Raw genomic sequence first — 61,615 nt, forward strand, 5'->3', positions numbered from 1 at the left:
TTTTACATTGAGGTATTCATTTTGAATCCTCTAAACATACACATACATTGTAAAAAGGCCTTTCATCAATTATACATCGTCCTGCTATTACCATAACCACAGACAAACAAACTTGTCACATATGCATATTGATTTATTGATTTATTGATTTATGCTTTGGAGACATAAAAGAGCTTTTCATGATCAGCATGTTCCAGTCTTCTGTTGCATCTCTCTAGTGGTACTGCTTTCCCAGGGCGGACACCACCACGGCCAGGAACTTCTGGAAAGCTGCCTGGACTTCACCTGTGAAGGTTTTACCCAACTGAGCTGCAACCACAATGGTCAGGCAGTCGGACAGGAGCTGCAACACAACAAGTATCAGGAAACATCAGCACCATCAAAGGTTGGGCGTTTTTGAATAATCGTTGAATGTGAATAACAAGAGTTGCATTAGTTCCAGAACTTTACTTTGAAATTGTCGGGGTCCACGTGCAGTTTCTCGGAGTGCAGCACGCTCAGCTCGGCATAGGTTGCCTTGATGTTGTCCATGTTCTTCACAGCCCGGTCCAGACCGTGGAGGATAGTTGTTCCGTGCTTTGCAATCATCGGATTTCCCGTGATTGCAGCGGCGTTGTAGAGGTTTCCAAATTTGCTGAAATACCTCTGAGTCCAGGGGTAGACGATCAGACACCTGCAGGAACACGTAAACATATGCATTATTCTTACTCATATAATTCTTCTTTGAATTAAATGAATAAACAAATTAGCCGACCAATTTATTTTTCAGCATTTAAGGACATGACATGAACAACGCAGTGAGCCTATAAACCCTATAAGACCTCTCATCCGTGTGAGAGTTTCGAAAAGATGATGTCTCAAGCACACCGTAATGCAAAATTGCAAAGACTGACCTGGCAAGAGCTGCAGAGCCCACGGCCTCATAGTCAAGTTTGGAGAAGATTTCCGCGATGGTGGCGCGCTCGAAGTCTGTCCACACGACCATTTTGTTGGCTCTAGGTTTGTTCTACTAGTGCTGTGTTGGTCAGTAGCCTCCCAGATGCAACTTTTAAAAGAACCGTTTCACTCCTCCCAACAATATACGACTGTAATCCAATCCAATCATTGGATGAAGTGGGGCAAGTGGGCTGGCCAATTATTAAGGATTTGCCAAAAATGATAAGAAAATGAATAATCTGCAATACTTAGATTGTGCCCAAGGTTGTATTCTGCATTAACTTTAAGCAACTTTACATTATTAGAAATAAACAAAATTATTGCTGTTAAAAGAAGACGGGATGCCGTATAGGCCTACTCAATACCAATTCTACCGTTTAGCCCCGGGGATGCGGACCGATTTGATTGACTATTTTTATTAAGCTTACCAGCCTTTTACTCTCAATTTTATAATTAATTTCTAAAATATACAGTATAGTCTTATTTAGCTTGAATTTAAATTACATCATAGCAGCTTTCTATTTGACAATATTATCCCTAAGTAGGCCTATATTGTACTTTTTACTCCACTGCAAGTAACATAAGTAGGCTAAATACATTTACCCAAATCACCTACAGAACCATTTATAGGTATTTGTATTTTCATTTTCTGCAGATACTCCTACTCCCTTATAATTGAGAGGCAGATGTACTTTTAACTCCACTATTTGATAACTTAGTTACAAGTTTAATTTATAACTATCATTTTTTAAATGTATTATTATTAATAATAGAATGCTGATCAATGATTACAATAGCTTGTTGTAAATATAAGATGAAGGCGGACTTTCCCAGACTAGCAGTGCATAAAGGAATGATTTCAACAGAGGGCGCTCCTCTACCCGGAAGCTTGACCACTGCATGGCTGGACTTAAATGCACCAATCTGCTCATGATGAGAATCCTGTTGTCTATCATACTGTATTGAAATATTATCAGTCAATATAAAATTGTGTTTGTAAAATCCCAATTGATAATTGCCCTTCTTTGAGCTCAATAGCATATGCATTTACACAATAAATACTTACTTAAACAATTTCTGTTTTACCTATCATATAGGCCTACATGATACAACAGCATTGTAATACTTTCTGTACAAAAGAAATTCTGCATAAAGAAATCCTGTATTCGTGGTCTTATTTTGTCATATAAATTCATCCCCAAATTCAAATTGTTCCTTCCAGTTCACTTTCAATGTAAGGACTCTGTGCTCTGTGTTTCCCTTGTCTGTTGTCTGGTCATTGTGTTCTGTTTTGTGTTCATTTGTGGAGCTACACCGTTGCTGTGTTGCCAGTTTTGGTATTCCTGTCTTTTGTTTTCATCCACATTCTGGAAGGATTTGTGCCTGCTGCCTTGTGAACTCCTTTTGTTAATATGGACTTTTGTATGTCTTTACTTTTTTTTTTATTAAATCCTTGAGCAACACTAATCTTGCCTGCTCTCTGCATTCGGGTTCTACACATTCTCTGGAAGTGTGACATAATGACCTGACCAACCATCGACCCAGCAGAGACTATTTCGGATAAACTTTGTGACCTTGTGTGTGACCTGGTGGAGCTTGAAGCTGGTGGAGGAAGGCTAGTGGTGACTGTCAGAAGAAGGCAATTTTGGCAGTAGCTTGTGAAAAGATTTCAGAAAAACCTTGGTTAAGGGACTGTGTTCCAGATGCTCCAGCTCCTCCCCTTACCATAGGATTGTGTTTATCCAAGCCTGTTAGCCCACAACACAAGGCAAGCTATCACCCACCAAAATGCCTGTTTCTCAGCCTGCTAGCATTTTGGATACAGGATCTCTGTTTTTGACCCAGACTGCCTCCTTGCAGTCCTTTGAGGGTACCTGCCTGGCCATGTTCCCTGCCCCACTTCAATCTCTTTTCTTTCCCTGATGGTCACAGGACTGTGTGGACTTTTTGGTGGTCCTAAAGTCCACAGTGGTCTCTTTGGTCTTTGATTTCACACCGTGTTATCAAGTTATGTACCTCCTCACCGGGATGCAGCTGTGATGCAGTTTCATTGTTCTTTAATATTAGCCCAATGCTAGATCGTGTCTGAAAATGAAATTGACCTACAAAGTAAAACTTTAAAGTAGACTATTTACGTTATTTTGTTTATCAATTGCCATTACAACATTGGATATCACTACAACATAATTCACAACTATTTAATAGCGAGTGGCCCAAGTTCCCCAGCCCGCCAACATTATTCTTGTTAGTCATTAAGGTCATGATGGGTCTTATTTTTTTGCATAGGCACAATCCCTGCACTAATGAATAAGGTTTAAGCCAAGGGAGTGTGCATGCATGTGATTGGATGAATGGTGAATTAGGTAATAACACCTAACATAATTCTTAGTTGTTATTACCATTAGCATTTAATGCAACACAGCCCACTAAAAGAAATCCCTAAAGAACATATTAGGGTGTATAAGAAACAGGCTATAGGCTGATAGAACTATATGTTACCATGAAAACAGGAATAATAAACTTATATTTGGGTAACGAGTTGAGTTTTACTTTAGGCACATTTTTTATTGTTATCATAAGTGTGTCAAAGATGGTGTGAGGGATGACCAATAAGAAGAAAACAAAAAAAACAAGTGGACATGGGGAAATTTAATTTGTTTATTTTCTTCAAAAAGCTCTTCCATTTTAAAGGGGATGCTGAAATTGTTCGTGAAAACATGAAGTCGATGCTCCTGCTCATTTACGGTAGACTATTTGTTGGACAGAGCCAAAGGTTCTGCAACTAAAGTCAATGGCAACATACATTGAAGTCTGCAGGAAGGTAGCCAACATGGTAACAACCAAGCTGCAGGCTAACATCTAGGCTACAGGAAACACATTATTAAACTCAGAACCAAGAAAAAAAACGTTAACTTTGATTAATTATTAATTATTATTAATTATTTATTACAGGCTACACTTTGAAAACGCATAGGCTTACACGAGGGCAACAAATTGTGGAACACACCAAGTGTCATTAGGCCTGGCTACTAATCTTTCCTGTCTTTATTTGATACTCTCCTCCTTTGTTTTTAAATCTGGAACTAATCATGACTCAGCAGTTTACAAAAGCGTGGCTGGGAAGGCTTTCAAATTAATCAAATTTAACATTTTTAGTAGGTTGTGACGTAACCTAACTAAAGCCAGGACAACATTTTATCATTTTAAAATAAAAAATAAAAAAGCAGGTGGGTCCCATAGCAGTGTACTCTGTTCCAGCCGGACATTTTTCAAAGTGACACAAAACAATCGCTGTATTACCGGATGTGCGGCAGGGAGGATTTATCCAAATCATTTCCAGTTAAAGTGTAAGTTGTTCAGGGTCGGTGTTTGTGTATGGCATACATTAATACTTCTGCAACAAACTAACGAGCACTGCTTGGTCGTAGTTAACATGATGTTCAACCCATTAGCCGGGTTACCAGATGAACGAAAATCCATGTACAGTCAGTCACAAAACAGCGTGTACAAAACTGGGGATAAAACCAGCCCTATTAGCGTCATACTGGTTACCTCTGGCAGCCGAGGAAACAAACTACTTTTTCGATACCCTTTCCAAAGAGTGGCTGAATCTCCTTCATCTCTCACAGGTAGGTGTATTAGTATTTCTATATTTGCAGTAACCAGAGAATCACAGTTCAGTTTCCTATTCAGGGAATACATTCGGTGCCTAAATGGTCTCACTTTGAAATAATTACACATATACCCAGGCTGGACACAGGGAAACTCCTCCCAATATAATACAACATCCTAGAAATTTATATATTCTGCCTCTACGTTGCTTGCATGAATCATGTGACTGTAACCTCTTGTCGTTTTCTAATAATTATTGTACGTTTTTAAATATGACGTTTCTTTCAGTATGTTGGTAAGATCTACTTGTGTCCACTGGTCCCCTTACTGAATAAACAATTTTCCTGTGGTTTTGCTTTTATCATTGGGGTTGTTTACAGTAAGTAAACTGAGATTTAGCTAGTTCAAATAAGATGTCCCTAATAGTTTGCTTGTTACCTATCTCTGTATTAGCTGAATACAGAGTCGCAGTAAATTTGAGGTCTGACTTTTATATAAGTTAGTTTTGATGGCAAAATTGGCAACTTGGAAGGTACGACAAAGATCAACAATGGACATTTACCAACACAGAGAGAGACCATCACTATGGATACAGTAAAAGAGCATTACATGTACATCTCTGACACGTTTGAAATATAGTAACTCAGAGAACATTTTGTTTTTCTGTGGCTCTTACAGGGGCTGTTTCATGCCCAATGCTTTTTTTTTTTGTTGGCACCAGTAACCATTTGAACTAATACTATTATTTCTGTCCAAAAGCAAAACAACGGAGTCCATATGCTCTCAACACAACTGGGGATAGTCTTGAAGATCAGGATGGTGATTCAAGGTATTTTGTTGGTCTTTACTTGATATTACTGGGTTCCTAAAGTCATTGAAGTAAAATTGACTAAGTGGACACAGTCAATTCTATCTAAATCAGCTTGAGCCACTTATTCTCATAAGGTTTTTGCTCCTTATGGCATTGGATCTTATTTTTATTTCTTCAAAAACCTCATTTTATTTTTGTAAGGGAAATTGAAAGCTGGCCCATATTTTATCTAACACATGAAAGTCTTTAATTTACTTTAACATACAAAAACTAATGCTGTACGGTGCTTCAAAAACTAAAGCTATCCCTCACCACCTTGAAATTTATTGTAGTGCCAGCTGCGTTTTGAAAATGCTTGCTCATCTGAACTGCTAATTAAAAACAAACTTCCCGTTTGTATGACTTGAATTTTTGTTAGCTCTAGTAGTCATAAAGGGTGGAACTGATTGTTTCTACATGCTTTAAATAAACAAGTTAAACCACATCAAAGATGTTTTTAAGATGATCATGACTGTCGGAACAGGAAGCTGTCATTCATAGATTACAAACACGGAATTGGTCAGGGAGGCAAATATAGGATTGTGGCAGTGCTGCATCATTTCATGGTTTTGCTTGCCTATAATTGTCCAAGAGGTAACATATATAAAGAGAAGAGGATGGGGCCATGAATGGAACCCTGTGGTACCGCTCAAGAGAGAGGGTCAGGTGACAAGGAGATGTCATCAATCATTACAGAGAAGCTCCTGCTGGCCAAATAGGCGCTAATCCATTTATGTGCCGAGCTTCGGATACCTACACCATGATCGTGGCGAGAGAGGAGGACTGCATAGTCTATTTTAGTACAGCATAATTCCTGGCATCTACAGATATGGCTATATTAATATGGACTCGTAAAGGTGCCCTGCCACACAAAACCCTTTTTACTTGCATTTTTTTGAAATATGTTAGGTCCATATGTGTTTGTATTATGTTGTGAATGTGAAAATGAACTGCTACACCCTCTGTCGGTTCTAGCCACTGAAAAGAAATTAGCAGACAAATCAGGCCAATTACAAAAGCTGGTCAGTGTGACGTCATGTTGCCTGAGCTCATTACTTTTCATGAGCTCGCCCAGTTGCGCTTGGTACAGGATGCTGATAGCCAGGCTCTCATTGGCTAGCTTTTAGCCAATCCAAGTCAAGCAGCTTAGCTTGTTGAATATTAATGAGAACTGGCACAAATTGAGCCTCTCTGCAGGCTTTCTATACCACGCTAGAATGGCTTGAAAAAATGTAACCAAAGCATTTTTTTGCAATGTCCATGATAGAACTTCAGACATTACCACAAACTAAAGAAATACGTGTGGCTGGGCACCTTTAACAGGTATTGGTATGTTTTGTGAGGTAACATGTAAATTCCACACCACAGCCATGCAATTTCCACAACATCCCCGAAGTTAAAGCTATATCAAGATCTTTAGATTGTAACCAATTTAAAGATGATCAGGCATAGAATAGTGCAAAGTGCATAGAAATAGTAAAAATAAGCATCCATAAAATGCTCATTAAAAATGGCTTACATCCTCTTGCATTCAGGGGATGTCTCCCCTACCAAATTTCATACATAAAGGTGAAACACACTGATATTTTGACGTGGGCACTATCGACTCATTTTGTTACACTTAAGCATAAGACCCATAAAATAAAAACATATTTCACTGGTTGTGATGCATGTGCACATTTTAAGGTGTTTTAATGCCCCTTTAGCACCTTAAAAATGTGATTAGTGTTTATAATTAAATCCATGTTGTCTGTGCTCAGGCCCTACATAAGCTGAGCAATGTTTAGATGTTAAGAACAGTCCACAATGTTTAGAACAGTCCACAATCACTAAACCATGTGTGCAAATGTGTTGGGTCATAATTATAGTAACGCAACGTTCATCTGTGTTTTATAGTGTAAACTGTGCTGGTGGTGAGCCATATGACAGTTAATATAATCAATCAAATTAGTACAAACATGCTATCATAGAGCATGTAAAAGAAAAATTAGAATATAGCCACAAATAGCCACAAGTTACCAAGCGTAGGTTAGAGTTAGTACTGCCTGTGGCAGAAGTACAATGAAACATTGACATTATTTACACTCTTCCCTGTTTGTACACTCAAAGAGGTTGATATGTTGTTTTAGTGAAAAACAGCTGTTTTCAACAGCTTTTAGTTTTCATCATTCTCCCGCTTTATGGATGGTCATGCTGGTCAGTCGTTGGTTGGCAGAAATTCCTTTGGTTACAGGACTGTGAGAAGCAGATAATTCAAAGTCTTTTTTATCAACTCAGCTCACCAGGCAGATAAAACCGGCACTCTTTTTTTCTTTTTCTTTTGCTCCGTGTTTCCCTACTGACTCCAATTCAAACAGGCGTTTATAGTGTTTTACAGCTTTTAAAGAATTTATGTCCTTATATGACCTCTTAGAGAGTGATTAATATAATATAATATTTTGTAACGCTCAACAGAGCCTTATAATAATGATTAGATAGTTAAGTATAGGATATATATATATATATATATATATATATATATATATATATATGCACACACACACAGTGTATATATATATATATATGTGTATATATATATATATATATATATATATATACACACAGTATATATATAAACATAGGTTGTATATGGCCTGTAATATTTGTCTTGGTTAAGAACCTGGCACTAGCACATTGAAACGTTTAAAAGCATGTATTAACAGATTATAAAGACCAGTAGGCGTGAAAGTGTTTTGCGATATTTAAGTAGCTGTTTATGAAAGGATAAAGTAACATTTTTGTTGCCTTTACGACAGTTTTAAGCATGCATTTAAGCTCACATTTTTATATTAACTGACATTTTTCAACATTAATCACATTAAAGACTCAGTCAGGGTAAACTGCTAATTAGCTTGAATAAACATACAGGCCAACATTTTCACATGACAGTTACATGTTTGTATGGGTTGTCTTGATGTCCATTTAATGCATTCAGCCCAACTGTGTGTTGCATTTTCCCTTTTGTTTGCTTTTTTCTTCTTTTTTATGGCCCAATTCCCATTTCAGCGAACAATCTCCACTAACTGACGAACAGTTGGTAGCAGGGTAAGACCAAATCATTCTAAACCACCTTTCCTTCGCTTAGATCACCCCTGTCTTTTTTTATCCCCTTCTTTCCTATTTTGTGTCCTGTATGGATCTCCAACCCTAATCTCAGTAAAAACCCTTGTAAAGTATTAGTAGCAGATCCAGTGAATCAGTGGCTTGGTTAATTCAGGGTTTCAGTTTTGCTGTCCTCAGTATTGTATGCTTTTTTGAAGAAAAACAATCCACCAGTTTAAACATATAATTACATTTTAATTCACATTGATTATATTAAGGCTAGACTCAGCATTAACGAAACAAAATCAAAATGATATACAAACTAAAATAGAGCAACTACTACACATTCTTTTAAAATGTTGTGTGTGAGGTAAGTCTACAGTGTGTTTAATTTTTTTCTGAAAGTTAATGCCTTGATTTTTATCCCTTTGATTGCAGCATGAGTTACTTAAGTCCAATCAGCATGTGTACTTCACATTCTTCATTCATACAGCGACTTCACTGTTTCTGCAAAGAGGCCTCCTTCTCTTTTCTCCTCTCCAGTAGCCACACAAGCTTCTTTATTTATACTGTCATTGTTGAATTACATTACAGGCAGATGCATATGAATAATGCAACCCCTCTTCTAGCCTGGAATGTGAAAAATGCAATAAACAGTGCTAGTTATAACTTTCTTACTTGTCCCAGCTATGCTGTGACCTCTCATCCCACCCTGCACACTGTTCTTATTGAGGCTGTTCTTCGTTCTTTAAGGTTCTCTGACATCATCCTTGCCACTATTCTGGCTACCAAATCAGATATATGTGGAAAGAAGTTTGAACTGAAGATAGACAATGTTCGATTTGTGGGTCACCCTACTCTCCTTCAGCATCCTCCTATCATTCAGGTAAGGAAAAAGGGTCCCACTTAAAACATGTTAATTAACTCTTAGATTGATAGATACAGTAGATAGATAGAGAGGTAGGTAGATAGATACTGTATTGATCCCCAAGGGGAAATTTAACATTGATTGAACTAAACTTTTAAATGTTGTAATCTTCCTCTAGCTTGTTAAGAAAATCAGTCTGTTGTTTTCTCTTCCTCTTGTGGAGGAGGAATTGAGTGACAGTATAACAGAATACGAGCACAACAAACAAGTGTAATAGGTTGTCTGGCGAGTTACTACGTCAAAAAAGTTCATAATTAGTAGATATTAACATTTCTGATGTGTATTCTACAGAAGCTGTTTTTATTAATGCGGGGGCGGCTGTGGCTCAGTGGCTCAGTCGGAAGGTTGGGGGTTCAATCCCTGGCCTTTCAGTCCCATGCGAAGTGTCCTTGAGCAAGACACTGAACCCCGAGTTGCCCCTGATTCTGCGCCATCGGTGTGTAAATGTGTATTAGTGGTTATCTGATGATCGCGTGGCACCTTGTACTGCAGCTTGGGCCACAGTTTATGGATGCATGTGAATGTAAAATCACTTTTGAATAGCCGTTGAGACAAGAAAAGCGCTGTATAAGAACAGTCAGTTTACATTTACATAAACTGTAATTGACAATTGTATGATAATATCAAATAAATTGTGCTCTCTTCATTTTTTTATTTTCTTTTTTATTGAGTTATACCAAGGTCCATACAAACAATTTAATAATTTTTATAGAGCTTAATAGCCTAATCTACTCTAGCATTCTGTAAAACTCCGTTGTAGCAGAAAGTAATAAACTGAATTAAAATAGAGAATTATTGAGTCACCCAACTATCTAAAAAACATCCATGGATTTCCCAAATCAGTTAAGTTATTCAAAAAACATCCCCAATTAAAGCTTAAATTTGCTTAAATTAGCCCCCCAAATATTTTTTCCACCTAGCCAAGTATTCTAGATTACACAAAACATCAACAGTCTTCGTTTGACTGCAATATAAGAATCACACATGAGTTCGGCCAACTGTAGACTCCGATATCTACTTCTAGGTCTTTGCCCTTGCCAACGGTACGTCAAAGTGGGTTTGTACCATTCCTGAAATTGTTTGTCAAGTAAATCAAGTGGAAAGGACTAGAAAATATTCAACAATCTTGGCAAAATGTTAATTTTAGTTAGTAACTTAGTGAGAATAGCTGCCCAAGTGAATCCTCCGGGTTTACGAGATACACCAATACATTGTCAGGAAACAAGGACACCTTTTGTTCTCTCTCTTTGTACTGTATCTATTACTTTAATATTTTTTTTTGTGAATGATCCACTAGTTCAGGGGTTCAATAAAAAGAAGAGAAAGGACAGCCCTGTCTTGTACTTCATTTTAAACAAAAGGGTTGGACACTCCTCCATTTATCTTAACTCTTGCTCTCGGTTTTATCATAACAAGCTTGTATTGTTTTAGGAAAAGTACTATGAAAGCAAAAGGTTTCCAAAACTCTGCATAAATTACCAGTTCACACAATCAAAAGCATTTTCCACATCTAGCCCCACCAACAGCTTCTAAATTATATTCTGTAATTTGGCTATCTACATGCTCTGATGCTATCTTGACTTTGTCTTTGGTGAGCAAATCCTGTCTGATCGATGCTAATGATTCGTGGTGAAAAGTCCCTCTATTCTTTTTGCCAATTAAGATTTTATAATCCTACTATAACCCCATCTGGAACTCTATTAATACTGTTACCCTAATGTTGATGTGTCTTGAAAGCTGGCAAAGGCCATTTCTAGTTCTACTGTGACCCTCTAAATGTATCTTAGCATTGAACTTTGACAGATCAGTTTTTACTTCAGGAGTGCCCCCTACTGGCAGTTCTTTTGTCTGATGATTCACTGCCCATGTTGCTAAAATAAAGGTATTTAAAAGGGATATAGACAATGACAAAAACATGTAATAAACAATTCAATCCAATAACATATTTTATTAGAAGGTGCTTCTGTGGGGAAAAAAGAACGAAAAACAAACAAGATAACAAGAACAACCTAACAATATACTGCAATTCAATATAACACCTACCGCACATGACTTAAAATTTACCATAGCGCTCAATCAACACTTTCAGTTTACCGTTTCAACAAAACTGAACATTTCAGGTTTGACAAAGGTTGATTTATTGCAGAGTTATTGTACTCTGTTGCGTACCATTGTGCTGATGTAGCTTTTATTGTTATATTTGTGAGTTAAACTTTTTAAATGAAGTTGATATATACATTAAAAATCTGCATGCTGTATGTTAACACTTGTATTGTTGTATTGTACATTTGTAATTTAACATCTTGTCTGTGCAGGTTTCTAAGACAGATCCTTCACCTAAGAGAGAAATGCCTACGATGATCTTGTTTAATGTGGTTTTTGCACTGAGGGTATGAAAATACTTCTTATAATTCAGATTTGAAATTGTTATTGTTAAGCTATTTGCTCTACCAGTTGAAATAAGTTTTGTATAAATGTTAATATTATTATTGGAAATTAACTTGATCTTTTAATTTTAATGATGGCAAAACTAAGGCAGCTGTGTTTGGGTGGGACACCTGTATTTTGTGTTCTGTTAATCTGTGTGTCCTGCATATGGGAAGAGTGTGTGTGAGTGATAATATTCTGGTATACTCTATCTGTGAGGGCATGGGAACTCAGAGGGAGTATGTGCCAATTTCCTCTGCTTAATCATGTCGCCCAACAAGGCACAGCTTGTTACTGCCCATGCTGAGTCACTATACCAAGTAAGTCCCATACAGCTGAAATGGGACAAGAAGTGCTTAGTCATGTTTTGTCAACATTATCTGCCAAGCAACTGTGGAATTTGTACCCTGCAAATTAGTGTGTGTTTGTGTGTGTATACATATTATTATAATATATATTAATAATAGGGATTATTTTTGTGTGTTTTACAATTAATGGTACATGATTAAACATTCATATTTTAATGGATTCACAAAATGTAAATCACTTGATTTTATATATATATATATATATATATATATATATATATATATATATATATATATATATATATATATATAATGACAGCTGATCTATTATATACCAATACCTGTTGGAGTGAGCACTCATTTAATATAATATTATTATTTGTCAACCTCATTTATCTACCTGAGTAGGATAGAATATTAATAACACCAATCTGTACATTGCGATACAAGGCCACCACTAAACTGCACTAATACTACTGAAATGAAGAAAATCCTATTATTGTATTGCATTGCATTACAAGTGAGGATTAAACATATGAAACTTGTAAACTGTTAACTATGTCAAATAAAATTAGTTAAATATTAATATTTCAAAAAACATAAAAATAATAAGCATTTTGTTTTAAACATTCACTTAGATATTTAGTGTGAGCGTAATTTGAAATCTGTGTTAAATTCATATCTTTTTATTTATATATACGTGTGTTACATGCTAAGATATTTACCTCACATAAAGGAGCTCAAAAGACATTTAATTATTAAAAGCTCATATTGTACATGTCGGACAGTTCACCAGTTAGTAGGCTGGTAATGTTTGACATTAATTTTAACTGAGCTACAAATTAAAGCACTGATATTGTGAATTCAGTGAAAATGGTTGTTGCTGTGTAGTACTGTTTACATATTACTAACATGATTCTGTCTAAATGGTGCTGTTTCCTTCTCATCTTGGGCCTGTATAGGCGAATGCTGACCCATCTGTCATCAGCTGCATGCACAACTTGTCACGTCGCATCGCCATTGCCCTTCAGCATGAGGAACGACGCTGTCAGTACTTGACCAGAGAGGCCAAACTAATGCTGGCCGTCCAGGATGAGATAACCACTATGACTGAAAGTGAGATAGGCACTTGACACACCTCACATTTGACAGCAATGGACTGCTCCCCTTTTCTGGTCTTGATCAGTTCATAGAAGTTTCATAGAAGTCATTGTATATAATGGCTTATTTATTATATTACAATATGCCATGTCAGTATACTAACAATGATTATGTATTATGGTTGAGATATAAAGGTATATTTTGACAGTGTTCTTTGTTTTTCCTGATTTAAGCGGATGGAAGCCCCCAGTCTCCATTTAGACAAATTCTTCCCAAATGTAAACTAGCCAGGGACCTGAAGGAGGCTTATGACAGGTGTATGATTAAACGCATTATATATTGTTATTTTAGTTTTTTTTCTTCTCCCTTTCTCTTACCATTTTGTTCATATATCTGACTCTAATAGTTGTGTTATTGCAGCCTTTGTACAACTGGCGTAGTGCGACTACATATTAACAACTGGCTCGAGGTGAGCTTCTGTTTACCACACAAAATCCACAGGATTGGTGGCAACTATATCCCCCCTGAGGCATTAGAGCGCAGCCTTAAGGCTATAAGGTTAGTGTTGACTTTTTTATATGCAGAATATATAATTTCTACACTGTTCTGTTTGAAATTTAAAATGACACTTCTGGCACCTCAATCTGCGGTTTTGTAGTGTAATACTCAAAATGGTCTATCATAACCAACCACAGATACTCCACCCATTGCCAAACTTCTCAAAGCACAGTGTGTGTGGGTGTGTGGGTGGGTGGGTGGGTGAAAGAGCGAGGGAAAAGTGAGAAAGTGACTGCAATTAGCTTTAGAGTAAGTACTAATTCCAGGGTCATAGTGAAAGAAACAAAGTATCTCACCTGTGTTTTCTGACCAAGGTGTGGAATCTGTAACAGGGAAAGTTAACCCTCTCCTGGATTTAATGTTATGTAATGTTATGGAGAAGGAGAACCAGGAAATGAGTCGGGAGGTAAATGCAACGCTACCAAGCCACAGCCGAGCGACATGCGCCGCTGCAACGTGTAGACACATTTTCCGTGAGGTGCACGTCAGGCTACGCCGTAGGGTCCAGGGTAGATACAGAAGGGTCTGCAGGGCTACACTGCCGATTCGATGCATTACCATAAAACGACCTTAATACCCCATCAGTTTATGTCTGAGGAGTGTTGTGTCTTTCTCAGCTATTGTGTATGTTATGAGCTTCAGTACTGACTTACTATTCCAAGCATCTAGAAGAAACCATGTAAAGTTTTATCTAGACCACACTGTCACCTATTGTTACTTCAGCATTCATACTTTATTAGATAAGTTAAGCTGCACAAAATGCCAAGGTGAAATAATAAATAATAATAAATAATTATAAAGGTGAATCAAATTGCAATCAAGTCAAGAACTTGTAACAGCTCTGCAGAAAAGGATTATTTAATTGACTGACTGTTTTACAGACACTAAAACTGATTCCCTCTGGTTTCTAATGAGAAACCGGTCTTGATCTCTAGGGGGTCTGTTGATTCAGAGGCTGCATCATATGTTGTTTGATCCTTCAGACCCTATCATGCTCTGCTGCTGCTGGAAAGTGAGAAGGCACTTCTGGGCCAGCTTCCACTGGACTGCTCTCCTGCGATGGTGCGCCTCATCAAAACCTGCTCAGCGGTGAAAAACTTGCAGCAGCTCGCGCAGGATGCTGACCTGGCCTTACTTCAGGTGGAGAATAGTCACACCGCCTGTGCATTTATCTTAACATCTAAACTTTTTCCTTAAAGGTTATACATGCAGTACATGTATAATATGGGGAGAATCGAAGATGTTGATCCTGTTAGCTGTATGTAGCACCTGGACAAAACTAGTAGAAAAAAAGGTGCAAAAAAGTGCAACAATGGGAGTGATATAATACTTCATGTCTAATCTCTTACAACATTTAGCAGTAAAGTTGATTACCCAGAGAAGTTACTGTGTTGATAGTGTCTTACTGCCATCTAGTGGACAATATATGTATTCAAAGATAATCCTAGATCACCAGTACAAGTTTTCTTATATCTTTCTTCTATTGTTGGTGTTTAACGGCATATCATTTTGTTGTTTTTGATCCTATTTCACATTATTTATATAATTTGTAAATAATTCTCCCTCTCAGATCTTTCAAATTGCTGCTCACTTGGTGTATTGGGGCAAAGCGATCATCATATACCCACTGTGTGAGAACAACGTCTACATGCTGTCTCCTCATGCTAACATCTGCCTGTGAGTGTTTATGATGTGATGTAAGCTATTTGGCTGCACTGATTACTGTGGAGCTTATGGACCATTATATTCCTGAACACCCATCCATGCCATTGCCTCATAATCATAGGTCTAAAAAACATGTATTTATGGTTAATAAATTCAAATTTGTACTTGTTAAACCACCTCAACATTTTCTTATGAAAAACATGGATTGGGCCATTGGCAGTACTTGTATTTTCTTCTCTCTGCCTAAAACATTAAATACCCTTTCCTTTTCAACATTGTGAAAAAAAGCTGTCTTAATGGAAAAGCTCGCTGTTATATATAATAATGTCTGCCATCTCTCTCTGGATAGATACTCACCACTGGCTGAGCAGTTTTCCCAGCAGTTTCCTGGTCATGATCTGCCCTCCATGTTAGCCAAGTTCTCACTTCCTGTCTCACTGGCCGAGTTCAGAAATCCTCTAGAAGCTCCTGCACAGGAGGTAGGACCTTTCAAGAACAAATGCATAGCAAATAACCTTACCTCTCCACACTGGAACACACACATAAACTAAACATGTTTTAAGCCAGCAAGTAATAAGTATCAAGTCCTTAAATCATTTTTGCTTTTGATTATATGTAGAACATGACATAAACACTAGTATATTATGAATTCATTTGAAATGCAAATCTACTTTATTTTTCTACGTAGGTGAAATAATCTGATTTGTATGTATTGTTTTTACTGAACATGAAAAACCTGTAATTATAAAATAAATGTTTTTAGTTTTTAAAGAATCATACCATTTTTAAATATTTTATACAATTTAAACAAAAGGGAAATCATACTTTCCTGGTAAGTCCCTTGTACATATAGGGCTATTCATGTAAATGTACTAGATACTGTATTGTAAGAGCAGACCATCTGGTGTTCTGCAACCCATCTTGTTTTGGCATAGCTGCTTGCTGGGGCATCGGCAATGAATTATAAATGGCAAAGGAACATCAGCTTTAGCATCTGCAGCCTCCATTTTTCATGAGAACAGGATAAGAGCCAGGACTCTTTCTTTTGGCTCTATTTTGAGCTTCATGGTACCCACGGCTGATTTTTAAACATTTAACCTGGTTAGGGACATGAGCGTGTTCAGCATTACTTGTTCAGTGTTTATCCTTTGCTCAGCCGTGATGCAGTTTGCTGCTCTGCTCCTGATCAGGCCCAGCTGATCCAGATGGTTGTGTGGATGCTCCAGCGGCGCCTGCTGATCCAGCTTCACACATATGTCTGCCTGTTAGTGCCGCCCAGCGAGGATGAGCCCGGGTTGAGGGATGAAGACCCTCCACTGGCTGCCCGAGTAGGAGGCCGCAGTCTCAGCACCCCTAGCGCTCTCAGTTTTGGTTCCCCAAGTATGTTCTCACTCAGCTCCCTCATCTGCCGGCCTCTGAAAAGGTGTAAAAGGGTTATAGATAATCACTGATCATGTCTGCTTCATGTGTATAGCCAGCAGTGATGACATGACCCTCACCAGTCCCAGTATGGATAACTCTAGTGCAGAGCTACTACCTGGTGGGGACTCTCCGCTTAACAAGAGGATGACAGAGACGCTGCTTGCCAGCCTGTCAGAGCACGAGAGACAGGTTATTCTTAACATCCCTGCGGCACAAAATCCAGAGGATCTTCGGATGTTTGCCAGGTAATTAAGCCGTATGCCTAATGCATATTCTGTGCTTTTTTTGTTAGTGCATTAAATGTTTCTCAGCTCAGATTAAAGGCCCCCCATTACATTGAGAAGAAAATTAACAATCGTGAGAGAAATCTTCAGTCATCAATTCGTTGATATTGAAAAGTCTGAAACAGATTTTGACCAAGATTTTATTAAATTCATCTTGCAATGAATGATGTTTTAAATCACATTTAATGCTTTTTTATTAAATTCATCTTGCAATTCATGATGTTTTAAATCACATTTAATGCTTTTTCTCACAAGAAATAAGAATATATTCATGCATTGGTTTGAAAATAAAGTTCCTATATTTGCATTCACAGAAATTTTATTGGAAAATATCGGCTTGAGAATTTAAATAACTTATGAGATGTTAGTTGTGCTCATGTATAAAAAGGGGATATGTTTAGAAAGCTTCCTAATCCAGTAACAGTGGTGTGTACTACCTACTGCACAGTATGGAAAAATGTCATCAGAGCTGCTAAAGTCCTGTTTCATGGTTGATTTACACAGCTAACGGTTTAGTGAAACTCTAGCACTCAACCCATTTTTCTGCCTGTTATGTGTCCAGGCTGCTGCACTATTTCAGGGGACATCACCACCTGGAAGAGATTATGTACAATGAGAACATGAGGCGCTCGCAGCTCAAGACGCTGTTTGACAAGTTCCGCAGTGTCCTTGTGGTGACCAACCATGAGGATCCCATTATTTCCATCTTTCAGTCACCCATGGAGTAGTGGCACAGAAACGGTATCAACTCTCACCAACTGGAAAATATATCTGTTTGAGCGGAGGTGATAGCCTGCTGTGCTCACAGCTAAGTGCTATTGCTCAATGGTGTTTTAATGTGAACTGACATGACTGTGTTAATGATTGCAGATTTACAAAATGTAGAAAGTGTTTGTCCTATATGAGCCAAATGTTTGTTTAAGATATTAAATTATTTTGCACATACCAGAAATGCCTAACATGTTTACTTTCAATATTATTTTAGTGGGGGTTTGACTTTATCTTCCCCTGTCCCAGATGTTAGATCATCTGTCCTGACCACAGAGGCGCACACTGAGTAATGATCATTCCAGACTTCCAGCTACCTCTCTTCAGGAATCCCTGAGGTGGGGAGAGAAAGACAGCAAGTAAGGGCAGACTCTAAACATCAGACAGGCTGATTTTGCTTTGAGAGAAGCAGAGCGTTCCAAACATCTGTAAAATTACTGAGTCACTGAGAAGATAGTTTCCCAAGTATGTTTATTAAAAAAACACAGATGGAAGACCTGAACAAAAAAAGACTCAAGTAAGTAAAGGTACATCTCAGGACTTATTTTATAGGCACTGATTTATTGAGTTGTAATCTGATTTAAAAATTGTAATTATTAATTTCCGGTACAACTTTGCATCAGTACCATAAATCCTTTATTATGTAAGCTGCAATTTACATCTTACAAAACAATGAAAAACAGTTAGTATAATTTATTTGGATTGGCATTCAGACATTCAACCAGTCATAGAAATTCTAGCACCTTGACTTTCTTTTTATGTTTTTATAGTGCCTAAATGGTGAAGTCCACAAAAAGAACAGATGGCATAGTAGCTTTCAGGAATATTTCTGTTATGTCCTTTTGACATTGTGCTGTCCTGTGTCCGACTGCACATCTGAGGGACCTAAATTGTTCATTACATTTCCAGACAGAGACTGTCTTTCTGCCTCTTTGTTCACTACACTAACACAGGGGTGCCCATGAAGATAAAACCGCCAGGGCTTTTTGGCCCATTCCCCATGGGACTCAATTCCAACGCGAGGTGCTGATACTATTTTGTGGGGTCCTGCTGGATTTGTGTGGGGGTCTTTCTCCAGCCACACCTCTGGGTCTGAGGCTAGGTCTCGGCGGTCAAAACAGCGGGGTATATTTAGAGCCTGGCACAGCTTTGAAGGGCCATTGCAGAGCTCTTTGTCCTTAAGTTGTCGGGCTCCCTCTTTGCGTCTGGCTGCCCTCAGCTGCCTCATGACGGACTGACCCTGCAGGGGCTCAAGGGAACGCAGCAGCACGGCAGCACCCTCCCCTGGGAATACAGCACACAATATGCATCAGTCAGCAAGGCTCCACTCTGTCTCCTTCCTTTTGGCCTTTACCCACTGATGATGAAAAACACTGCTGTATTGACTTAATGTTTTAATTGTCAACACTTGTAGGATGACACATTAAACTAAAAAAAGATTTGTTTTGTTTACATGCATCAGTAGGCAAAATGGCTATCATATTGAATACCTTTGTTGGGCAATGCTTTTACCTTCACTAGACACGTTCATACAGAGGTAGATGCCATAGATTGGATACACGTAGATTGTACCAGGCTTCATGAACATGGCTGTGTTCCTCTCCGTGCGTTTGCCTCCTGCTGAGTGTGATGCTTTGTCCTCCCCTCCAAGGTAGGCTTCAGTTTCTACTATTCTCCCTCGCAGCTCAGTACCATCTGCACACCTGCGGACCAACACCTGCAGGGACAAGGAACAAAACACATGTTTCATTATGATTAAATTATTGATCGATTAGTCAATCAATTAGATTAGCTGGCAACAATTTTGAGAGATAAAGCCAAAATGGCAAAAATCTGAGGGTTTGTTTTTAAGCCTTCTGTGATAGTAAACTGAATATCTTTTGGTTATGGACCGTCGATCCTACAAAAACCACACATTTGAAGATGTGACCATGGTCTCTGGGAAATTGTACATTTGCACCCACTTAGTATTCCAAACGACGAATCGGTCAAGCATATAAATAATAATTTGTTGCTTACCTACACATAAAGGAAAAGGTCTGGATGTATTCTGAATTTTACAAGGTTGTATCGGAGTGTAAGCAATGCAAGCATTAAAGAGACTGAACTGACAGGTTAGCTATCCTGCATGAAATACAAAGTAGCCATAGGAGGCAAGACTTTCAGATAAGGCTGCCTTGTTGTCTCAGGTCCTTTGAAGTGTTAACAGACTGGACAAAAGCTGTCTACAGAGCATTAACGTTATATGGCTTTCAGAAAACATCCTTACAAAATAACTGATGTAAAACTAAGGTGAGATAGCAGATTACCTTGCCAAGGAATGCTTTAGCCAAACTGATGCATGACTGATTGAAAAAATCCTCTGCTAGTTTGTGCTGCAAGTCACACTTGGTTAAATAATGCCTTTGCTCCGTCTCAGCACTTTCAGCATTTTCACACTTCTTCAGCTTGGCAGGTGTCAAATCCGTCCGGTTTTCATGTTTATTTACTGCTTGTTCGGGTGCTGCTGCTAACGCAGTCAATGCTAGCATCGTTCTTTTTCTCCTTGCCATCATGCTGCCGTTAAACACCTAAACACTTAAATATAAAGAATGTATGACACTTTTATATATTCTTTAAACCATTTACTTAATAATTTCTTCGATTCGTATTATCATAATTCAACCATGCTTATAGCAGATCAATGCTAGTGCTAACATACAGGAAGTAAACTCTTGTTTTGTATTTCTTAAAGGGACCGCGCACCATTCCGGTCTGACGGACGTTAGTGTAAATCACTGTAACGTCAAATCATTGATTATGTTGAGATTTAGGGGTTCCTGTTAGGGTGTCTATCCACTGTAAGAAGGAAGTTATGTACAACTTGTGTGGTTTTTTTTCCACAAAATTATCAAACGTGACTTTGCACTCCAATGGGTTCTTCCTGCTATAAATAACAGTAACATTGGCTGATAGTAAACCCCTCTATCGGTGGCCTTTTCCTGCTGTTGTCTTATCTTTTCAGCCTCGTTTGAAAACACTCCGCTCTGGAGGTTATAAATAGAGCTTGGTGCTCATCATGCCTGCCTGTGCCCAGGAAGTGGATGGCGCCAGTTTGGCTCCAGGCACTGCCGGCCCATGTGGCTTTCTAGAAGACTAACAGTGTGTGCCATACCACAGACTTTATCGTAAAAGTACAAGTTTGCTGTGCTGTTTTTCTAATGCACTGTGCTGACCCTAAGCTCATGACTGTGTGCATTGACTATAAGTGTGGAAGGATAGGCTGATTATAGATAGATGGATAAATGCAGAGCAGTTAAATAAAAAAAAAATATTGAGTTATGTTATGTTTAAAATATATGGATTTCTTGTGAAATTGTTTTTGAGAACAGAAAAGAAAAAAAGGTTAAATTTAGAAATTGACACATTTTGTAGGTTGTTTGCAAATATGTTCACATAGGCCTTTAGGCTACTGTGCTTTTTGTTCATTTACATGTTAAACTGCTAGTTACTGAACAAATTGTAGCCATCAGATTGAGTTAAAAGTTTACAACAACTGCAGCCCACCCTGGTGGTGCGTGGTTTCTTTAATTTAATCATTCTGCAGTTATTGATCGTTATGTGTTTTGCACCGCTTGTATTTTGTAGGGACCTTTTTCTCCTTTCCAAGCATTTTGAGCTGTATTTTAATGTATGCTTTTATGCTGGAGATTGACCTTTTACATTTCTCCTTCTTGTAAAGACCTGGCCTGCTGGGAGGTGGCTTTGTTCCCCACATTGCCGGCAACATATTATCAGCTTTACACACTGGTAAGATTTACAATACCCTTCTTTATAGCCTGCCTTTTCTTAGTTCTGATGTTTTTCATCAGTCAGATTTTTTGGTCAGTCAGATCTTTGGAGAGATGCCAGAAAGTGCAGCATGCTGCTTAAGTGGGGTGTGTGTGTGTGTGTGTGTGTGTGTGTGTGCGTACGTATGAGTTGCATTGCAGAAATAGGTGAAGGGCACATAAGGGTAAGTTGATATACTGCAGCAACATAAAATAAATGCCGTAAAAATTCTCAGTTCAAACATTTGCATGGCTAGTTATTTCATGTCATTGCACCTATTCTGTAGTATCTCTTATTGCTTGCTTTTGTTTTGTCAAAACAGTAAAAGTTTTCACAAGTAAAATTCTTAAATCATAAGAGTAGGTAACATAATGCTACTGTAGGATTAGGGCAGTTGTGCAGTAATTATGGATACAATAATGTCATAGATTATTGAGCCAGGATATGATCCAGACACAAAAAAGCTGCTGAGCATGTATATTAGAACCGTACTAGCGTGGGTTGTTGACTTTGTCATGGCTGGTGGACCAGTGCAGGCCATTGTTTGCTTTGACTGTCAGAAGTGATGCTGAGGTCTGGGCCAGGCAGCTTTCATTGTTTCTGCCACTGATAACTGTAGAAGCCATAACTTGGCTATAGCGTTGCATTCTGGATCACTTTCAATTCCGGCAGTCACCGCAGTGATAGTGACGCTCAGCAGGGACGCCAGAGACTCATCTGTGTGTGCAGATGGACGAACAGAATGCAGGCAGACTGAAAATATCTTACTACACTATGAGTCAGATAATCCTGTGAACAATAAGGGTTGATCTTCTAGGTATAAATCCTCTTGTCATACAGTATGTAGAAAGTAAAGGGTTTTATTAAAGTTTACAGGGTTAGGGTTAACCCTAAATTTGACACTGAATTGAAATGTTTCAATTTCTTCTCATTTTTCAAGACTCTGTAAATATATATTCATGTACTGTATATAGTTTGAAAACCCAGACAGACTGGCATTGCTATCTTTGGTTTATATATCTGGCTGCATGAAAACATTACATCAAACACATGACTGAAATGGATTGACGAAAATAATGTCCCTATTTTTTGCTGATATGTTTATGATATCTTAATTCCGAATACTAATACCATCAGTAAACAAGTCAAAATGCTTTCCCTAAGTAAATTGGCACAATGCCAACATTTTATTTATTGTCTTTAAAGCTTTCCTTTTTATAGAAGTTTGTCTGTGATAACACATTTTACAAGAATGACAAACCCTTTACCTGCAACAGAGTGGTATTAATGTCCTCAAACGGATAAACTGTGACATACAGCATGTCTACAAATATAGTAATACAGTGGTAGTGTTTCAGCAGAAGGTACTGCAGTCGTAACTATGTGAGACTTCGCTGTTGCATTTCTATTATATGACAGTCGTAATTAAAAAAAGGACATCTCGGATGTTCTTGGTTGTAAATAAACACTATAAACTATTAGTGGCGATGTGTCATAGCTTTTGAGCGGCTGAGATAACCTCCATACTGTTTTTAAATTTGTATTGCTTGCATGACATCATATTTAGGCTATTTCAGATTTTAGTGTTAGCCATCCTCATTTGATTAAGGTGCAGCAGTAAAGGCTCTTATGGTAGTCTAAATGGTCTTTCAGCAACACTTTCAGAAGTGTTTTTATCATGAATTGCTGTATTCTTAATTTTTATACCTTATGTCTTTTTCTTCTTTTATCTTCCCTCTCTTTTATCATTATCTAAACCACATGTCTGAAAAAAGTTGATTGATTGAATGATGCGTGTTTAAAAAAATACCAAAGCATAAACACAAAGATTAGTTTTTGGTAGGATATAATGTACTTCAAATACCAAGACTCCATATCACCATCTGAAAAGGTTTCCAAGAAACCTTTCCAGTATTAACTTTAACTGCAATCATTTTTGTGACAAGTAACATTTCATACACAATGGAGCCTTCTTCCTCACCAAGCCAATGATTAGCAGAGCCTGGTAGTCATCTGTATCCTCAGTGTTTGTGGGATTTATTATTAATTAACGATTCATGATTCATGATTCATGAGTATCTTTTCTTGTTTGGTGCAGAGGTGTGGTGTGTGCTGCACAGGTGGCTGGGTTCCCACTGGGAGGGGGAAACAGGAGGGGTATTCCATGAGGGACTACATTCACACATCTGCACAACAGAGACATCATGCTTATGGGAAACATGTCTTTTTCCACATCTGGGATTTCATGCCCACAGGTTTTAACAGAACCACGTTTTAAACAGTTTGAGAATACCATGCATGCATGTGTCTACTGTATGTATGTGCTTTCCTTGTATTTGTAGACCACAGTTTTGTTCTATAATATAGACAATTTGTGATTTTTTTCATTTTTTTTTCATTAGGATACCCATTAGCTGATGTGAAAAAGCGGCTACTGTTCCGGGGGTCCACACAAACAAAACATGGCAACAGGTATACCCAACATATAACAATACATACTCCTCAGGTTTTCCTTGCACCAGCTCTTAATTATGCTGTTATAGTTTTGGAATGCCGGGGGACCTCCTTTGACAAACTGAGCACCTCTCTCCTCTCTCTTTCCATCTGTGTGCATCTATTTCCCAAAAATGCTTATTACTAACTTAGCTCTGGAGAGTTTATTCCCCAGAATACGCCCTGCTATGTCCTGCTATGCCCTGCAGTGCCCTGCTACACCATGAACTACTATTTCTAATCATAGTTCCATTATCTTTATTCATTACATCCCCAACCGACACCATCAGACACTGCTTACCAAGAGCCTGGGTCTGTCTGAGGTTTCTTCCTAAAAGGAGTTTTTCCTCACCACTGTCACACTAAATGCTTGCGCTTGGTGGAATACTGGAATTGTTAGTGTGGTCTAGACCTACTCTATCTGTAAAGTGTCTTGAGATAACTCTTGTTATGATTTGATGCTATAAATAAAATTGAATTGAATTGAATATACACATGCAGTATATTACATTAAATTCATAAGCACTTAATGTACAAAAATGAAATCTTACAACATCTTAGTATACATTAAAATATGGTTACAGGCATAGACTTGTTTTTTTAAAGCTTGCTTTATTGTGTGCTTTATTAATGTTTTACCAAAAAACCAAGAGTGATGCTGATAGTCTCTTTTCAACTTTCAACCAGGAGAGATTGACATGCATGCTGTTTACATCAGACCTAAGTGTGCATCAAAGGGCAAGACAAGCCGCTCTGTTCTGAGCCAGCTGCCGTTTTCCTAGATCCTTCTTTGCAGCACCTGACTATACATGGTCAATAGTCTAGATATGATAAAACTGCATCAGGTGACTTGAGATTAGGGTTTAGTTTCCACCCATTCAACAGAGACACACTTGAGAAACAGAATCAACTGGTTACAATCTACTTTTTGAACCTAAAAAGTACAGTCAATAAACTATGGTAGTTATTTAAACCATATTAGTTTTAAAGCATAGAAAGCACAACAAATAGTCAATAACAGTTTGAGAGCTGTTTTAGTAGATCATTAAATTACAAAAACCCAGCCTTCCGTTTGTTTGGCTTATTGATTGAGCCTGCACTAAAATATCCAGTCCCCTGACCTTTCTCAGTCTATTCTGATAACAGCTTCCTTGTCTGAGCTCACACCTGTGGCTCTCTGATGGAACAACCGTCGACTTAGGCAGGGGGAGGATTGTCTGCATGAGCTCAGTGGTCTTATCACTAAAACAAGGGAGTATATCATGCTCAACATGACCACGCAGTAACAAAAAAACAAACTTCCCTCTTTGATTTCTTCAACAGCCTACTTCTGCTGTGGTATTTAGCAGCAGAACAGTTGGTTGCCTTTTGCCAGTAATGTACAGTATGGGGTCTGTCATTGAATGTAAACCAGCATGCACAGTATTTTAACTCAGTGACTTCAGCTCTACCCATCTATTGATTGTGTGATCATAGCTAGTTGCAAACAAAATCTTAAGTTACTAGCATTATATACTATCAATGGACCCGTAAAAGCATTATAAATAACTCACATGCTTGCAATTGGCTTCTTTCAAAAAAAAATCTGGTGTGGTGAACTATGTCACCATTTACAAGCAAAACACTCTTAACACAGAAATGATTGTCTCCCTTCCACTTCTCTGCTTGGTCGAGAAAGAGGAAGTCATTTATGGACCATCTGACAGTGTCTCTTTGCTTAAACATAACCACAGAATTCCTCCCTTTTATCCGTGTCTGATTGATGGGGCTTCAGTGAGCCTCAAGTGCTCCTACAGGTCCCGTGTTGCTTCCTAATTGCTGCCTTTGCCCCAGCTTCAACCCTCCTGAATCCTAGGGGAACAACTTCATGGTATATCAATCAGAGACTACCAGTACGCCACTGAAGGGTCCTTACATAGCTGATTACATGTAAAAGAGTTGATGAAGTCCAATAAACTCCTGTGGTGGATACTATCTTTTGCCTAGTTTAGAGCATGTCTGAATTAGCTCGATTTTTTATTGGGCCTATCAGTCATGCTGGCAGGTACAGGACCTGTGGGTGAAAGATGAAGAGGAGACTTGAGCTGAGAGGAAGCTCTAGCCTTTCATACTGTGAACTACAGTACAAACAATACTACAAACAAGACCAGCTGCCTGCTGTATATTTTGGTCTATCCTCACATTTGAGTCAACGGTCTTGATAAAAAATAAGGTTTTGGATGTTTCTTGTTACAAAGATTACTCAATGCTGCAGAGGAAATGTTACAATATTTCACAACCACACTTTAGACACTTATCATATTGGAAAAACTGTATCGTTCTGCTATTTGTTAGTTGATCTGTAAAGAATATTATTTAATGGAAAACTCAAGCACTCTCATGACCCCTTGTTGTATTAACACAAACTAATCACCTACCCTGTCAGCTTAAAAATGGGATCATATTATGTCTTCCTTTATTTGAAAAGCACAAAGTTAAGTGGTGAGTGTCTTCATCAATAAGTACATCAAAGTAAACAAGGAGATTTTTCCAGGAACCTGAGCAACTTGTGCCTTGAGACCTCATCTGAGGAAAACTGCGTACTTTGTGCCCCTTGTCAGCACCTCAGAAACCTTCTGCTTCCTAACATCCATCATTCTCCTAGAGAATATTCCCAAGTGGATCTGAGCTTTTACTGAAATCGTGATGCACTGTAATGGTCTTTTCATTAGATTGAGCAGCAGCCTGTTTGCTGATGCAGAGTGGCTCCATTTTCTCTAATGAAAATATTCTCTTTTACTTTTTAAGTGTGTGCACTCTTGTTATTTCTTTTAACAGATTTAAACAAGATAGTAAAACCCAGAAATGGAAGCAACTCCTTAGAGAAACATTGACTGTAATACAGGTGAGTTTTTTAACACATTCAAAATGTTCCAGATATGCAGTCACAGAGATAATTGCTATAAAAATGCCTTTGACTAGGTTTCTGTACATGGTCTCACATTTAGGAAAGCCAAGGTAGGAATAATGATTAAGACATTACTGCAGAATCCTACAAGACAAGTAGGGGAGGAATCCCAGCAACAATGATGGGGAAAAATTGGCATACCAGACATATTAATCTCATTTTTTGTGTGCATTTGTTGTAGGTTAATCTATCTATCTGTGTACATATCCTGACATTGACAATCACATTCTGTACCATTGCTTTTGAGTTATTTTGTTGTTGTTGCAAACATAAGTCTTGACAAACTACAAACTAAACAAGACAAAACAGTAGCAGCAACAAACAAATATTCAGGCTTAGTTAAATAGGCCTCAGTCAGCCATATTTACATCAGCAGACCCAAACCACAGGCTTATGTGACCCTGGTGTTATTTACTCATGATTTGAAGAAAATGTGTGGGATTTATATAAAAGTTAATAGACAATCACTTTCTTCATTGGCTGACAAATAAAGCATGACCGTATAATTTAACTTAAATGTAATGGAAGCACAGGGTTCACTGATATCATGTGGCGCTATATGATAAGAATCATGTCATGTGGCAACATTGCATGATTTGTCAAGGAAAGGACCAAAATTGGGGAACAATGCTGGAATAGGATTTTAAGTGGTTACACATGGTGCTCATCCATTATATTAGAAAATTCCTCACAAACTAAATCCCTAAATTTAAGACGTAAACCCAGAATAAACCTATTTGATGAGTATACAAAGTGGGGGTTGGTGGATCTTACATCTCAAATATCTTTAAATATCTGATGATCTCCTCAAATGTGCTGAATGTGATGCGCCTAACCTCAAATGCATCGAGGGAAGTTTATTTTTCTGTTCAGTATGTACTCATTTATGAAAAAAACATGAAGTCAGTCACAATTTTATCATATTTTTGGTCTTTGATTACGAAACTCAAATTAATAAGGTTGTGCAGGTCAGCCATTCATTGGATAAAGTTCTGAGTGCAAACACTTGCCTTTGTACCAAATGGAGTGCCTTATTGTTTTGTATTGTCTGGGCTCTAAAAGTACCTTCAATTCCTACTGCTGGCTGAAAAAAATCCAATCTCCAGGTTTTGTTGCACACTTTATTGCTAATGTAATATGTGAAGTGAAATGCAGTGTGGCATACTCTAAAGGCTGTGCTGTTGAGTTTAATAAATAACCTATAAATAATTAAAACAAGAGCAAACATTTAGAAAATAATAAGAAAAGCAATTCCAATATATTAAAACTAATTCTGCTTTTAAAATCCCAAATTAAGAATTATCACCTTTTTGTAATGGTGCATCATTATGGCATGTCACCTAGACTTTTATTTTGAAACCTTCCCATAGGTTTTTGTTACAACATGTTGTTTGCTCATTCATATATGCCATAAAACACGCAGTAGGCCCATTTTAAATCTAAAATAGGTCTGTGTAGATAACATGTGCAGCGTTGACCCAGGCTGAGGATAGGGCAGACGAAATAAAAGCCGCTTATTTTTACTTAGCCAGTGTTTTTTTTTTTTTTTTTTTCTTTTTTTTTACAATGCTCTAATCTTACTGGTGAGGCAGAGGAGTTAAGTAGCCTTTTAGGTAATAATTCTATTGACACAATTATTTAATTTTTTTCATTGTATTCAGTCACTAAGGTGTAGGCTATTTCAGTCTTTAAAATCCACAACAAATTAAAATAGTATCCTTTCCCAGTCCTCCCACTGTAGATCCCGCAATGATTAGGAAATACAAATTTGTTTAATTAATAAGGCTACAATTTCAGTGTAGTCATTACGCATGTTCCCTATTTAATTGACATTTTTGGAGGGAATCACTGTAAATGGAGATAATTAAAACCCCGGTTTCAGTCCCCAGACCCAACTCTGACTGAGTATATCGCTTAGTCACCGGAGTTCACCGGGAGAAGCAGCGCCTCCCTGCGTACACACCAATTGGTTAGTGATCTTGAAGGGCTTGCCTTCTCCAAGTCTCCAGTCCAGGGCGGGGCTGACTCTCCGCCAAACTGAATTAGGCTACAACCGGCAGGAGAAAACTTACCCAGGGTAGATTCATGGAGCAGTGTGGGAATGCTGTGTCCGTAGGTGGGAAGCAAAGAACCGGCAGCTCCATTTCGGCCACACCGCCCTGTGCTGGCTCTGCTGCTGGTGTGATCAAGAGTGACTACATTTAATTCCACGACACCGGGCTTGGCTTAAAAACATCTGCAGCGTGGAAAAAGAAGCGCGTTTATACCTGCGCCTCTCTCAAGATGATGTGACAAATCACCCATCTGCTGCCTGACAGGAAAAAAATCTGTGAAATCGGATTTTATTTTCCATTGCTGGAGACCATCTGAGCTGGTTGTTGTAAGGGTAAGTTGTGTCATTATTTGATGAGTGTGTCCTATGGTCGCCCATACGGAAGGCGTAGCAGGCGTAGGAAGCGCTCACGCGTCGTGATCGAGGAGGATAAACGAGCTTATAGGCTACCAGTAGATACAATTGTTGGTCAATTGGTCGACTTGGGAACAGGATAGACATAGTAAGCAGAGCATAGTATAGGTTACAGGGTGCAGTGCCATTTGCCCAGCTTGTAGTGGAGTTTTCATAGTGAAAGTAGTAGGCTATTTATAGTGCTCATGTAGTAGGCTGTAATTGGGGCTACCTTTAGGCCCAATCACCTTTTTTAAAACAAAGTGTAAAACATTTAAGAGATAGTAATATGTGAAATTATCCTCATATCCAAAATGAGCCACAGGCAAAGAAGCTACATTTTATTTTTTACTTAATTTTACTTTTTTATTATATTATATAATTTTACTCATTTTTGCCAAATTGAGCAGAGATTACTTTCATTAGAAACAAGTTTCCGCAACATAATCGTATGTGACTGGAGGCTGATGGAAGATTGCTTGGCTTATTTGTAATTTTTTACAAAGTAATGTAGGCTACCTTAATTACCATGTTGTTGACTAATCATGCAAGACATCATGCATAAAGTCACACCATAATGACCTCACTTATCCTTCTCCCAGTCCTCCTCCTCTTCCTCCTTCTCCTGCTTATTATCAGCACCATCACCATCATGTTCATCAAAGGCAATCATCAATGTTTATTCATGTTTCTTTAAATCAAGAAATAGCAGCCCCACACATTTGCTTTGCTATTAATGACTACACACAAATGTTACATAATTTATGATGAAAAGAGCAGCAAACAGCATGCACTTCTCATATCATCTCTCTGCACTCAAACCCTTTAAACCTGAAAGTATTATTTCTTCCTGTTTTCTTCCAAATTGTGGCTTTCATGAGGCACTAACACATGTTGACTCAAAGTGACTCATGGCAGACAGTCACAGAAGGGCACAAATTCCATAAAATCATACAAATAGAGTGGCCAACTAAATGTCTAGATTTGGCTTGTCAAAGGTTGAAAGCTCCAGTCAGCTCACATATTAACAAATTGCAAACTTGTTGACATCAGAAAAGTTACACACTCCAATGTCCTACAATACCTGGGCAGACTGAAACCATAGACATACTGTATTAGAAACTGCTGAGTTATTTTGGCAGACAGGACATAGGAGCACATGGCCTGGTTTGTGTGCCTAGTGTTCCTGAAACTTTATCGCAAGGAGGGAGGGGGATCATGGCTCGGATGATGTAATCACACCAATAAAGCAGAGCTCTGATGTGTGATAGTGGCAGTCATGCTCACCCTCTGTATCTGATCCAACTGGACCCCAGAGAGAGTTTTCCCAATGTGTGTGTGTGTTTGGATGTTTATGTGGGTGCATGTGGGTATGTGATACTTGGAGGGAGCTGGGAGTAGCTCTGCTGAGGCAGGTGGACCATCCAGACTGGTCTGTGTTGACGAGCTGGTATGTGAGTTTTCCAGGGGGCTGTTTAGGGGGCTACACTGTAGTCATGCCTGCATGACTCATGGCGCGGTATCTGTCTGTCTGTCAGTCTGGGCAAGTGCACCATCATGTACAACCGCTCCATAGTGTTGCCTTCAAAAAAACTACAGGTACAGAGCATGATTTTATCAACCTTTATGCATTACCATTCTTTAATAGATATTTCTTTCCGTACATCTCAAAGCATGCATCACTATGCAATAGCACCATAGGGATGTGTTTTTCACATGTGGCCTAATGACTTCAAGATGATGCATCTGGGGTATTTCCGTCAGAAATGAATCTCTTTTTGAGCTCACCCTTTAAGAATGTGTGTGTATTTTTTTTAAATATTTTTTTATATGTTATATAATGTTATAGGGTATACACTCCTTTACGTCTTCTAAAGTTTTCATGTTGTGCCCGCTATTGGTTGAGTAACAGCAGACTTTATAGTGTATGGTGGATAGGTTAGTCTACCAGATGGATTCTTAATTTTATAATTTTTTAAGTTCTGTTGTTATATACACTACCGGTCAAAAGTTTGGGGTCACTTACAAATTTCCATTTCACTCCATTATAGACAGGATACCAGCTGATCTGGGTGGGTGGCTGATCTTTAATGCAATATCTACATTTCCCATTATCAGCAACCATTCATCAAATGTTCCAAACGCACATTTTGTTTACTAATCTGATATTATTTAAAAAAACTAACTAAGAAAACATTAAACAACCCTTTTGCAATTATGTAAGCACATAATGTAATCTGGAAACTGCTGCCCTGGTTAAAAACAACAAGGCAACTGATCTCAGCTGGGATTTTGTCTATAATGGAGTCCAATGGAAATTTGTGAGTGACCCCAAACTTTTGACCGGTAGTTTCCTTTTTTTGCAAATTCAGATTTAAGGACAAGGATTTATTTATTATGGACCAAAATTATTGAAATGTGCATAACCTTGTTTAGAAGCTGTCGATTAATCAAAATACCATACTGAAATGTTTGTTATTTTTAGACATTTGTGTCTTTAGGCAGGGTGATTTTCCATTATGGGTCCACTTTGAGGGTCCCCGTTTCCTGAATTGTTGGTCATGCGGGTTAATCCAACCACGTTTTACCACTCTCTCAAGTATGTTAACATGCAGGACAATTTTTGTTTAAATCCAGAGGTCAGAAGTGGTTAATTTCTAAGGCAATGCTCCACCTTCAACCAGGACGTCATTTAGCTAAAAATGGTCTTTCTTTGTAGATATGAAGCTCTTCTGATCAGATGACGCCCAACTACAAAGCAGCGATACAGTTCCTGGAAAAAGCTCTCTGAAATCTGCCTATTCCCGAACATCGGTGTACTCTCTGTGATTGTTGTCATTTTCTTCACTCTCCGGACACAGTTCGCTCTGAGTTCAGGCGAAATGAGCGTTACAGTTGAACAGTCCCATGTGTGCAGAGCACATGCTTCTCTAAATACCCTTAGGCTCTTTCTTCAACAAACACATCTGTATCACGAGTCGAAAGTTTGTTCACTTGAGAATCTTGTTATTGGGTGCGACCTAAAGTTTACATTTATTATCAACCAGGTGAAGTTTTTCTGACCATATGTTAAACGAATAGTAAGAAATAATATGATAGCAAGCCAAAGTCACGCTCTTGGTTACGTAAGGGACCTGTTCATGTTGTACAGACATATTAATTGCATTGTGTGTCTGTTAAGATGCACAAAGGCGCTCTAAAACTTGCCCCGTTAACTGCTGTTTTAGCTCAGTGGAAGCTTGTACACCTAGCTGCAGCTACTAAGTGTTGCCTGCACCAATTCAGATCAGGGTATTTCAATTGAAAGCACTTACATATTTATAGCGATCGAGGTTAACATAAAAATTGATCGGAATTCTCTTTTAAGCAGTGTTTTAAAAATTCAAACCCTGTAACAATATCATTTAATATTCCTTATTTCCTTATTCTAGTTTTTCAACTCTTTAGTAAGCCTAAATTATTCTTTCTTTTATAAAATATATCAAAACACAAGAAACCATGTTTTTTTGTGAAAACTGCTGCAGTGAAGATTGTCTCCTTGGTTGATTTGTAAATATTGGGCATGGCAGCAGTATCTGGAGAGGTCAATCATGTTAACCAACTTGTTCTGCTACTTTGGAGACAATACACATGCTTTCTTAAATATTTTGGTTACAACTGCTACCACAACTGAGCTCAAACAGACAGCATTCAAAGCATGTCAGGTATGTTTTTACAGGGAATTGATGGCAAGAGGTCCCACAGGCAGAGTTTGATCTAGTTCTCACTGGTACCTGCTCAGCTCGTACCTTTTTTTTACTTTGATGTGGTTCGGGTTTGACTAAGTTTTCAGCCGCTTATCTAATGTGGTATTTGTGGAAAAACAGAAACCGTGTTGTGTCTCTTGTGTCCGTAATGCATATGCTTTATGGAATGTAAGCACATTCTGCCTTATTATCAGAGGGAAAAAACATGTACTTTTGTGGTGAATTGGTTTGAATTATACAGGACGTGTAGTGTGTTTGTTGCTCATACAGATTATCATCTTATAGCTGCTTGTTTGCTTGCAAGCTTCCCCTGTTGATTGCTCTGTTGTGTGACTCACAGCCATTGAATCCCATTTTCCCATCCTATGACATCTTGGTGTTGGCATGATGCAGTGGCAGCTATGACGGGGAAGTCAGTTGTGATGTAATGCTGTAATGCAGCAACAGGGCTATTTCAGTTCTACCTGTGAGCCTCCAAGGCCTCCCTTTGCCCACATGCAAACCTGCCCTTCTCTCAGGCAGCACATGAAGTGTCATGAGCCAGACGGCCATACACGAACCAGCATTCACAGAATTACTAGAAACTTTTGATGCACAGGTTTTGAGAAACTTGGAGGCATGACTAAACTGAAAATACAAGTTATTATGATTTTTTTTTTTTTACAGTTATTAGGTTCAGGCCAAAATTATGCTGTAGCTGAGATGAAAACATCTAGTTTGGGGTTTTTAGGGAGTTTTTGTACCCGTAGCTTGTGTTCTCACTGACATGTCTGAGGCTGGTTAACCTCAAGACAGTGCTCATTTTCAGGGCTGTGGGAATTTTTCCCGGTAGGCTAGCGCTTAACAAGCAGCGATAGCTCCTTGAACTTTGATCTACCTCTTTAAGCGTGAAGAACTCTTTGAGGGTGTGTCCACAATAATAAATATCTTTCTTCAATAAATATCTTTCTTCACCTAGTGCCTCAAAACTGGAATATAAATGTCAAATATGTGTACCGTTAGAGATGGATTATCCTGCTTGAATGAAAAAGCTACCTAAATAGACAGTGTAAGTACACTTGATTTTTCATATTCTGCCAACCTAAAGGTTCTTGGTTTGTCCTCGTAAATGAATGATTTAAATGATAAAGCATTTAGTTACAACCTTTAAAACCTTTCTAAAATTTGAATTTTTCACAGAAGCGTTAGATGGACCAAAACTTAATATTCAAAATACATCCAGAAATGTTTTAGTTTTTTTGCTGTAATGACATCACTGTGTTGTATTCTGTTTACTTTTTCTCAGACCATTATTAGGCCAGAAACCCACTCAAGGAACACAATATCCCAGTACTTTTACAACAGCAATGAGGGTGCAGTTTGAAATAGGATAACCCCCCCTCCTCTATCTTTGGCGCAGTCGGTTGTCGTAGGCTGTGAATCCTGATTGTATACCAGACTGCTAAACTCAAGTTGACTGTTCCCTGAATGGAGCTGCACACATGCAGTTATATCTGGACAGTTTCAACGGTCCCACCAACATCACATACCATGCGTCAAACTCACTGCAGCAACTTTCCCAGAAATGAGGGTGTGTTTTGGAATCCTCTGTGACTTTTCTTTTACTGGCTTTTTTAAGAAGAGGTGGATCTTAGTCTGTTTGAATGTTCATTTTTGACTGAACTTCAACCATTTAAGCGTTGAAATATTAGTGTTTTCATTGTGACCGTCACTACCTAAAGTAAGCCCATGGTGGATCTTAAAGGTGCAATATGTAATATGGACAGCTAGTGTTTAAAATAGTTACTGCAGTACAAATTTAAAATACTTGAGAAAGTCATCTTCCCTGCCCCCTCCTCCGCCTTGCAACCAAAGTTCACTTTGGTTGCAAGGCTCAGACCGTAGCATCACACAATGCTGCTAGACGCTTGTCTCACATAGCCAGACATTACTCCACAGCACAGCGGGGTACCTAACCTATTGGCTTAGAATTACGGCAAAAATTGCTAAAATTACTGCAAAGTCAAGGTCATCTCTTCCTGATTTACAGCCACCCTCTTTTTCTTTAAATAACACACCAATGTCAGCTACGGCCACTTAACCAGCTACACGTTAGATAGATTTTGGTTAAAGGTGCTCTAAGCGATGTCACATTTTTAGGCTACCACATTTTTGTCACATACAGCAAACATCTCCTCAATATCCGCTAGCTCCCTGTCCCCAGAACAAACTGAAAATACAACAGTCTCTGTAGACAGCCCAGGCTCTATAAATTGCAAAAACAGTCTGTTGTGCCATCCCTGCAGCAGCGTTAGCACATACGCTACTTCCACAATGCACTTTAATGACTCAACCAACTCTTTCTTGTTGGTTATAGGCTGGAACACTGTTTGTTATGGTTCGTGATGCAGGTTGGCCCAGTTTGTTTTTGTTGTTGTTTGTGGAGCCTGGGCTGTCTACATGGTGTGAGAGTGTGTACAGAGTACGCTCTGTACAGTATGTTCAGGGGACAGGCAGCTAGCGGATAGTGAGTAGATGTTTGCTGTACTGTATGTGACAAAAAATGTAAAAACAAAAGTTTTAAAAAAAGCCTAAAAAACGTGTGACCTCACTGAGAGCACCTCTTGGACTGTGTTCACTTTTTTGGTTTTTACAAGCCAGACGCAATTGGCATATTATCAGATACATATACCTGATCCGGTACATCTAACTTTTGTTTCTACCGCCTCTGCTTCTCTTCACACCCATGCCAACTTTCCCTGTCATTTGCCAGTTGAAAGAGCTTGTTATCCATCTTGCCAAGGAAAATGATGTAAAGCCTCTCATTTATGGTGCCCAGTTGATCACGCCCAGTAATGGTGAAGGCATCATGCTGGAAGCATAATATGCGGTAAAGCATATTCCCTCAGAATTCGGCAAACACAAACATGGACAGTAATGCAAATCTAAAAGTAATTTATTCCTGGATGCTGTCAGGGTTTGTACTCCCATTGTGGGATGTTTTTCTTTTATTGTTTCACTTCTCTCATCTTGTCTGAACTAGACATTCTGTCTCCTCACCAATATTTCATTTCCTGAACATTTGTAAGCAAGTCAGTAACTAAATATTTGTCACTCTTACATGACAATATTTGCTTGTTGTCAAACCCTGACCAGAGTAAGCAAGCGTTCCTACATGTGTTTATGTGACCTGGGGGGAAGAGTGACTTTATTTTATAACTAGAGTCAGTGTATTTTCTTCAGTTAAATCAGGACTGAGGAGGCCTCCCCCTCACTTGGGCTGTGACTGTCCCACAGGACCTGCCCCAGCCTTCCCAGTTTTCCTGTGCTTTTGTCGGGACTTTTCCACTGATCTCTTGGCCCAGCTGCATGGCTTCATTCGTCCTACTTCCTCCCCCATAATCCTTGCTTTTACATCTCCCTGATCCCAGCTCGGAGACCCTGGCCTCACCTATGGGTGTTCCCCTGGGTGCCCCCTCACTTCCTCAGAGCAGCCTATGACAGAGGCTGTGGAATTTCTAATGGAAGTGAAATTACACTTAACAGAAGTTCAGTTATTTTACCCTTGAGTCTGAAATATCCAATTGTTTAGGAAAAAAGCAAAAGAGATCAAATTGTATATCATGATTTTGATGCTTATATGAATTGGTGTGTCTAATGCAGCCAGTCAAAATCTAGTGCAATTCAAGTCAAATATTTACCATGTGCAGAGAAACACATGTATCTGTGAATGTTCTTATTTATCTAAAAGGTCTTTCTGAGAACTGTCTTTTGAAAAACAGTCATTGAACAGCCTTGATGAGTGATTCCCACTTGCTTTGACACAGACCCAAATCTCACCTCACATTTATCTGAATCATTGCTCCACCATCTACGTTATTCACAGCCATTTATGCCCCCCCCCACAATGGCTGAATAACTCTCAGACCAACACATTTCTCCTGTGGTTTGGAAATGTCGGGGACTATATCAGAAATACACTTTTGGTGTACTACATTTTATTTCTTTTCTTCACAATAGTTTGAGCAGAGGGTAGTTTGTAGTTGATTTATGTGGGATTGATTTGTGTGCTCTTCCCACCACATGCAGCGCTGGGAACTAGAGCTCATACTGTAACTTCAAGTAAGCACTTATCTGTTGGTCAGACTTGGTCATCCATAAGTAATTCCCAATCAGATAAACTTAATTTTAATGATGGCTAATTACCGTTTTTTGCATGATGAAAGAGATTCATTGTCATTCCAAACAGAAAGTCTGGCTCTATGTGACAATGATATGGGACACTAAATATGCAAAAGGAGGTTGCGGGCACAACAACCTCAAGTGAAATTCCCTATCCTTAATTTGACTGTAAACTCTGGCTATAAAAATATAGACACTGCACACTCGCCCACATGTGTACACTCATAACTTGCACTGGTGAAATCAATGCAGTCAATAATCAGTACTCGGGGTTGTAACGGGTCAGCAAATCTTTCACATTTTAATATTAGATTGAATAATTAATTACCTTGACCATGACTAGTAAGTGTTGCCAAGGTATAGGTAATGTGTATTTACAGTACCTCGGCTGTGTATTTATTTAAGTGTTCTTTTTAATCCTCGATATGGGTCTCTCTTGTAGAGACTTTTTTTAGAGACATTTAGCAGTGATTTTGGACTTTGAAGTAATTCATTGAAGAGGGGTTTCCAACTTGTTCACTTCTCTTTGAACAATTCTGAGAAAAAAGTACCTGTGTACTATAATGTTAATTAAAAATTTTTGCCATACTAATTACATTTTAATCATCATATCCTGAAGGTATTTACTTAGTAGTATGTTGGTCCACAGATTTTGAATTGGAATCAAATTGTTTTGGAAAATTTAATTAGGCAATTTGTCAACTTCAAAAGTCTATTATCATCATGCTGTAGATTACTTTGTCAATTGGAAAGCTACATTTTATAGTAATGGTAATTTAATAAGAAATCCATAATTCCTTATTGCCTTTGGAAACCCCTTTAACCACCAACTTGGGGGTTGACTTTGTAAAGTTATCTGTCATGAAAATCCAGACAGGCAATCTCTCCTCTGCTTGAATACATGCTAGTATCGCTAATTTCCTTTTGTGCCAGTGCTACAGGCCACACATCATCTGCTCTCTTCAATAGAAGTGTCAGCTTCAATGTCACACTACATACACAAAGATCTCTGTCTTTGGCAGCTCTGCGTCAGGCCAGAGTGGGCTGCTGGCCTGACTCAAACAAGCCTAAGGCCTAACATCAGCATACAGTGGCATATGCTTCATCGTGTACAGGGATGGTATGTGTATGTTTACACATGTAATGTGGATGTGTTCCTGTGCATGTGAGCAAGTGTATGTTGTTTCCGTGGTTTTGTTGACCGGACACAGAGAATGCGCCCAGTCTGCAGTGTGTTTCCTGCCTTCATTTTGCAAGTCTCCCCCTTCTCTGCTATGCACTTCCTTCCTTCCCTGCACTCCTCTGTAAAATAAGCAGTAACCTGACCTCTCTCCATGCTGGTGGTCTCCCACAGAGGATGTGAGATGACAGAGCCGATGGCTCTCCTTTGTGAAGTATTTTTAATCCTGGTGAATGATTAGATCACAAAGATAAACATAAACATTTGTGATAGCATGGCACTGTGCTGTGTTTTCTCTGTTTTTATGAATTGATGCTTACCGTGGATATACTGTAGCTTTTGTCCATTAACCACAGACAAATATAACGTCTCTGCTAAACTATAATGGAGTTAACTCGTCTTGCGCCTCACTCTGAGAAATTATTTCAGCCTGGAATTTGCTAAGTGCGCCATTTTCATTGATTGAGGAATGAAAACTTCATCTTGCTCTTGCTTTTTTTGACTACAATCAGGCTGCACAATGACCCTTGTTCAGCCCAGACCACATCAGGCCATACAATGCAGCTTTTTGTAGGCTTGATTCAGGCTGATATCATGCTGGAAACTATTTAGATGTGGATCACATGTTGTTAGGGCACACTGTTCCTGAGATTCTCCTCTTACTCACTTAAAGAGAGAATGTCAAACCTCCCGTGGACAATGAGGTGATTGTACTTTTAGGACACTTTTGGGAGAACCGGGCGCTGCAAGAAAGATACTTCCCTTTGTTGTCTAAAGCGCCTTCCCATAGTATGCCATACATCTAAGATTTTGCATCAAATCAGGGGAGATCAAGGGTTGAGTATCAATGATTTATCAAGGTAAAAGTATCCTTTGTCGTCATGGAACACGCTTTACCTAAACACACTTGGTCCGGACTATTGGCGTCCCTACTGTTCAAACGTCCGTATTTTATGCGTTCGGACTGAGAACGGATTGGAGAAATACACTACACTATTGTCAGAAAGTCTGATGCTCATGTTATTGATCTCCTGATGATGGCGAGTACTGAAAATAGTGGAGCTCTTTGACATTTAGCTTTGACAAAGGCTTATTATGGTCTGGTTGGACAGCTTGGCTAATTTGGGAATTTAATATGGAAATTAAAGCATTTCCATGATTTGGAAAATTCGTTCAGATGAATGAGTTGTTGGTTGAATCAAATTATATTAATTTCCTTATTATTCATTCCTGGTAATATGCAAACATAATCTTTGTTTTCATTTTCTAATCACTCGAAACGCTCTGTGGAGAATAAACTATAGTATTATACCTTAGATATTTTGCAGCGCCAGATGTGCAACTGCAGCCATTTTTTTAATTGGACACTGTAGCTGTTGGTTTTGAACATCTACCGAAGTTCTCTCTTAGCCTCTGAGATGAGGTCAGGTCCTCTGGAGGATGACTGTCTGGTTGAATTTCATTAACTCTCCGTGTTTGTCATGCGCACACTCTTTTTAGGCTTAGTGTGGAGTTGTACAGTAGGTTTCATGGGCTGCTAGATTTCCTACTCTGTATTAGGCACCAAGCTTACTTTTAGGGTGCAGCTGGAGATACAGTAAATGAAGAAAAGCTTCAACGGTATTCACAGTATAGAGTTTTTAGGTTAGGCTGCTGGAGTCCCTGCCTAAAACCAACTTCCTATCAACTGCTTTATCTATTAAGTATGGAATATCATGGGCACCCAGATAGCTCAGTGGGTTGAGCGGGTGTCCATGTACAGAGGCTTGCTCCTCGACGCAGCGGGCCCGGGTTTGAATCCAGCCTGTGGCCCCTTTGCTGCATGTCACTCCCCCTCTCTCTCTCCCCCTTTCACACATCTCTGTCTGCCTATCTAATAAAGGGAAAAATACTTAAAAAAAAAAGTATGGAAGATCATTTAACTGTGAGCCAATTCAATAGGGTGTTACCTGATCTAATTGAAGTGGTCGGGAAATATTCTAATAACAAACTACCTTGTTATTGTATAAAATCATATTAAGTTGTGTTGGTTTGTGAAGTATTTACAGCCCACACCGAGGCAGTCTTTTATTTAACCAGGTATGTTGATTGAGAACAAATTCTCATTTGTAACGACAACCTGGCCATAACAAAGCATAAACGTGCAAGAAAACAATGAGTTACACATTAAATACGCAAAATACAAACATACATAATGAGTCTTCCAAAAATGAAGACCAAATATAGAGTAATTAAACAGTTTTGCAACCAGATGTCTAAGTAGTATAGCAGTAACACAATACAATACAATAGTCCAAGTAAAATACTTGTAAAACGTGTGTACTACAGAGTCTATGTACAGTTTGTGCAGATGGAATAGTGAAAAAGAACATTAAACAAATATTAAACAGACATGGCAACAGTGCATGGTGAGAATGGACTATGCAACAGAGCTTTTTCCTCAATATTAGAGACATAAACACGGCTCTGAACTGAGACATGACACAGATTTACCAAGGAAAACCTATTTTCCACGGAAGTGAAGACAAGCCTTTACTATCTGCTGTGAGCTAAAACAGGCCCGTTACCAATCCTGAGAACAGAGATGCTGTAGCTAAGGGGACTTGGCCATGTTCCCAGCAGCTAGGGTACCAAGTATGCAGTAAATAATTCACCTGTGCATAATGACTAAATAATTCAAGTGCTGAATTAGCCACGCATGTAATAATGCTTCACCTGTACAGCAAAAAGGAAGAAAACTTTGTTCTAGGCAGAGCTCATATTCAGTCGTCTGTTTGTCGACACACCAAGATTAAAGTAATTGTTTATCTTGGTTCCTGTGTACTCTTAACACATCTCACCTCTCTTTCATATTGATTTCCTGTGCAGGATATTGCTGCCCGTGGAAAAGCTGGGGATTGTGCTGATAAAATAAGCAAGCACAATTTTCTAGGACCAGCTTTCGCCTAGCAATATATCAGGCTTTGTTGAGGAGGACAAGAAGTGGAGCAGACAGGCAGTAAGATGGTGAATACAGATATTGCTTCTGGTGGTTGTTACTTCTTGCACAGAGATAAATAAACACATCCAGTTCAATTAAACTAGTTTGATGTGCAAAGCTTTTGAGAGGTGTTGTCACGCTTTTTTAACAGAAAACAGCCCACTGCCTAGAGATATGGAGCGGGATGTTTTTCATGTTGGTCTACTGTCTTATCCAGACGTACATTTGCAAATGAACTCTATAAATAAACCACATGCACACGATCCGCTGTTAGGAGGCCATTTATACTTTCATGAGCTATTCATATCTCTGGCACTTGATCCTGTCATTTAGTAAACACTGTTATGACAGTGAGGGAGCCTGGCAGTAGACCCAATACAGATCTGTCAGTTCAGTCTCAAACCAAAGAGACTAAAAGGTTAAGTCTCCATTGTAAAATCCCACCGATTGCTGACAGCCTGAGCTAAAGATCAGTGGAAAAACATGAGAAAAGGCATGAGCTGCTCCCCCCTTCTATGCTGGGTCTGTCAGCCATGACCACCCTCAACCACTGACTTTGCCTGTCACAGTAGCCCCACCTGCCCACCATGCCTGCCCCTCAGCTAGCTGTGACACTTGATCTCAGGGTCAGCTGCGACAGATATTTCTGCTGTCTCTCTCTCTGTGTTTTTTAATGTCGTAAGGGCTGGTTTGGTGTGACAGCATGTCACATGTCACTAGGGTCAATTCAGATGACTGCAGCTTAACTGGTGCTCAGTTGCACTTCACTCTCTGGCCTGCGGCTGTTTTTTGCGGAGTATTTTCTTCCTTGTAAGAGGGGCAGAAAGAGAGAGTGAGAGCTCAATTTTATTTTTTGTTGAAGATTTTTGTTAAATATGTTAAAGTCACACGGCTTCCATGCTTGCCACAGCAGCCAGGAATGAAAAGACTTATTAGAGAATTGCTCAAATTACTCTTTAATCACAGATGTAACTCTAAATCCAAATCAACTTTGGTAATGTCACCTTGCATTAATGTCAGCTCTGAAGTATAAGACATTCATCTTAGTGCCTCGTTTCTGTCTCAGTTTTTTTTCTCCTCTTACAAATGAAATCAGTATTGCTTTGTAGTTGGGGGGTGGCAGTAGCTCAGTCCTTAGGGAGTTGGGTTGGGGAAGCGGAGGGTCACTCGTTCAATTCCCGAATGGAGCAAAGTATGGAGTGTGAAGTGGTAGCTGGAAAGATGCCATTTCACCTCCTGGGCACTGCCAAGGTGCTCTTGAGCAAGGCACCAAAGCCCCTATTCAGCAGTCACAGCCCACTCACTCTGACATAGTGCATGTATAGGACCTGAGCATGTGTGTGTATTCAGGCCAGTGTGTAACAACAACAGAGTGTACATTTTGATCCCCATAGGGGATCATTAAAGAGTATAACATTATAAAAAAATATAACTTTTGTTCAGCTTCTTAATTTAATCCCGGTCTGAAGCACAATATGCAACATAAAAATCAGAAGCATAGTTTTGCAATTAACGCTCAGATGGGCCTCAGATGCCTGTAAGAACTATTCAAGACGCATGCCTTGCGTGCAAATGATTTATGTTGAGTTCGTCTGGGTGAATTGCCAGATATGTTGCTTATTCATTTGTTTCCCACGTGCCTCCACCCATTCCCCAGAATGGCTGTGTGGTCATGGGTTTCTGCTCATCATTATGAAATCCCATTTAAGGGAACTACAACTACTGTATATTGAGGTTGAAATCACATTGACAGCATTGCGTGAGTCTGTTCTAGATTGCATTTATTAAAAAAAGAAAAATCTGATTTCCGTTGTATGTCTTCTTCTTATATTGAGAAGAGGCTTTAGCAAGAATGTTTCTAGTTAAATTAGTGAGACAATAACAGGGAGAGTGATTGTCTGAATTGACTAGTTTCCCTCCATTGTTTATGGTGTCAAGCCTTGCCTATGCATGGAGTGAAACATAAGAAAACAATGGGAGTCATTTATAGTGAATGACTAACTGTTAGAGCATAGGGAAAACCAAACATAATATCTTTGTGCCATTAGGTTTTCAGGAAGACAGCAATCTGTTAATCACTCTGAAACCTGCGTACATTACATAGAATTATATCAACCGCACTCAATATCAAAAAGCTTGCTAATACATGGGAGAGTGTTAAGGTAACAATACTATCAATATTTGAGACAAAGTGGTCAAAAGATTGACCTATTGTGGAGAAAAAGCAACATGCAGGAAGAAAAAGAGGATTGAAAAGGGAATTGAGAAAATCAGGCCTGGGGTGAGGAAGTGCTCACACCAGGCCGGATACCTCAAAAATTAGGTATCCGGCCATTTTATTACCAGATAAATGTCGTCATCTATCATGGCGCCTGCTTGTGCGTGCTAGGCAGCAATTCTTCCTATCCTCTGTCCGCCCTGACTTTATATTTCTTGTTGGGAGTAAGCAGGTCCCTGCTTGGCCAACCATCTGACCTGAGCTTTGTCAGCCTCAGTGACACAGCTCTGTCAGCCACCCTCAGTGTGGCTGCAGCTAGCCTGCCCCCTGTAGAGTAGCGCATAGCAGTGGAGTACACAGAGTACCCGGAAACTGGCCAGCTCCTGTCCGTAATGGTTAGACTTCATGTGGTTTCCTTCTCTGCCATTACAGCTTGGTTCAGTTTCAGCCAGAGATCTTGAGGAATGTGGGTATGGCATGCACTGATATTTGAAATGGCCCTGGATATAGAAGATTTCAAGAATGTGCAAATATTTTACAAGACTATCTTAGAAACGTTTAATCCATAAATTCTTTTTCTAAAATGAAGGCTATGTTAAGTCCTGTGTAGATGTTAGATTATATGTTTAGTATATATATGTTTAGTTTGAATAGCTCTATCTCTCTTCATGTACCACAATGCATTCAAGACTGAAGATTTTAAACAAGGCATCTGCAAAAAAAGATTCAATGTAAAATGGCCAAATTACTTTCATATTTTATTTATGGTGAATGTAACAGGAGGGCATTGGTCTCTTGCAAGCCTCTGCACATATTTGAAGCGTGAATGCAGTCAGAGAAAACTGGTTATGTTGTGCTCAATGAACAAGCACAAAATGAAACAGTAGCACGGCCCCTATCCTCCACATAGATTGTTTTACTTCAGCTTGAATGTGTTCAAGGTGGCATTGTGTCTACCAGTGCTTTTTTCTGCATGACTGGAGACCATTACCAAGTGATTATATTAAATGATGGCATGGAAAACATCACTGTGCTTGAGTTTGTATGCAGAAGGTAATACAATAGATTGCAGCTTCCCAGACAAAGAAAGAGAGTGCTGGTTATGCCTGTCAACCCCAGTCATTATGGACTGCTGGATGTCCCTGCACCTGGAGAGACGTCAGTTTGTCCTCTGTGCTTTGTCTGCTTGTCTGTTTTCCACTGCCTAATGGAGAGAAGAAGTGGCGTAAAGAAACAATGTCAGCCCCAGAATTAAAAACAATCCATGCAGGGTTTTCATGGGTCTTGCAATTGAGTAGGAAGTGTTAGATTCTCACAAGAAGCCAAAATTACGGCAGGAAGCCAATCTTCAGAGCTACAGCGCTACATTATGGGTGTGGGTGTTTTTCCTCTTTAGATGTGTATCGTGAAATGAAAACAAATCTTTTTGAAAAACTAAATTAAATCATGGTGGTCTAAAGAATGTGAGCCTGAAATCAGTGCTGGGTATGTAAACACTGTAGGAAACTATTATACACTTTGAATTGTTGCCATACTGTACAACATTTCAACCAGAAAAACCCACAATTACCTTGAGAGTAAGATAAGACATTGTGGTGCATTAGCTAAGAAGTTGGTCAGGTTGAATGAAATCAATAGTATAGTCTTGTCTCACTAAGCTATTATATTACAACTGATTTTCTTTAACCGTCAAAAACTTGACCATGAACAGATAACTGCCAAAGGAGGGCTAATCCTTCAGCTTGGATAATTGCCAAACACAAAATTCAATCAACTCTCCTTCCCCCAAGGATATTTCTTCTTCCGAAGTACTCTCTGCCTATAAAAAAAACCCAGTTTTATTCAGACTGTGACCAACCTTGAGTCTCTCCTTCTCTGTGCAGTGATTTCTAATCATCACTCAATGGGGGATGAGAGACATTTTGAGTGCTCCCTCAAAGTGAGAAATGAGTCTGTGGCTGTCATAGCTATGCTTGCGTATGAGCGATGACTATGCCAACTGTTCCAGCTACACTGCTCTACTAGAAACACTAGTTGCAGGCCAATGCCAGTTTGGTTTCCATGTTGACTTTGGAGGACGACGAGAGAGAGACAGACTTCCAAGGCTGTCTGTCAAACGTTGGAGGTTTACCTTGGGCTGTGACCAAATGCTCTTACAACCCACTGAGCAGTGAGCTAATGGAAAACCAGAACAATAGCAGCATGGCATTTAATGCATCATGTTTTGCTGGCATTTTCTGCAAGTACAAATCAACACATGTGCATGTGTTGATTTGTACTTGGCATAATCTGTGTGGATTTAATATAGCAGGTAGACAGCAGGCATAAAGAAATTATGAAGCTGAGAAACGCAGCACAGGAACATTGAAATTCGTTTAATTAGCTTCCGCCCATCTTTCCTTCATTCTATGAAGAAGCAGCATTCAGGGCACACTCAGTTAAAGCAGGAGGAGCCAAAGCTTAAGCAATCAAACAATGTTTAGCATGGAGGAAAATTAGGTTCCCTTGCTGTCTGCTTTCAGTTCAGTCCCAGTCTTTTCAAATATGTTACCCTGAAGCTGATGCCTCATCCCTTCACTGATCTGCTCTATATCAGGAGCCCCGCTGTTTGAACTAATGGTGAAAGTAATCAAATGTTGGGTGTCTTAGCCTGAGGCAAGAGAAAGGGCTGTTGTGCACAAGCTGATATAATGGATTTGTATTTCACTAATGTTATTAACTGGCCCATGAGAGAGAGGAAGTATGTGATGAGTCTTCTCAGTGACTCAGTGTGTACAGCCTTTCTATAGTAATACAAGGAAATAGAGCAGAGTGAAATAGAATTAGTTAAATATCAGTTTGCACTCTGTTTGCTGTTTGCGGTCCTCATCCACCTATCACTCTCGGTTTCCCAGACTCTGCTGTCTCTGACTTTGTACCAGCCGGCTTTGGTCCGGTCTGCCTTGCTAATCTGGTATCACAGTCCAGACCATGTCACTGGAGGTCAGACTACATTCAATGTAAAAGCCTAGTAGGTGTAAAAGGTCAAAACCATTCAGACTGACAGTAAGAGAAATCGAAACCCCACAATAAAAACATACAATACACACAGCTGTTTTTATAAACATCCCATCAAGATATTCTGTCTCTTGAAGCACCCTCAATAACTTTTTTTCTGGTAGAAATGTCAGCATATGATGTAGTAACTATACCGGTGTCCTTCTGAGAACTGGTAGATTAAAAAACATCTGTCAGTGAGAGCTGGACCATGTTGGAATATTGACACATTGGTGATGACCCCAGCTGCTATCAGTCTGAAGTTTTCCTTGTGTCTCTGCTGAGATCCACTGACAACACTTCCCATCCTCACTTGGGCTAAAACAGAAGCTTGTGGTGCGTTGCAATGGGAAGCAGATGTGGTCACTAGAAACCATGGACTTTTTTAAAGGAGCTGCATCTGTAAAAGGAAAAGTGAGGATGTGACATGCTCAAAAGCTCAATGCCCCGGATCTGACATCAAGACTGAGTGTGTAACAATTCCATCTGGGGAAACATCATTAATTTAAAAATGAGAAAGGAATTCTTCAAATTACTTTGGTTTTGTTACGGCTCCATAGTTGAGGAGACACTCGTTCGCAAGTTTATACACTTGAGCTTTGCAGAAAGGTGTCATTATTTTGCACCTTCCTCATCGCTGCAGAGTGAATGATTGCTTAAACTATGCATACACACACTTTATCATTTGATGTGCAAATTATTCCTGAGTAAAGAATTTCCATGGGAATAATGGGAAGTAAATGACAGGAAATGAACCACCAGAAATGAGGTTAGATGGTGGGACAATAAAATGAGGTCCTGGTGATAACAAGGCTGCAGCTACAGCCAGGCCAGATGTTTTGGTGTTTTACTCTGCACCTCCTTTGGTCCATAGGTCTCGTTGTGAAAATGCATACTCAGTCATTAGTCTCTAAAGGATGTCTGCTGGATGCAGAACAACTTTTAACCACAAAGAGGGATTCAATTTGATTTTAACTGTAGAGTGAAGGGATTATTTTTAAGATTGCAAACGTCCCCACTACCCATTACACACATTTATGGCTTTTTTTAAATGGCTCTGTGAACTGTTTTGGGAAAGGGGTAAAACAGCTGCAGGCTGTTTTTAAGTGGTTTTCCCATAACTATCCAATGAACAGAAATATGTGAACGCCCATGCCTGCATCACATAAGGGGCCTTAGCACCCTCTTGTGAAACAATTTTGCACCACAAAATCATTGTAACCATCATGACTATAACTGCAATCATTGCTCAATGTGATTCATTGAGACTCATCATAATGTCTTCTCCGTCTCTATCTGTGTAGCTGGCAGGCCTGGGGTGGGACAGAGAACATGGCTGAACCACGGCGCGAGAGCACCAGCAGCCTGCAAAGGAAGAAACCCCCCTGGCTCAGACTGGACATTCCCACGGCGCAGATGTCACTAGACGAGCCACCCACTTTTGTTCAGGTGTTCTTTTTTGCTTGTCACCTTTGTCATTTTTGTCATGACTTGTTTTTAAACTTTTCCTATGCATCCTTTCCTGTCTAGCCGGTGAAAAGGCAGGGGTTCCTACGCAGTATCAGCATGCCAGTGGAGACCTCTCACCTTCAGTCCCCACCCCGCGACCTCTTTGACACCCGGCGGCCTGTTTTACAACGCCAATCATCCATCACTCAGACCATAAAGAGGTAAACACAGCTAGCAACACACTGGATTTACAAATAATGTTTTGCTTGCAGACCTTGCACATTTTGCAGTTTATAGGTTATGGAATGAACTGCTACAGTATGTAGTGTAAGCAGCACATGCTTATATAAAATGAATGAGTTAAATGGAAGATTTTAGCAGCTTGTTCCCATGGCATGTAAATAAATAACTTTTTAATTCAACTACAGTGTTTCTGCTCTCCTTACATTTTCCAAATTGCATGACTGTTTCCATCATCTATCTATGCCTGGTAATAATTTTACTAATGTTGTTAATCTCATCAAAAACAAGTCTTAACCTAACAGTCTGCTTAGCTCTCTCTGCATGATGGCTACAGCACTGTCCAGCAGCATATTTCCTTCTCACTGCTTGTTGTCTTTTCTGTTTTCTTCTCTTCCTTCTGTCCCTTGTCACCTTCTGGCCCTGCTCTGCCTGGTCACAGCAGCAGAAGGGTGCACTTTGAGCGGATTAACACAGTTCCCATTAAGGGGCAGCGGGCTGCTCGCCGCAGCATCAGGAAACACCACTCTCTCTCCAGAACCCTGCTCAGGTACAGCAGGAAGTCCCTCACACGACTGCAAGTGTTTAGGGTTTAGCTCATAGATTACAATGATAATTCTGACATGGTTTTGCCAATGTTGCTTCAAAATTAAGATTGTTCTTATCCTTTGTCACAGAAAGAAACATATGAGACACACATCAAAAGATCGGCCATTGCAGCTTTGAGTCATTTCACCACCACAAAGATTTATTTTTAAAGGAGTCAAAAGAAGACCTGAAACTAAAAGCAATAATGTTCCTGTTAAACTCAGAGAGCTGCAGTCATGACCCAGCCATGCAGTGAGAAGGCAGTGAGCTGTTTGACACATCTGTCAAACAGCGTTGGTCACAAGAAGTTGTTGCATCTTAGTATACTTGTTAGGGGGCCAGTGTTTTAATGCTGACATGCCAGGTCTGAAGGCTTCTTTAGTGGACACTGATAAGATAAGTCTGGGCCATCTTTAATCATATTCATAGAAACTAAGCATTAACAAGGGCATGCCCACTGCTGCAAAGAAAGGCACCCATATGGTAGAATATTAGCTACTATCGCAGGTTCAATCTTGTCACTGAAGCATATTTTAAGAGCACAGAACCAGACAACCAGCAAAATGTATTTACTGACAGAAAGAGTGAGCTGAGCTAGTGCGAAATAGATTGTAACTGAACTTCACTGAATAATCACTTTGCAGCTGGTAATTAGTGTAGAAACAGCTAGCTTCTCTGAACTTTCCTTTGAAGAATTTTTCCACTTCCACTTCCTGCCCTCGGGGTGCAGTAACATTGTTTGCTCTGTTACTTATTAGGCTTCAACTTCAACAATGTGATTGCAAGAGTAGGACCTGAGTGAAACTAAAAAAACACAGTTCTACAGTTAGTTCTCTGACTTCTTGTGTCAGTTAATAACAGGAAAACCCAGAATAGGTTGGATTTTATTTGCGGTTTTAGAATCCAGTAAATCCCTCTCTTGTTCTATTTTTCTTTGAACATGTAGACTTTGTCTATCTCCAACGTTGTGTGTGTGTGCGTATGTCTGTGTGAGTGTGTGTGTGTTTGTTTGTGTTTGTGTGTGTGTGTGTGTGTACCTGGCTGCCTGTCTTTCTCAGTGTGCCTGGACATAAACATGCCCAGGCCTGTTCCCTCTACTGTGACTATTTATTGCACTATTTAGTGAAGTGCAGTCTTATCAGTTTGCCGACCTATTTCTTCTTATGCAGGCCTCTTAAGTGGGTCATCAATGAGTGCATCTACATCTCAACTTTCACCTAACCGAATAGCATTTAATTCCTTTGGGAGAAATAAAAAAGTGTGTGCGTTTGGCAAACCAGAGCTTATATCAATGTTTGTGGTGTTAGGGGAACAGCAGACTGGTTTGGGGTCAGTAAGGATGGAGATGCCACCCAGAAATGGCAAAGGAAAAGCTTGCGCCACTGCAGTCTGCGCTATGGAAAGCTGAAACCACAGGTGATCCGAGAGATGGATCTGCCCAGCCAGGACAACATCTCTTTAACGAGCACGGAGACTCCGCCTCCTCTCTATGTCCCTTCTTCACAATATGGAATGCAAAAGGTAAAGGAATGTATGGGTTGCTAATTTTTACTCATATTTGTAACGACAAATTGTAAGGCACAAATGGTCAATCGTGTACTTTAATCAGAATCAGAGTCAGAATCAGAATCAGCTTTATTGCCAGGTATAAGGACACATAAGAGGAATTTTCCTTTGGAGCATCGTTGCTCACACTGTGCTTACAAACAAAACAACCAAAACACAAATATACTCACTAGTATATACACACAATATATAGATACTCTAAACAGAACAATGTAGAGGCATGAGTGAACAAAGAGTTCAAAAAAAATATTTCAATATGGAGCATAGTGCAAGGATACTGGGATAAATAGTATTATGTTATTATATTACAATATGAACAGTATGAACATTATCAACAGTTCTGAAATAGAAAATGAGAATGATGAACAAATAACAAATAAGAGAGATGTGAGAATGGGAATGATGAGTAAATAGTAAATAATAAGTGAGATATGAGAATGAACCTAAAGAAATTACAGATTGATGTTTCTGAATATATCAACTGGGACATCAACTATGCAAAAAGGTGCATTATGACCAAAAATGTCCCTTACTTTGAGTAATAGTAAAATATGGCTGTCTCCTGATAATGCATATTGTTCAACTTTTTATAACTTCTACTTATTAAACCCGCTGGTTTTCAGATTGTGGACCCATTGGCGCGAGGACGAGCCTTCCGTATGGTGGAGGAGGTGGATGGCTTCAGTGTGCCTCAGACCCCCATCACCCCTGGAGCCGCCTCGCTTTGTTCCTTCACCAGCTCCCGCTCAGGTCTCAACCGACTGCCTCGTCGACGTAAGAGGGAGTCTGTGGCAAAGATGAGCTTTAGGGCTGCAGCGGCGTTAGTCAAGGTGAGTGATAGGGATGAGATGCACTAAACGGGTTAAATACACGTATGCATGCAATGCTTGCAAAAATAACCTGAAAAATAAACACAAAAAGACGTTTATTAAAACACCTTACTTCATTGGTCATTATTGGTACTGTACTACGTTGTAAATTCTTGTGATGTAAAGATTATAGGTGTGTTTGTGTGTGTGTGTGTGTGTGTGTCTGTCTGTCTGTCTGTGTGTGTGTGTGTGTGTGTGTGTGTGTGCGTGCGCATTTCTTAGGGGCGTTCAATACGGGAGAGCACTACTTTAAGACGGACCCAAAGACGCAGTTTCACCCCCGCCAGTTTCATGGAGGAGGACATGGTGGACTTTCCTGATGAACTAGACACGTCTTTCTTTGCCAGAGTAAGACAGTAAAAAACCATGTTTATGTTGTCGTTACTGTGTAACCATGTTGATTAATAATAATAATAATAATAATAATAATACCAGAATAATAATTCTCATTTTGAAGACGGCTGGTGACTTTCTATTTTTATTGCCACAATGTTCTTCCTAGGATATTTTAATGCAGGAAGAGTTGTCCACGTACACAGATGAGGTGTTTGAATCACCGTGTGAGATGGCCATGAAAGGGGTAGAGCCCAGCAGCAAGAAGGATGAGACGGAGCTGACAGGGAGTGCTCTAGATAAGACAGAGTTGGAGAGAAGTCATCTCATGCTGTAAGTTACTCTAGTGTGGCCATGTGTTAGTCGTTCAGGCTATGCAAATACCAACATTTTGTAAATAACAACATTTTATATATTTTTTTTTATGATAACAATCCATGTTACAGGAAAACAGTTTTCCCTACGAGATTTGCACATATTGTCAGAGCACGAGTCACCATTGAAGGTGCTCTAAGCAACGTCATGCATGTTTTAGGCTACAAAATTTGTTGTCACACACAGCAAACATCTCCTCACTATCTGCAAGTTGCCTGTCCCCGGAACACACTGTAAAAAATAGCGGTCTCTGTAGACAGCCCATGGTCTACGAACGGCACCAATAACAAACTGTGCCCCTCTTCACCACCAAGCATACACAAAATGTCTTCCAGCGTTCCAGCCAATAACCAACAAGAAGGATTTGGGGCTGGGGATGGGGGGTTCGTGCGCATAAGCAAAGAAGGGAAGGGGAGGGGATGTGATGAGGAGGAGGCAGGGGCAAGCTAGTCTTGTTTTGTTTGAAAATACTAGAAGTAACATCACTTAGCACACCTTTAATGTACAATGTAAGAAAATATAATATACAGTATGTATATGTAACAGGATGCACTGAGCAAACTCAAAAAGATGAATATTATTGATCCCTTTGGTGATTTAGCCAAATGATGCCCCTGAACCCTTAAAAGTAATCAAGTGTTATCTGTCAATTGTTCCAGACCTTTGGAGCGAGGGTGGCGTAAAGCCAAAGAAGGAACTCCAGGTCCACCAAAGGTGCCCTTGCGGCAGGAGGTGGTGAGTGTTACCGGACAGCGAAGGGGTCAGCGCATCGTTGTACCTGTCAAGAAGCTTTTTGCCCGAGAGAAGAGGCCTTATGGATTGGGCATGGTAGGGAAGCTCACAAACCGAACTTACCGCAAGCGCATTGACAGCTACGTGAAGAGACAGATAGAGGACATGGATGATCATAGGTACTGCACCTCTCCACATATCTGACTAATGAGCACACTTTTTCTCTGCGTTCCTCAGTGGATGACAGTGATGGATGATGAGTGCTGCTGTACTTTGAAATACATACTCTCTATTTCCTCTAGACCCTTTTTTACATACTGGATCACTGTTGTCCATTTGCTCATCACTATCCTGGCTGTATGCATCTATGGTATTGCACCAGTGGGCTTTTCCCAGCATGAGACAGTTGATTCTGTGAGTAACAGCTCAGTTGTGATGATTTGGCACCACACAATATTTTAATCTCATTATGACTGCTTACATATTTATTGTACTTTTTGTGATTTTGATGTCTTCTAATGCAGGTTTTAAGAAACAAAGGTGTGTATGAAAATGTCAAGTTTGTGCAGCAGGAGAACTTTTGGATTGGGCCGGGGTCGGTGAGCACTCTTCTCCTGATGAAGATCAAGAATACTGTATCAGCAATCATGTGTAAATGTCTTTAAATAAATACTACATTTGACATTTTCCCCCTATCTGTGCGTTATTAGGAAGCTCTGATCCACTTGGGGGCCAAATTCTCTCCATGCATGCGGCAGGACAAACAGGTGCATGAGCTTATCAGGGAAAAGAGAGCTATCGAACGCAACTCTGCCTGCTGTGTGCGTAACGATCGTTCCGGCTGCGTCCAAACCTCAGAGGAGGAATGCTCGGTATGTAAAAAAAATGTTCCTCAACCTTTTTAATTCAACTACAGATAGAAGCTGTGGGGACTTCTTACCCCTTCTTTTGTGGTTTTATTTCTAGAGTACTCTAGCTGTGTGGGTAAAATGGCCGAGGCATTCCAGCACACCCCAGTTAAGTGGCAAAGACAGACAGTATGGCTCTGTGTGCCATCAGGATCCCAGGTAGATACACTAGTAGTTCCTTCATTGCACAGTAATAAATTATACTGATTGGTAAATATACTTTGTGTATATTGTTTGTCTCATTACAGGATCTGTCTGGAGCCTGCCTCAGGATCACCTCATGAATGGCCTGATGACATCAGCAAATGGCCAGTGAGTACAGTGTAGCAAGGGGGTGTAGCAGAATTGTAAAACTTAGTTAGAGTCAATATGGCACTGTTTAGTTATCAATGGAACTCTGGGATACATTAATATAAATGTACATTAAATATATGTACATTCATGTTTTGATATATAACTAAAAATGTGATATATTTTCTTTTTTTTAAATTTTTTTTTTTAATTTGGGAATGATGTCACATTTTGGCACTGAAGAGGATTTAAAACTTAAAATGGCTCCAACAAAAAAACTGCTTTGGCTTTCAGATTTGTACAAGGTACAACACAGGGAACCACACCAACCTGCCTCATATAGACTGTACCATTACAGGCAGACCCTGTTGCATTGGAACCAAAGGGAGGTGAGGAGGGCTAAACCTATGACAAACATTTATCCTGTACCAAAAAACATGATCTCTGACTATTTGACTAATTTAGTAAATGCTGCTTGTTTTCTTAAAGGTGTGAAATCACATCCCGGGAATATTGTGATTTTATGAAAGGCTACTTTCATGAGGAGGCTACTCTCTGCTCTCAAGTAAGCAACTTTCTCCTAAATATACACAAATTAAGCATTTAATTTTCTCATGGGTAAAAAAAGGAGAGAAGCTTACTTCCTGCTAAAAGTGCTAAAATTATTTTGTATTGCATCTGTTGCTAATATTAATCTGGTTTACTATTTTGTAAACTTCCTGAATACCAATATGAGTCTTTTTCCATTAGTATTGTCATTATTGATCTTTGTCACATTAATAGTATAATAGTATATGAATAAGGGGCATTAGTTAAGATGCTGTGCTATGTCCTTCTTCAGGTGCACTGCATGGACGATGTGTGTGGACTGTTGCCTTTTCTCAATCCAGAGATCCCAGATCAGTTTTACAGGCTCTGGCTCTCACTTTTCCTGCATGCTGGGTGAGTCAGCAGTCGTCAGCAAGTAGTTTGCTTATGCTAAGATATACCTGGCGAAAGAAACAGACAAAAAGTATAGATGTATTTGATGTTGCAATTAAAAGTTATATTTAATTTGTTTTGTGTAGTTATTTTTTAAAGTCAGTTTCAAACATTAGTAGGATAATAAAGGGAAAAATGACTATTTTTGTAACTACCCAATAGTATAAATAAAGAAAACCTTGCTAACCAGAAGCACAATTTAGCAGATGAGCTCAGCCCATCATCCAATTAATCAGTTGAATTATGTCTCAGCCCAGCATACTAGATCGGTGTTTCAAAGAACATGTTTGCACCCTGCGGTGAGGAACGGGATGATTAAAAGATCAAAGTCGTAGTCAGGTTTATTGGCCAAATATGTTTGGCACAAACAAGGAAATCTATTGTGGCTGTCAGTAGCTCTAGGTTCAATCATACTCTCATCACAACAAAACAGAAGGATAGAAAGATAAAGAGACCTTCAGCAAATATGTAAAAGAGAAAACTGAGGACAAACAACAGCAGAAGAAAAAGCATACAGCACAGGTGAGCTTATTGGTGGCTATCTGGCATATTATATGGGAAGTCTAATAGAATAAAGTACTTCCATTTTCCTTTGATATGAGTGGCTAAATGAAGATACTTTGGTACAATATAGTGAAGCAACTTATTTATTAACTTATAGCTGGAGTTGCTCTCAATGTACGTATGTACTGTATGTCACAAATATGTTAAATATATGCAGATGCATTATTTGCAGTTATGCACTGTATATTTAAGACTGATGGCACTATTTTGGTGTAGTTAAGACTGTCAGTCAGTCAGTCAGCCAGCACAAAAAGCTGACCTCACTGTTGAAAGGAGTAGTGCTTCATCTTCATGCTGTCTGTTATCTGTCTCCTGGGTAATTAAACAAAGTGCTCTTGCTACACAAAGTCATTAAGCTTCAATGGGATAGAGACCAATTTTGTGGATGGGCAAAGTAATTGGTCTGCTGAGGGGATAACCTCCTTTACACAGAGGAATTATCTTCCCAACACGTCCCCCCCCCCCCCCCCCCCCCCCCCCCCCCCCCCCCCCCCCCCCCCCCCCCCCCCCAACACACACACACAAACCTCACATTGCAAACACATGAGCACTATGTCCATTTCCATTCCCCCAGGATCCTTCACTGCCTGGTGTCAGTGGCTTTCCAGATGACCATCCTGAGGGACCTGGAGAAGCTGGCGGGCTGGCTGCGCATCTCAATCATTTACATTCTCAGTGGCATCACTGGCAACTTAGCTTCAGCCATCTTTTTGCCCTATAGAGCAGAGGTGATCACCAGTCTAACACCTACAAAATTGCAATGCAGAACAGTGCATTTTTAAGTCATATTATTTGTTGAAGTTTTCCCATTTGAACTACCATATAATGTAAAGGACTTTTAAGTTAAGTAATAAATGTTTGTGAACATGTTTTTGTAGGCTTACACCCCTCTCTCTGCTGTCTTTGTGTCAGGTGGGCCCAGCCGGCTCTCAATTTGGGATCCTGGCCTGCCTGTTTGTGGAGTTGTTTCAGAGCTGGCAGATCCTTGCCCAGCCCTGGAGGGCCTTTACCAAGCTGCTGTGTGTGGTGCTCTTCCTATTTGCCTTTGGGCTGTTACCCTGGATCGACAATTTCGCCCACATTTTTGGCTTCATTTCTGGCTTCTTCCTGTCCTTCGCCTTCTTACCCTACATCAGCTTTGGCCGCATGGACCTTTACCGCAAACGCTGTCAGATTATCGTCTTCATGCTGGTGTTTGTCGGGCTCTTTTCGGGCCTTGTGGTGCTTTTCTATGTATACCCAATCAAGTGTGAATGGTGCGAGTTGCTCACCTGCATCCCCTTCACAGACAAATTCTGCGAGAAGTACGACCTCAACGCTCACCTCCACTGAAGTGTGGGCACTCTGAGCACGACAGGATGACATCAGTTCAAACGATGTGAACAGATGATGCCAGTCTGTCTCCACTCTGCCTCTGTGTGACTTGGGGACTGCCCCTTTCTCTGTGAACAATGACAATATACTTGTGTTTTTTTACTCTGTCACTATGAATACCTATGCCACTCATCTTAAAGACTTCCTTTAATCACCTTCCTGTTACCGGCAGCCATTGTCACTCCTTCACTGTGCATTGAAACAAAAGCACTTCTGAACCTTATCAAAATTCCCAGCTGCCCTTAACATATAAGGCAGGAATTAGAGCCAGCACTGGTACAAAGAGGGTTTGTTTCTTACATTCACACTCGAAACATAGGTTTTATTATTCAGGCAACCTCATACAGAAGCAGGGACAGAAATCCAATAGTGATACCGTTGGTGCCTTGTTGATAGATGTACCAACTACTGCCATATTTTTGTTACATTATGCGGAGCACTTGAATGTTTTCTTTTATTTGTTTATTGCTTCTTAAGAAAGTGATGATTGTTTTAAAGATGGTAGTGTTTTAGCTACCTGTCTACTCACATGTAACTGAAAAAACAGTAAAAAAAATCTACAAATCAAAGTGGTCTGTGACTTTCTCTCAATTACCAGAAAAAGCCAGTTGAATGTTTTATAGTTTATTCAAATTCTGCAACAAAGAAACAGCAAATATCTGCTCCAAATATTAAATTGACAATCCAAGTTAAAAACGCTTGGATGCTGTCAGCTGCATGATCAGTATGTACACACTTGAATTCATCACACCTTTTGATTCATATGGTTTACAAAAATAGAATAGTATTTACATCACAACTCTAGTAATGCTCAACATTTACAATTATATTATATTACAATCAATTGCCTCACTTACATTACAAATAGTACATTGTGAGTGATTTGACAAATAACATTTACAAAAAAACAATATAAGCTCAAAAAGCCAATATTCTTATGGTGACCCAGATAATAATTTGATGTCTGATAAGTCAATACAACTGCAAAACCACTGGTTCCTCTTTTTGCATGAATCCACTCTTTTCCCCTCTGTCCTCACAAAGTGGGATACTGTGAGGTGCTGACATTAGGAGGTCTAAGACCTTGTTGCAAATACGTAACTCAGTCCCCTGGTGCATACTGGCCCTGCGCCTCTATCTGCCCCTTTGTTGGCTCTGTTTTGTTAATCTTACATCATCTGCCCTGGGTCCATTTTAGAGGTGAGTAAGGGTAGTAGAATAGGGCAGGGGTTCATGGACTAGCAGCCGCTGTTCCGCCGTGAATACACCTGCCCATCGAGCGTGTACTCCATCTCTTGGAATTGCATGTTGGGTATGGAGATGGCCGATGATCCTTTCTCCTTAAAGCCGGCCTTAAGGTAGAAGGGCATCAGAAAGTCCTCGCAAATCAGCAGAGCTCGGCGAAGGCCCAGCACACAGCGCAGGTACTGCAAATAGCGCCACAAGAGGATGGAACCCTTGCCTTGCTGGCGACAGTGACGATGCACTGACAGAACATGGATGTGTACAGTGGTGTTGCCCGGGATATGCTGAGTCATTGCCTCCTGGAGAAAAGGGGTTACATAGAGGAAAAAATGAATTCAATAATCCAAGAGCCCAAATTCCCATGCATCTGAGTTTGTCAAAATCAATCATTTGCATGGAAAAGCAAGGTTGTGTCACATTGAATTCTTTACAGAAATGTTTCCATACCTGTGAAAGCCTCTCTTTGTCCCAGCCAGAGCCAATAATGAAAGCTACCAGCTGTCCCTCCTCAAACCAACCCAACGACAGCTCAGGGCACTGACCAAGGAAGTTAAGCACTTCTTTCAGGGTAAGTGGACACTCTCCAGACACAGAGACAAATGCTGGGGGGATAAAAGAACCAGTTTGTTGACTCGGTGCTGGGAGTATTGATCATGAAGATCAGGAAAAGACTACAGGATGTAAGAAAGGTGTTCTCTTTCAAGGTAAAATTTGCACTAGGACAATATTGAACATTACATGTTATTTAGCTGATGCTTTTATTATATAATCAGAAATATACATACAAAAAGTCAGCCAAGTTGTTTAGGTAAGTTATAGGTGTGCAGACACTTGACTTACCTTCTCTTTCAATTTCAAATACACTCAGGGCGTCCTGTGGCGTGAGGTTTCTGAACTCACTAGCGGGGAGTGTGTGTCGTCTCTGTCTCAGAGGGTTGGCCACGCTGACAGGCGTCTTCAGAAAGAAGTGCTTGAGGACCGGTGAGCCACTGACCTGCTGTGTCATAATGGCTTAATAATTCAAAACAGAAGGTTCTGGTTATTTGAAGATTCTTTTGTTTTAACTATTTTTTATCTCTTCTAACCTTTTGCAAAATAAACGTAACACTGATACTATAAATTATGCAGTCTAAGTAAATCAAACCCTGTCAACACAGCTTTCTGTGTTCTCTGTTTGTCTAACAGCGCCAACTGTAATGTAACTCAGTTGGCAAGATGCTGTCCTTCTTGTCTCTTCTGCAGTCTCCTCCCTTTCTTCCTCTGTGATCTCATACTTTAAAGTGGTCGTCTAAAAGTAGAATAGCTGTCTGTGCACGTGTTGCCCAAGTCTCTAAATCCCGTGCTTTTAAAGGACACTCACATGTCACATCAACAACAACATCCCAGTTTAGAACAAGAAAACTCTGTAGTTGCAGCTTTTCATTGTGCATATTTAATTAGACACTAATTTTGATTAACAGCAGCTGAGGGTGTTGACAGCAGTCATGTGCATATCTCCCACATTTTCATCATATGAGAAAATTAGAGAAAATCTTCAAAATCCCAAAACATTTGCTGTGTGATTATTATCTTGTTGTGACGATGACTTTTTATGGTATGTAGCATGATAATTAGGCAGATTAATTATATCACTATTAACTTTCAACAGTAAAAAGCTGTTGAAATGTGATGACTGATTAGGATTAGTTTTTACCTGGCACATGTATATTGGCCCATGTGCTTACTGTACACTGGTATAAGCGGTAGTATATCACGTGTATGTGGGCTAATTTAATCGTGCTGAGTGAGGGCAGAGATTTGTTTGGATTGCTGTTGGGGTGACTGAGGTTTAGCATAGATTAATTAAATGAGAGAGCACTTGCTTTGACCGGACTGATGTAACCCCGTATTTCACTTCCACCACACTAAATAGTAGACACGTTCTGTGAAATTCAGATAAAGATAATCCTGAAGATCTACTGTATGTCATAAAGTCTCATTCAAATATTTTACTTTAGTTTATTATGATTGTGCAATAATAGTTTTAAACAGTAATGTTGCTTGATTTAACTTTTCCAAAAACCTTTCTTTCTGAAAAATGTACATGATGAAAGTAAACAACCTGTTTTTGAAACGGTCTTGGCTTATTGATTTCTCTGCATAAAAAAACTTTCTATCACAATTATCCAGCTTTTAAGGATTATTGTTTTTTCCCCAATGCTTCATTTTGGCCTTCACTACAGTGATGGGAGACCTCCTACGCCATCTGAATTGGTGGCCAATCAGAAACAAGAGCGTCTCTGCCCGTGAGATCATCAGATGTTGGAGGCAAGTACATACAGTACTACACAGCTGTCCAAAGATGAAATCACCCTTTCTGACCTGCAACTCTTTCATTCTGTGTGGTTTGTCAGGGGAGGGGCAGTCTAAATAATTCCAGCGGTTTTTTTGAGGAGTTTAGGAGTTTTGAGAATCCCAGAAAGATTTTTCAGCTTTTTATTAACATTTACACTGGCTACACCTGTTGGTCCAGCTGAGCAAAGAGCAGCAGTTAACCAAAACTGCAGAAGAATGTTTGAAATCTTAAACATCTAAAACACTTTCAGAGCCAGTGGTAGCTAAACAATCCATCCTGAAATGAACTGTCACAGCAGGTTATTAGCCTATAGGCAAATTATAATCCTAGACTGTGTGCTTTATGATCTACACAAAATAAAGCATGTATGCACTTATTTTCTAGATGAGACCGAATGCTTTCAGTTATTACAAGCAAGACATGCTCCATTTAAAAAAAAATACTTTTGAGGTATTTATATCTATAATTAATAGCATGTAATCTACATAAAGCATGTAATTTTCTGACCATATAAATTACAAGTAAATCTCTTTGTATATTTAAATTTCTCTTATAGATCGTTTTGTATCCTTCACAACTGATCATAATTGAATAAACAGGTTTATGTTTATAAACATTTTTGATGTTGAAGAAGTAACCAGTTGCATTGCATATCCACATTAAAGTAAAAAGAGTAAAAACCAACAGCTATCCAACCAAGCAGAACTGTTTAAAAAGTCGGCCACACGTTATTATAGATAGATAGATAGATAGATAGATAGATATTTATTGATCCCAAAAAAATGGGAAATTACAGTGTTACAGCAGC

The 61,615-nt window shown here is 39.4% G+C and overlaps 5 protein-coding genes across 10 annotated transcripts; 2 read left to right on the top strand and 3 right to left on the bottom strand.

Moving 5' to 3' along the window:
* Positions 1–119: 119 nt before the first annotated feature.
* LOC117958025 (hemoglobin subunit beta-2) lies at positions 120–1,120 on the bottom strand. Its single transcript, XM_034894224.1, has 3 exons — positions 894–1,120; positions 451–673; positions 120–343 (listed from the first exon to the last, which is right to left on the bottom strand). Exons 1-3 carry the CDS (start codon positions 983–985, stop codon positions 215–217), a joined length of 444 nt encoding a protein of 147 aa, XP_034750115.1. The 5' UTR covers positions 986–1,120; the 3' UTR covers positions 120–214.
* Positions 1,121–4,217: 3,097 nt separating this feature from the next.
* nprl3 (NPR3-like, GATOR1 complex subunit) lies at positions 4,218–18,120 on the top strand. 3 transcript variants are annotated; one of them, XM_034894200.1, is made up of 14 exons: positions 4,218–4,565; positions 5,308–5,377; positions 8,444–8,482; positions 9,233–9,365; positions 11,723–11,797; positions 13,105–13,258; positions 13,477–13,558; positions 13,664–13,801; positions 14,785–14,941; positions 15,372–15,478; positions 15,816–15,945; positions 16,657–16,846; positions 16,941–17,133; positions 17,735–18,120. In XM_034894200.1, exons 1-14 carry the CDS (start codon positions 4,370–4,372, stop codon positions 17,898–17,900), a joined length of 1,830 nt encoding a protein of 609 aa, XP_034750091.1. In that variant the 5' UTR covers positions 4,218–4,369; the 3' UTR covers positions 17,901–18,120. The 3 variants fall into 3 exon arrangements, with proteins under 3 accessions (XP_034750091.1, XP_034750092.1, XP_034750094.1); XM_034894201.1 differs by lacking the exon at positions 8,444–8,482; XM_034894203.1 differs by lacking the exons at positions 4,218–4,565; positions 5,308–5,377; positions 8,444–8,482; positions 9,233–9,365; positions 11,723–11,797 and adding an exon at positions 11,937–12,154.
* Positions 18,121–18,615: 495 nt separating this feature from the next.
* Positions 18,616–20,536, bottom strand: mpg (N-methylpurine DNA glycosylase). The gene is made up of 3 exons (XM_034894222.1): positions 20,250–20,536; positions 19,453–19,657; positions 18,616–19,224 (listed from the first exon to the last, which is right to left on the bottom strand). The coding sequence occupies exons 1-3, from the start codon at positions 20,493–20,495 to the stop codon at positions 18,773–18,775; spliced, it is 903 nt and encodes a 300-aa protein (XP_034750113.1). The 5' UTR covers positions 20,496–20,536; the 3' UTR covers positions 18,616–18,772.
* An 8,648-nt stretch (positions 20,537–29,184) lies between these two features.
* rhbdf1a (rhomboid 5 homolog 1a (Drosophila)) lies at positions 29,185–57,792 on the top strand. Of its 3 annotated transcripts, none has more exons than XM_034894638.1 (19): positions 29,185–29,576; positions 48,262–48,406; positions 48,488–48,627; positions 49,089–49,196; positions 50,542–50,755; positions 51,424–51,630; positions 51,892–52,017; positions 52,172–52,335; positions 53,037–53,288; positions 53,412–53,523; positions 53,634–53,708; positions 53,820–53,981; positions 54,076–54,176; positions 54,266–54,329; positions 54,603–54,697; positions 54,798–54,873; positions 55,150–55,250; positions 56,428–56,581; positions 56,766–57,792. In XM_034894638.1, the coding sequence occupies exons 2-19, from the start codon at positions 48,290–48,292 to the stop codon at positions 57,183–57,185; spliced, it is 2,688 nt and encodes an 895-aa protein (XP_034750529.1). In that variant the 5' UTR covers positions 29,185–29,576; positions 48,262–48,289; the 3' UTR covers positions 57,186–57,792. The 3 variants fall into 3 exon arrangements, with proteins under 3 accessions (XP_034750529.1, XP_034750530.1, XP_034750531.1); XM_034894639.1 differs by having other exon boundaries at positions 49,092–49,196; XM_034894640.1 differs by lacking the exon at positions 49,089–49,196 and having other exon boundaries at positions 29,187–29,576.
* Positions 57,793–57,839: 47 nt separating this feature from the next.
* Positions 57,840–59,796, bottom strand: aanat2 (arylalkylamine N-acetyltransferase 2). 2 transcript variants are annotated; one of them, XM_034894643.1, is made up of 5 exons: positions 59,690–59,796; positions 59,626–59,637; positions 59,313–59,483; positions 58,920–59,074; positions 57,840–58,771 (listed from the first exon to the last, which is right to left on the bottom strand). In XM_034894643.1, exons 1-5 carry the CDS (start codon positions 59,742–59,744, stop codon positions 58,466–58,468), a joined length of 699 nt encoding a protein of 232 aa, XP_034750534.1. In that variant the 5' UTR covers positions 59,745–59,796; the 3' UTR covers positions 57,840–58,465. The 2 variants fall into 2 exon arrangements, with proteins under 2 accessions (XP_034750534.1, XP_034750533.1); XM_034894642.1 differs by having other exon boundaries at positions 59,313–59,780.
* Positions 59,797–61,615: the final 1,819 nt, after the last annotated feature.

The sequence above is a fragment of the Etheostoma cragini genome, chromosome 15 (genome assembly GCF_013103735.1).
Source record: "Etheostoma cragini isolate CJK2018 chromosome 15, CSU_Ecrag_1.0, whole genome shotgun sequence".
Taxonomy (NCBI): domain Eukaryota; kingdom Metazoa; phylum Chordata; class Actinopteri; order Perciformes; family Percidae; genus Etheostoma; species Etheostoma cragini.

Bases quoted from the DNA above. Each gene is read 5' to 3' on its own strand.
- LOC117958025 (XM_034894224.1), bottom strand. From the start codon at position 985: ATGGTCGTGTGGACAGACTTCGAGCGCGCCACCATCGCGGAAATCTTC. The intron at 674-893 runs GTCAGTCTTTGC...GTGTTCCTGCAG, and splicing joins GGCTCTGCAGCTCTTGCCAG to GTGTCTGATCGTCTACCCCT. The intron at 344-450 runs GTAAAGTTCTGG...GTTGTGTTGCAG, and splicing joins TGGACCCCGACAATTTCAAA to CTCCTGTCCGACTGCCTGAC.
- nprl3 (XM_034894200.1), top strand. From the start codon at position 4,370: ATGATGTTCAACCCATTAGCCGGGTTACCAGATGAACGAAAATCCATG. The intron at 5,378-8,443 runs GTATTTTGTTGG...TTCCCATTTCAG, and splicing joins GATCAGGATGGTGATTCAAG to CGAACAATCTCCACTAACTG. The intron at 16,847-16,940 runs GTATGTTCTCAC...TCATGTGTATAG, and splicing joins TCTCAGTTTTGGTTCCCCAA to CCAGCAGTGATGACATGACC.
- mpg (XM_034894222.1), bottom strand. From the start codon at position 20,495: ATGATGGCAAGGAGAAAAAGAACGATGCTAGCATTGACTGCGTTAGCA. The intron at 19,658-20,249 runs GTAATCTGCTAT...TTGTCCCTGCAG, and splicing joins CTAAAGCATTCCTTGGCAAG to GTGTTGGTCCGCAGGTGTGC. The intron at 19,225-19,452 runs GTAAAAGCATTG...CTGTATTCCCAG, and splicing joins TATGAACGTGTCTAGTGAAG to GGGAGGGTGCTGCCGTGCTG.
- rhbdf1a (XM_034894638.1), top strand. From the start codon at position 48,290: ATGGCTGAACCACGGCGCGAGAGCACCAGCAGCCTGCAAAGGAAGAAA. The intron at 53,524-53,633 runs GTGAGTAACAGC...CTTCTAATGCAG, and splicing joins AGCATGAGACAGTTGATTCT to GTTTTAAGAAACAAAGGTGT. The intron at 55,251-56,427 runs GTGAGTCAGCAG...CCATTCCCCCAG, and splicing joins TCACTTTTCCTGCATGCTGG to GATCCTTCACTGCCTGGTGT.
- aanat2 (XM_034894643.1), bottom strand. From the start codon at position 59,744: ATGAGATCACAGAGGAAGAAAGGGAGGAGACTGCAGAAGAGACAAGAA. The intron at 59,075-59,312 runs GTAAGTCAAGTG...TTATCCCCCCAG, and splicing joins ATTTGAAATTGAAAGAGAAG to CATTTGTCTCTGTGTCTGGA. The intron at 58,772-58,919 runs GTATGGAAACAT...CCTTTTCTCCAG, and splicing joins ACAAAGAGAGGCTTTCACAG to GAGGCAATGACTCAGCATAT.